This window comes from Bombina bombina, chromosome 7 (genome assembly GCF_027579735.1).
Source record: "Bombina bombina isolate aBomBom1 chromosome 7, aBomBom1.pri, whole genome shotgun sequence".
NCBI classification, from domain to species: domain Eukaryota; kingdom Metazoa; phylum Chordata; class Amphibia; order Anura; family Bombinatoridae; genus Bombina; species Bombina bombina.
In genome coordinates this window covers 490,790,344-490,862,432 of record NC_069505.1, presented here as the reverse complement: position 1 = coordinate 490,862,432, position 72,089 = coordinate 490,790,344, and the positions used below count along the sequence as shown (strand labels likewise).

The 72,089-nt window shown below is 40.0% G+C and overlaps 2 protein-coding genes across 2 annotated transcripts in view; both read left to right on the top strand.

Moving 5' to 3' along the window:
• NAPA (NSF attachment protein alpha) overlaps positions 1 to 6,219 on the top strand; it is a 21,987-nt gene extending 15,768 nt beyond the window's left edge. The window contains 4 exon segments of the mRNA XM_053721628.1: positions 1,750 to 1,854; positions 3,305 to 3,373; positions 4,016 to 4,066; positions 5,051 to 6,219. Of these exon segments, the coding sequence (XP_053577603.1) occupies positions 1,750 to 1,854; positions 3,305 to 3,373; positions 4,016 to 4,066; positions 5,051 to 5,152 (327 nt within the window). The 3' untranslated portion in view covers positions 5,153 to 6,219.
• A 5,566-nt stretch (positions 6,220 to 11,785) lies between these two features.
• KPTN (kaptin, actin binding protein) lies at positions 11,786 to 68,259 on the top strand. The gene is made up of 12 exons (XM_053721627.1): positions 11,786 to 12,059; positions 14,122 to 14,204; positions 21,321 to 21,405; positions 21,488 to 21,542; positions 23,276 to 23,351; positions 26,630 to 26,703; positions 26,912 to 27,021; positions 27,094 to 27,204; positions 27,301 to 27,379; positions 31,783 to 31,918; positions 52,518 to 52,688; positions 67,876 to 68,259. The coding sequence occupies exons 1-12, from the start codon at positions 11,858 to 11,860 to the stop codon at positions 67,984 to 67,986; spliced, it is 1,293 nt and encodes a 430-aa protein (XP_053577602.1). The 5' UTR covers positions 11,786 to 11,857; the 3' UTR covers positions 67,987 to 68,259.
• The last annotated feature ends 3,830 nt before the right edge of the window (positions 68,260 to 72,089 follow it).

Sequence of the window (72,089 nt, the reverse complement as noted above, 5' to 3'; positions counted from 1 at the left end):
TTTTTCTCTCTCTTTTCTCTCTCTTTTTCTCTCTCTTTTTCTCTCTCTTTTTCTCTCTCTTTTTCTCTCTCTTTTTCTCTCTCTTTTTCTCTCTCTTTTTCTCTCTCTTTTTCTCTCTCTTTTTCTCTCTCTTTTTCTCTCTCTTTTTCTCTCTCTTTTTCTCTCTCTTTTTCTCTCTCTTTTTCTCTCTCTTTTTCTCTCTCTTTTTCTCTCTCTTTCTTCTTGAAACTTGAGGATCAATTCCATTCTCAGTTTAGGATCAGCATCCCCCAAGTACCTGAGTGCTGTTTGTAGCTCAGACTCCTTTGCACTCTCAGGGGTAACCGTAGTAGGTATTATCTCCTGGGTTACCAGTTCCACAGTAACCCTCTCTGTGCCTGTTTCCTGCTCTGCTGGAAGGTCATCTGCATGCTGCAGTTCCTGGACCAACTGCTCCTTTGTTTTGCCAGAAGTTGCAATGGCTCTCTCCTGACAAATTAGCTCCAGGGATTCTTTCGGCATATTTCTATATGCTTCCATAATGAGAGTAGCAACGAACAAACAAGAGGAAGGGAAAAAGAACTGCTTCTTTGCACTGTAATGTCTCTGCAATTAGGCACTGAGTTCTGTCTTTGGGAAATTACACAAAAACATGTAATTTCTTTTAGTACTATACAAATAGCACTAAAAAACTCTAAATATCCCCACCGCTGCCAGCCAGTTTGTGACAAATCCAACCTGCTCAACGTCACAATAGAGGGGTGTGGGCATGAAGGGGTTAATGGCACACAGCTCTGGTTCCCTTATCCTTGCAACTCTGCAAAAGGACCTTAAAAGAGACACCACATTAGCCCCCAGATCTTGTCCACACTGCTCTAATTAACAATTTCCCTGCTGCCACCACCAAAACTTTTAAATTAAAGGGGAGTTCTGGGAACCCCTAAAAACTCACACTATTTAATACTTGGGTAACGTGCCTTTAACCTTGTCTCAACAGGAGTGTGAATTCGGATATTAAAGCCCAAAGACAGAATGAGATTTCTATGCGTTTAATAACAAAAATATCAATACAGGTTACACAGTGCAAAATTATAAAGACATTCAAAATAACATACAAATGCAAAGCTACATTTCTTTAAAAACAAAATGGGACATGAAAAGAATTACACAATATCTTACTTATTATCAAATTCCTTTAGATATGTGGAGAGCTGCAATTCCAGATGTTAGTCGCTTCAGTCCCCAGGGCAGTTCTGCCTAAAAAAAGTCTCTGTTGCATACTTTAAAACAAAATTCCTTTGTCTTGTCAAAGACAACGCCTGGGTTATAATTTACAATGAGTCTGGCCAATAAAAAGAAGTCTTAGCTCCCACTATCAGTCTCCAAGGGGAGGAGCGTACTGCATTCCTACACACAGTTACACTACTAAGAAGGGGGGGGAAGATCTCAGCTTACAGCCTTCTGAAAGCAGAGTTCACACACACAGAAAAAACAGTTCACCTTAACCCCTTCCAGGCTGAGACAATACCACCTCTGCTGATTAGCCAATCCAGGCATCAACTATTCCACATGATTGTATCATGACAACATGCATAAGGCTATCCTAAGGAAAAAGTAACGTAATATGGGTAGACTTGATGGGCCTTTTTGGTTCTTATCTACCGTCAAATTCTATGTTTAGGTCCTTTTATTACATAATACATTCTCTTGACAGTAGCTACAAAAAAGTTTTTCAAGCTTTTTAATTCATTACTTAATTTTTTTTTCAAGGTCGGTACTAATGCCATGGACAGCCCACTGCTGAAATACAGCGCCAAAGATTACTTCTTCAAAGCTGCTCTGTGCCATTTCTGCATTGATATGCTTAATGCCAAGGTAAACTGGCCCATAAAGCAAATTGTTCAACGCACACATGAGGTTTATACAATAAAAATGTATCACAATAATTAAAAAGTAACACAAAAACGTAATAAAGTGTAGATATAAAAATGTGTTTATCAAATGTAGAAAACCTTATTCTGACCATAAAATTGATTGAACATCAAGTCAAAGAGTCCTCTGATTAAATCAATTAAAGCATGAGCCTCCTTGAAAAAAGCTAAAATAATTTAGCGAAATGTACATCGGAGTGGAGTATCAGAAACGGACTGATCACAAGGAGGGGTGAATACTTTGAACGACAATGGCTTTATACTCGCTGTGTAAAAGGTGATCCCATCTGTAAGGACAGCTATACACAATAGTGTGTTAAAATTGCCAATTGCTGCAAACCCTTAGTGAATTATGTTCTGATTCTGTTTTTAATAAATTGGAATGTTGTATGCGTTTATACTAGAGCTGGTTTAAGCTCTTTGACACGCGAGTAGAATTGACTCAGGTGTGGGATTTGTGCACATATATTCCCTCAGCTTTACGCTATGGCTGTTCTTTTTGAGGAATTCTTCTGTGGACCATTTGAAATAAAGACTGCTTTATTGATTTAAAGGGATAGGAAAGTCAAAATTTAAACTTGCATGATTCAGACAGAGCATGTAATTTTAAGACACTTTTAAATTCGCTTCTGTTTTCAAATGTGCTTCATTCTCTGAGTATCCCCTTCTGAAAAAGAATACGCAAATATCCTACACTAGTGGGAGCTACCTGCTGATTGGTGCCTGCACACATTTGTCTCTTCTGATTGGCTAACTAGATGAGCTCAGCTAGCTGCCAGTAGGGCAATGCTGTTCCTTCAACAAAGGATAACAAGAGAATGAAGCGAATTTGATAATATAAGTAATTTGGAAAGTTGTTTAAAATTGTATGTTCTATCCAAATCATGAAATGAAATGTTGGGGTTTCCTGTCCCTTTAATCAGAGGACTGTTTGACTTGATGTTAGATCAATTTTATGGTCGGTATAAAATGTACTACATTTTAAAGGACCAATCAACAAATGCAAGATAACAAGACAATGCAATAGCACTTAGTCTGAACTTCAAATGAGTAGTAGATTTTTTTTATAACAAATTTCAAAGTTAAGTATATTTCCACTCCCCTTGTACCATGTGATAGCAATCAGCCAATCACAAATGCATATACGTATAGTCTGTGAATTCTTGCACATGCTCAGTAGGATCTGGTGACTCAAAACGTGTAAATATAAAAGACTCTGCACATTTATTTTAATGGAAGTAAATTGGAAAGTTGTTTAAAATTACATGCTGTATCTGAATCATGTAAATTTAATTTAACCTGAGTGTCCCTTTTAATAAACACATTTTTATATATTCACACTCATGAGGTTTAGTGACATCAGATGTTTTTAATTATGTGTCTTCCTTTCCTAGCTGGCGGTCCAGAAATACGAAGACATGTTCCCGGCTTTTTCTGACTCCAGAGAATGCAAATTATTGAAGGTACAAAAAAAAATAAAAAAAATTGAAAGCTATATTACAACAAAAATTGCTGGATCCTGGAGGTCGTACAACTGCTGAAAAAGGCATGGCTCCTAAAATTGTAAATCTGGTTCCAATAGTTTGGATTTTTCTATATATGACCAGTAGAGCGTTGCTGCTCATTCAACAAAGAATAACAAGAGAATAAAGCAAGTAAATTGGATGCTCTGTCCGAATCATAAAAGATTTTGGGGTTTCGTGTCCCCTTAAAAGGGACATAAAATGACATAATATAGTTGTGTATTTGTTTGTAAAATATTGTCATAGTCAGCACCGTTTTTGGATACTTACTGCTTTGGATTTTTAGTGTTAACAAGTAGTGCACAAATATCTGGATTTACTGAGCTATTAGTGTGTTGCACTTTAAAAATAATAAATCCAAAGCCGAATGCCTTTGGCTGTGGCCATCTCGGCACTAGCATGAACTGCTCCCTTTTTTAAGATCATTCCACCACTGCGAGGGTTGGTGAAAAAAACACGTTTGCACTTGTGAAGTTTAGATCATAGAACCATTAGCTTTCGAAAATTGTCTTTTATTTCAAATTGTTGTGAAAGAAGTCATTTTTATCAGTTTTTTGTTTGTTTGTTTTTTACAATTTACAGAAGCTGCTTGAAGCTCACGAGGAGCAAAATTTGGACAGTTACACAGATGCTGTAAGTTTTTAGTTTGTGCAGAGAAGATGTAAGAGTCTAATTGTAATTTAGTATCACTCTTATCTTAAATTGGGATGTTATGTCCTGTTATAAGGATATTACAATCTAGAGGTATAATAGGACACTCTACCCATGACGTTTATAATCTAGTTGTATAATGGGAGATTCTGTCCTGAGAATTTTACAATCTGCTGTTATAACGGGAGACCCTGACCCAATGAGCTTATGATCTAGTTGTGTAATGAAAGATCCTGTCCAAGGAGCTTACAGTCTATTGTTCAATGGAGTGACCTTGGGTCAAAAAACGTAGTCTGGTCGCAAGAAGCTTAGAATTTAGTGGTAGATTGTGATACCTTTTTTTTTTTTCTTTCATTTGATGAAGATACCTATGGAGGTCTTGAAAGTTTCTGGAATTCAAAACCTTGATTTTTGTGTGTTCTTTTAATGGTATCACAATCTACTAAAAGGGACATTCTTTGTGGGATCAATACAGCAATTACCCTTTTTCTATTACAATCTAGTGATTTAATAGTAGATACAATCTAGTGGTATACAGGGAGGCCCTGACTGAAATAGCTGACACTATAGGGCACTGGTTTTCAAATCTGTCCTCAGGACTCCATAACAGGCCAGAATTTCAAGATTACCTTGAGTAAGAGCAGGTTAATAACCATGTTTACTAATCGGCTGATTATTTCACCTGTGCTTTAGTTCAGATATCCTCAAAATCTGTCCTGTTAGAGAGTCCCGAGGACTGGTTTGAAAACCAGTGCTCTAGGGCTATACTGGGATGCCCTGTCTCAAGGAGATTACCATCTAGTAATATAATAAGAGACCTTGTCCCATAGTGGAGACATTGTCCTTGTTAGCTTACAATCTAGTGGTATAAAGGTAGACCCTGTCGCAAGGAGCTTACAGCTATGTAAGTTGACACTGTTTTACTGCATATTGATAATGTAACTCTTTTGTCCTTTACCTTTTCAGGTGAAAGAGTTTGACTCTATTTCCCGCCTGGACCAATGGCTCACTACAATGCTTCTCCGTATTAAGAAAACCATTCAGGGCGAGGAGGAGGATTTGCGTTAACCTTCCCTGCTGCTGGAGCCCTCCTTTGAAAATGTTACAGAGAGGCATCCTACTGCTGAAACCCAATTTACAACATTAGAACCAAGATGATGTCATCAATAGATCCTACATCCTATTGTGTTGGCATAATGTCCAAGACCCTTTATTACAGAATCTTTCAATGTCACAACAATTTGGATTAAAATATTGAATTTCCTGTCACTTCCTTCCCCCCGCCCCCCCACAAAATTACACTATGGCTTTATTGCATGTATTTAGCATTTAACAGGCGCAGCCTAACTGTGATTTAGCGCAGTGGTTTACAATTGCCTTTGTCTTAAATATGGATACCTATTGTGGGGGTTGAAGGATTTTACATAGAAGGGGTTGCACGGAATTTAAGAAAATAAAGGGATCTTTATCTTGTAAACACATTTAAATAAATTACAGAGCCAACTTTTTACACTTGTTTACCCCCACTGTAAGACCAAATATTTCTTTTTTTTTTTATATATTGAGCTTGAATAGATCGGCTTTACAAGGGTGGATCTCTGTAAGCCTGTACTATTTAGGAACCATGTATCCTATAAAAAGAATCTGAATATATTTTATGTTAACCCTTACGGGGAATCAGGGTTTTGGAGAAAAAAAAAATCCATTGTTATTTATTTATGATGCTAGATTAGAGTGCATAGTATTTACGCTTTGTTTCTAGAGAAATGTAACACTAACTAGCAATCATGTGGGAGAAAATAAAATGAAGTATAATCAGTTGTATTGGGAGAGAAAGAAAGATATTTTTTTTCTATTAAGACTAACATTTTGAGAAAATGCTGTGTGATCTATGCTCTTTTCACCAGCTCGCTGTCAATAAGGACAATTATTATCATTAAAACGTATTGCTTGTGTAGTCTTGATCTTTAGGCTGTACTCCTTCTGTGGCTATTATTTTTTTTTTTATTGCTTGCCAAGGGGGTGCGTTTTAATCTTTGGCAATCTCTACTCTGACATGTTAAATAAAAAAGTTCTATTGTATTGTGTATCATCTCATAAACGCCACCGCATCAAATAAAGCGGATGGGATCATTTATGTGTGCTTTTTTTATTACACATTTTTCTGTATATCCTTTTTAGCTCTTTTTAGTCTGTGAAATCATTGGTATTTTTACGAACACAAGAGATGTGGTTAAACAGGAGTAAACTCTGGAGTGTTTTTGTAACGTATTATGCAGACAGATTGAAAAGTAAAGTTTTTTTAATTTTTATTTATTTAAATCTAACTGGGTTTTCTAACTATAATCAAATATTTTTGTGAAGAGTGTATCTGGCCTGTGTTTAGCATTCGTGGTCCTGTAACTGTTTTAAAGGGATACTAAACCCACATGTTTATTTTCATAATTCGGATAGAGCAGCAATTTACTTCTATTATCAATTTTTATTCGTTCTCTTGCTATCTTTATTTGAAAAAACAGGAATAAAAGCTTTGGAGCCGGACCATTTTAGGTTGAGAAAATGGGTTGCGCTTGCTGATTGGATGGCCAAATTCAGGCACCAATCCAGGGTACTGAACAAAAAATAGGCCAGCTCCAAAGCTTTCATTCCTGCCTTTTCAAATAAAGATAGCAAGAGAACAAAGAAAATTTGATAATAGGAGTGAATTAGAAAGTTGCTTAAAATTGCATGCTCTATCTGAATCATGAAAGAAAAACATTTGGGTTTACTATCCCTTTAAATAATACATTCAAACAAAAGATATGTAATAGAAGTCAATGGCAGAAACAAAATGTTAAATGAATTGAATTTACTTAACCTAGTATAGTCTTTTAATAATCGCCTCTCTGCACTCATACTTCTTTTTACGTTATAGTTTAATCCCTAAAATTTGCTGTCTGCAACAACTGCAGTGTTTTTTTCTCCTCCTACTTGTCATCTGGCAGTAGGTGAATCCCAAGAGTCCTGTGTGCGCAATTTATTTTAACTTGTGTGCAAGTTAAAATCAATAGCCCATCTCTGATAGGCTGTACCACCTAGTGATAACTAGTATGTTATGGGGCAGCTGGTGCAGAGGGGGGTTATACTGCCAACTTCAGGGTGTTAAATTGCACCTTAAAGGGACAGTCAAGTCCAAAATAAACTTTCATGTTTCACAAAGGGCATGTCATTTTAAACAACTTTCCAATTTACTTTTATCACCAATTTTGCTGTGTTCTCTTGTTATTCTTAGTTGAAAGCTAAACCTAGGTAGGCTCATGCTAATTTCTTAGACCTTGAAGGTCGCCTCTTATCTGAATGCATTTGACAGTTTTCAAGCTCCGCCCCACAATCCATTTCCTGTCTGTTTAGCTTATGACGTATAGAGTTTTCCCATCCGCTCTATACGTGCCTATAATGCTCGTGCCCGGACAAGATAACCACTGAGCATGCGCAAAACATTGACGACGGTACACAATGCGCATGCGTTAATGCTTGTTATAAACAAGCCTGCTACGTATTGCTGCTGAAAATTTTTGGTCAGTAAGCATGCGCTAAATGGGGCCGAGCTTGGTTTTCCAGGGAGAGGAAGGAATCTAACGCATGCGCAGAGCTTAGAAGATATCGGTGACGTCAAATGACTGCCGCCTAACGGCCAGGAAGTCAATTGGCTGTTCTGAAAACGTGACCAGCAGGATAAAAATAAATAAATATAACGGGTTGAATTGTACGCTTCTTAGATTGCAACTGTTGATAAATCTACCCCATAGAATCACCTTGACAATTGCTTTGCCATGTAAATATTTTTACAAAAGGAATGCTAGCATTTCAATATTATATATGAATATTACATTCGAATAATGATTCCTATGAATTTACATTGAATTCTATTTGATGTAGAAAAAGGAATGTAAAATTGTTGAATGTGGAGCTAAATTTGTCCAATCGCATTGAAATAATTTGCTGTTCCTAATCATAGCTGCAAATATGAAGTATACCTTTGTAGCAAGGAGGTTCAATCGTCAGTGGCGTCTCCGGCATTTAAAGTGACATGAAACCAATCATTTTTCTTTCATAATTCAGAAAGAGCATGTGATTTTAAACAACTTTCCAATTTACTTATATTATTTCATTTGCTTTCTTCTTTTGTTATCCTTTGCTGGAAGATTTATCTAGGTAAGCTCAGGAGCAGCAAAGAACCTAGGTTCTAGTTACTGATTGGTGGCTGCATATATATATATACTGATTGTCATTGGCTCATCCATGTGTTCAGTTAGAAACCAGTAGTGCATTGCTGCGCCTTCAACAAATGATACCAAGAGAATGAAACAAATTTGATAAAGTAAACTGGAAAGTTGTTTAAAATTGTATGCTCTACCTAAATCGTGAAAGAAAATGTTTGGGTTTCATGTCCCTTTAATGATTGGGGGGCACTTCCTCCACCCACCAGCAATGCTTTTGTCAATGGACATTAAATGGATGTAAAACCCAAAATGTATTTTTGATGATTTAGAGCATGCAATTTTAGCATACCTAGGTATGCTCAGAGGCAGCAACACAGTGATAACTAGCTGCTGACTGGTGTCTGCACAAATGTTTCTTGCAACTGACTCACTCAATATGCTCAGCTAGCTCCCAGTAGTGCAGTATTACTCCTTCAACAAAAGATAACCAAGAGAATGAAGCAAATTGAATAACAGAAGTAAATTGTAAAGTTGTATGCTCTAGCTGAAATATGGAGGGAAAAATGTAAGAAGTTTACGTCTTTTGAAATGGCATGAAAGTTAAAACTAAACGTTCATGGTTCAGATAGAGCATTTAATTTTAAGCAACTTTCTAACACTCCTATTATCAATTTCTCTTCGTTCTCTTGGTATCTTTATTTGAAAAAGCAGGAATGTAAGCTTAAGAGCCGGCCCAGTTTTGGTTCAGGACCCTGGATAGCGCTTGCTGATATGTAGGTACATTTAGCCACCAATCAGAAAGCTGTACCCAGCCGCTGAACCAATGATGGGCCGAGTTCTAAAGAAAATGGTATACCGCATAGGAATGTGTATACCACGTCACTTTAGGTCACGTGACTCAGCTGCTGGAGGGGTGTTGCGGGTCGAGGAAATCATAATTTATAGAGGCTAATAGCCTTCACTGCACACGCGCGCACAGAGGTCGCTTTATTCAATATAATGTAGACAGTGACAAATGTGACACCCTCACCTTCCCTACCCCACCCCACTGGAATAAAATATTGGAGCAGTCACTTGACTTTATAGCCTTTATTCCAAACATAAGTTTCAAAATGTTTTGGTGTCAACTGACACCTTTTTCGGCAAGTCGGCGGCGCACAATGGATCAATGTGGAGTAGGGCCGTGTGCGCATGCGCATTGCAGATTACGGTCCATAGAATCCTGCGACCCGTTGTTATCTAATAAAGCTCCTTAAACAGATGTTTGGAAGAGGTTGGACCTCTTGCGCATGCGCATTGAGCGCCACACCCCTCCAACAGCTGATTACAAGTCACCGGAAGTGACGTCGTATACACATTCCTATGGTATACATGTTACTTTAGAACACCGGCTCATACGCGTTCATTCCTGCTTTTTCAACTAAAGATACAAAGAGAACGAAGATAAATTGATAATAGGAGTAAGTTTGAAAGTTGCTTAAAATTGTATGCTCTGAATCATGAAGGAAAAAATGTGGGTTCTATATTCCTTTAATATTTCTAATATCAATAGAAATACAACTTGGAATTGCTTTCTATTTACGAAAGGTACTTCATGAGTATCGCATTTATCAGCTTGTTACATTTCAAGTAGAAGAGTTCAGCTGTTGGGCTACAGGTTTAGCTAAACATACACAGACATTACTAACTCAGTGGTTTAGATGGAACAAAACACTTTTGTAATATTTAATTTCTTGCAGGAAAAAAAAGCCTCAATATCACAACTCATAAATTGTGCAGTTAATAAAGATTTGTATCGGTCTCAGCTGTGAGTTACTGTCCATTAAAATAAACAGAGCCTCATCTAACTTGTAAGTGTTCACCGGTTTTGGTTCATAGAATAAGTTCTACTGTGAAGAATACTGTTTTAAAATGATAGTAAACTTTCCCCTTTGTATAAACTTTAAAACTTTTTTTTTTTTTGTGAGCTAAAGGTTTGAATTGTTCTCCAATCAGCGCTCTAGCCATATGGCACAAACACCTTTTTTTTTTATTTTTGTAGCTACAGCACTGAACAATTCAAACCTTTAGCTCATAAATTTTGAAGTGGGCAGCTGGATTGCAGGGTACTTGAATTTCAATGCTACATTAGAAAGTAAGATAAAGTGATGGTAAACTCTCCCCTTTTCAGAATCAGATCCCGAATGCTAGTGATGTTTTAAATGGAGTTTAATTAATCAGTTGCAATGAAGTTGCGCTATAACTTACTATTTAATATAGATATGAAATTCAAATTCCCTGCGCTCCGCCGCCCACTTCAAAAGTCAATTTGTTCTGTGAGCTAGGGTTTAATTGTTGTCCAATCAGTGCTCAGCCTCTCCCCATATGGCGCCTTTTGTTGTAGCTAGAGCGCTGATTGGACAACAATTCAAACCCTTAGCTCACAGAACAAATTGACTTTTGAAGTGTTGTCCAATCAGTGCTCAGCCTCTCCCCATATGGCGCCTTTTGTTGTAGCTAGAGCGCTGATTGGACAACAATTCAAACCCTTAGCTCACAGAACAAATTGACTTTTGAAGTGTTGTCCAATCAGTGCTCAGCCTCTCCCCATATGGCGCCTTTTGTTGTAGCTAGAGCGCTGATTGGAGAACAGTTCAAACCCTTAGCTCACAGAACAAATTGACTTTTGAAGTGGGCGGCGAAGCGCGAGGAATTTGAATTTCATATCTACATTAAAAAGTAGGTTATAACACAACTTCATTACAACTGATGAATTAAACTCTATCTAAAATATCACTAACATTCCGTATCTGTTTGTGCAAAGGGGAAAGGTTACCATTACTTTTAAGGAACATTAAACCAAAATTAAAGTTTCATGATTCAGGTAAAACATACAATTTAAAAAACTTTACAATATACATTATCAAAACGTACACAATATTTTTATATATACACTCTGAGGCTCCAGCTTCTATTGAGTGTGTGAAAAAGTGCGAGTGTATCTATCTATATCTATATATATACACAGTATATATATAAAAATGTCTAACCGTGGGAGAACACTCAAAGGACTTATATTGAAGTACAAAACAGTGCAATTTTATTTCCAAACAAGTTTCACATTGATTTCAAATGTCAAAGTTTCGACCCATATGTGGGCCTTCTTCAAGATAATTTATGATTATTGTAATGCTATATTACAATTGAGCAACACGCTGTAATTTAATAATCTAAGACTAAAACTGATATGAGTCACCGTGGTGAAAATACCTAAAACTAGTTAATAATAAAAGTATCATATGAAAAGACCAAGTATAAACATATGAAAGTTAAATTTAATGTTATAGAAAAAATATAAAAATATCAAGACTGTATAAAACGATTTGTGCTGTGCAACAAGTTTATTTGATCGGCCGCCATCTTGCTTAATGGCAATCCCTAGTACCATTTTGACAGCAGAGAGTCGCCTAACGCGCACGTGACCTTTTCAACCTCAGTCACTACCTGCGTTCCCGCGGTCGCCATTTCAGTTACTGGCAAATGATAAGTTCCACCTTGACTTGGTGTTTCTCGCAGCCCGTAGCCCCATACCATGAGCTGCCCGCTGCAAGAGGACACGTTTATCCGTTTCCCGTCGCAGAGTAACATCTACGGCCTCTCCCCGTTACCCTGCCCTGGAGCTGCAGAACTGCTGACTGGGACTCTTAAAGGGAAAGTTACCAGCTTCAGGTACCAGGACCTAAGGGACAAGCTGAGGGCCGGCGCAAGAGAGCTACAGTTCACCTATATACCTGGTATTGTCTGCTTATATGAGGGGGGTGCAGTTTATTTACATACTTTGTATTGTCTACTTATATGAGGGGGTGCAGTTTATCTACTTACCTGAGGGGGGTGCAGTTTATTTGCATACCTGGTATTGTCTACTTATATGAGGGGGGTGCAGTTTATCTACTTACCTGAGGGGGGTGCAGTTTATTTGCATACCTGGTATTGTCTACTTATATGAGGGGGGTGCAGTTTATCTACTTACCTGAGGGGGGTGCAGTTTATTTGCATACCTGGTATTGTCTACTTATATGAGGGGGGTGCAGTTTATCTACTTACCTGAGGGGGGTGCAGTTTATTTGCATACCTGGTATTGTCTACTTATATGAGGTGGGTGCAGTTTATCTACTTACCTGAGGGGGGGGGGTGCCGTTTATTTGCGTAGCTGGTATTGTCTACTTATATGAGGGGGGTGCAGTTTATCTACTTACCAGAGGGGGGTGCAGTTTATTTACATACCTGGTATAGTGGCATTGTCTACTTATATGAGGGGGTGCAGTTTATCTACTCACCTGAGGGGGTGCCGTTTATTTGCATACCTGTTATTGTCTACTTATATGAGAGGGGTGCAGTTTATCTACTCACCTGAGGGGGGGGGGGTGTAGTTTATTTACATACCTGGTTTTGTCTACTTACCTGAGGGAGTGCAGTTAACCTATGTACTAGGTATCTACTTACATGAGGGGGTGCAGTTTATTTACATATCTGGTACGGTCTACTTAACTGAGGGGGGGAGTAGTTTATCTACTTACCTGAGGGTGGTGGAGTTCACCTACATATCTGGTATTGTCTTCGTATATGAAGGGGGCTGCAGTTTATCTACATACCTGTATTGTCTACTTATCTGAAGGGGGCTGCAGTTTATCTATATACCAGGTATTGTCTACTTATCTGAGGGGGCTGCAGTTTTTTCTGCATACCTGGTATTGTCTACTTATCTGAGGGGGCTGCAGTTTTTTCTGCATACCTGGTATTGTCTACTTATCTGAGGGGGCTGCAGTTTTTTCTGCATACCTGGTATTGTCTACTTATCTGAGGGGGCTGCAGTTTTTTCTGCATACCTGGTATTGTCTACTTATCTGAGGGGGCTGCAGTTTTTTCTGCATACCTGGTATTGTCTACTTATCTGAGGGGGCTGCAGTTTTTTCTGCATACCTGGTATTGTCTACTTATCTGAGGGGGCTGCAGTTTTTTTCTGCATACTTGGTATTGTCTACTTATCTGAGGGGGCTGCAGTTTTTTCTGCATACCTGGTATTGTCTACTTATCTGAGGGGGCTGCAGTTTTTTCTGCATACCTGGTATTGTCTACTTATCTGAGGAGGGCTGCAGTTTATATACCAGGTATTGTCTACTTATCTGAGGGGGCTGCAGTTTATCTACATACCTGGTATTGTCTACTTATCTGAGGAGGGCTGCAGTTTATATACCAGGTATTGTCTACTTATCTGAGGGGGCTGCAGTTTTTTCTGCATACTTGGTATTGTCTACTTATCTGAGGGGGCTGCAGTTTTTTTCTGCATACTTGGTATTGTCTACTTATCTGAGGGGGGCTGCAGTTTATATACATACTTGGTTATACAAGTCTACTTACTTGATGGTGGTGCAATTTACTTACATATCTGGGTATGTGATCTATAATTGAAGAGGGGCTGCAATTACTTACACAATTGGTAATATCTATTTTTTAATGTACCTCATATTGTCTGCTTACCCAAGGTAGCTACAATCCATCTTCATGCCTGGTAAAGTTATGTTATTTGTACTTATGTAAAGTAGCTGCAATTTGCCTACATACCTGGGTATGTTAAATGGCTATTCGCCCGATAGGCTGTAATTTACTTTGTCAGGCAATTATAAATTGACTTACCTGGGGGGCTGTCGTTTACATAGTTGGTATTGTCTACTTACCTAATGGGCTACAATTTACTTATATACAGGTTTAAAAATAGCAAACCTGCCGACATGAATCATAATTTTGCAAAAGATCTACCATTTTTGCCTACCTAACAAAACTGATACTCTCTTCTAGTGGATGCAGAGATCGTCTCCATTGATTCCTTCAGCAAGTCACCCCCAAAACGAGGCCTGGTCGTCGGAATAACGTTCATTAAGGTGATGAGGAGGAGAATCCACTAGGTGCAACTCCCGTGTGCCAGGGGTATTCTCTTGGTTAACCATTGTATACGTCGCTGCCTAAGCGCTCGTTCTAGAACACTAACACTAGAAATGGCATCACGTTCCCCCTTATATCATATAAGTCTTTTAAATAAAAATAATATATATATTTATTACTTAAATGGAGGGAACAAGGGTCAAAGTATAATTTTTACACACAACAAAGCTTGTTTACTGTTGCTTTAAGTGATAAGAAAGTAAAAATGAAACTTTCATGAATCGGAGCATTTTATTTTAAGACACTTTTTTAAATTCACTTTTATTTTTAAAGGGACAGTATACACCTATTTTCATATAACTGCATGTAATAGGCACTACTATAAAGAATAAGATGCACAGATACTGATATCAAAATCTAGTATAAAACTGTTTAAAAACTTACTTAGAATCTCCCAGTTTAGCTCTGTTAAAATGGTTACTGGAACACCCACTGCAAGTGGGAAATAGCAGACACTACCCTCCCCCCCTTCCTCTGCATATGAAAAGACCCTTTACACAAACAGGAGCAAGCTGGAGTAGGTATACGTCAGTATTCTTCTAAAACTTTAGGGCTTGGTTAGGAGTCTGAAAATCAGAGCAATGTTATGTAAAAATAAGCAAAACTATACGTTAAAAAAACCCAAAAAACAACAACTGTATGGGCTATATAAATGGATAATCTAGAAACATTTATGCAAAGAAAAATCTAGTCTATAATGTCCCTTTAAATGTGTTTGTTCTCTTGGTATCCCTTGTTGAATATGCACACTTGTGGGAGCTAGCTGCTGATTGGTGCCTGTACGCATTTGTCTCTTGTGATTGGCTAACTAGATGTGTTCAGCTAGTTGCCAGGAGTTCATCAATGCTCCTTCATCAAAGGATATCAAGGGAATGAAACAGATTTTATTATAGAAGTAAATTGGAAAGTTGTTTTAAAATTGTATGTTCTATCTGAATCCTGGAAGAAAAAAAATGTTTCATGTCCTTTTAAGAACTCTCCGTCTGCAGTTACTTATTTTTAAAATCATTTAAAAAAAAAAAACTTTTTTTTTAATTTTAGTAAAATTTGCGTTTTGCAGACCAGGGACATACCCATTTTGTTTTTGTTTTTATTTCTTTCATTGAGATCAATTAGGGACAGGTTTATATGAGCGGCTGCACTGATTAAGCAGTTACTTTATAGCATGTCACATGATTAGAAATTGTGACGACTGCAAGGTACACTTTATTCATTTATGTTATCAAATTGACTTTGTTCTGTTGGTATCTTTTGTTGAAAAGCATATGTACATATCCACAGCAGCAATGCACTACTATCAATAGGGCAATAATAAAATGTTCTAACATATTAGAACAGTGCTAGAAAAAAATCTGTTTCAGAATTAGGAGCCAGACAGCTGTATGTGTATAAAGCTAAATTGGAGCATAACCTAAAATGGGGTAGAATTCAGTGGCTTCCTGGCTGCTGGATTTGTCTAGCCCTGTATCAGAGCATTTTCTTTTTTGTATTTTTGTCCCTTTTTAAGGGGATATCTTTAAACATGAATAGACAAAAGCTGAAATACTCATGTGTCTATAACTTACTCAATACTTTACTATTCCAGAGTCACATTTTGTTGGATAAATCTCCTAAGGCTGATGTGTTGATTACTCTTTTAGGCAACACATGACTTCAGAGTTTATAGAGTTCCTGTGGATATAAAAAAATAAAATTCTGTCTGATCTGAAGTTGATCTCAGGGACCACTATATAATTTGTGATAATGGAATAGCTTCCCATATTTGTGGCTAGGTATTAGGGACTCAGAAGGTTGAGGGGTTTCATTACTATTTTGTGGGGGCGGGGCCACATCAGGAGGAGGCAGGTAATTGGACAGAATCACAGGCGTGTCTGGGTAGTTTGAAGACGATCATTGGTGGTTTGTAGAAGTGTCTGGGCGGTCTATGGGTGGGGCTAAGGGAAATACTACAAATAGGGGACATACAGTATGTCTGTCTTAGAGGGACAGAGCTCAGAATGTCGCCCTTAAATAGGTCTGTAAGACCATATTCACTGTCTTGTTCCTTATGGCCTCTGCTAATACAGTCCGGAGAAACAGTTGGGTTATACACTCGGCAGTGAATATGGGTATTAAAGGGACAGGAAACGCCAACATTTTCTTTCATGATTCAGAACTTACAATTTTAAGCAACTTTCCAATTTACTTCTATTATCAAATTTGCTTCATTCTCTTGTTATCCTTTGCTGAAGGAACAGCATTGCACTACTGGCAGCTAGATGAACACATGTAGTTAGCCAATCACAAGAGACAAATGTGTGCAGGCACCAATCGGCAGCAGCTCCCACTAGTGTAGGATATGTGCCTTCTTTTTCAACAAGAGATACCGAGAGAACGAAGCACATCTGAAAATAGAAGTAAATTTAAAAGTGTTTTAAAACTACAGGCTCTATCTGATTCTTGCAAGTTTAATTTTGACTTTCCTATCCCCTTAAAAGGGACATTCTAATTGGTTGAAATATGTACATTTTCAATACTGATCCAACATAACTATGTATTTAACTTCACCAAAGAGTTTTAACTCATAGGTAAAGTCTAATTTGAGAGAAGCAAACCATACTTTCTGTATTCTTTGTTGAAGATATACCTAGGTGGGCAACGTGCACATGCCTGAGGCATTACATGACAGGAAATAGTGCTGCCATTTAGTGCTCTTGCTAATGTATAACATTGTTGCAAAATTGCTGCCATATAGTGCTGAAGACACGTGCACACTCCTGATCATACATCCCTACTTTTCAACAAACAACAAAACATTTTTTTGGGGGGATTGTCTTTTTAAAGGGACACTCAAGTCAAAATTAAACTTTCATGATTCAGATAGAGCAGCAATTTTACATAACGTTCCAATTTACTTCCATTAACAAAATGTGCAGAGTCTTTTTATATTTCATGTTCTGAGTTGCCAGCTCCTATGGAACATGTGCAAGAATTCACAGAATATACTTATATGCATTTGTGATTGGCTGATGGCTGTCACATGATGCAGAAGGAGTGGAAATAGACATAATTTAAATTTGTCAGAAAAAACATCTACTACTCATTTGAAGTTCTATTGTATTGTCTTTTTTTTATCATCTATTTGTTGAATATGCAAATATACTGTATTTACTGGTCCTTTAAAGGGACATAATACTCATATGCTACATCACATGAAATTGATGCAGTGTAACTGTAAAAAGCTGACAGGAAAATATCACCTGAGCATCTCTTTGTAAAAAAGGAAGATATTTTACCTCACAATCTCCTCAGATCAGCAGAGTAAGTTCTGTGTAAAAAGTTATACTTCACCTGCTCCCAGCTGCAGGTAAAAAAATTTTAAAAAACGAAGAAATGAACAGCAGCCAATCAGCATCAGCAGTGCTGAGGTCATTAACTCTTTTACTGTGATCTCATGAGATTTGACTTAACTCTCATGAGATGTCATAGTAAACTTCCTTAAACTGAATAGGGAAATAATGAGTGTGCGCGAGGCTCACTCCCTTGCCTGTCCCGGGACAGACATACTGATTTGCTGCGTAAAGTCCTTTGCAATGAGGTTTGAAGAACATTTTGAGGTAAAATCTTTCTTTTTTACATAGAGATGTTCAGGTGATCTTTTCTAGTCCGCTTTTTACAGCTACACTGCATCACTTTCAAGTGTTTCAACATTTGGGTATCATGGCCCTTTAAGTAATACAGCACTGTGTCAGGGTCATATGCAGTAACACAAAACTTACAATCAGGAGAGTCTAGATTATTCAGTCTAACTTCATGGCATAGGAAAAAAAAGGGGGATTTATGGCAGAAGATTTATAAACCTCTACTTTCCCTAGGTTCTGAAATCTGTTATATAAGCTGGAAAGCTTAAAGGGACACTCAAGTCAAAATAAACGTATGATTCAGGAAGAGCAGCAGTTTAAGACACTTTCTAATTTACTTCCGTTATCAAATTTTGCACGTGTTTTTTTTTTTTTATTTATTTATTTTATATTCACTCTTTCTGGGGCACAAGATCCTACTGAGCATGGGCACAAGCTCACAGGGTATACGTATACTAGTCTGTGATTGGCTGATGTCTGTCACAGGATACAGGGGGCCTAAAAATGGGTTGGAAATAAATTTGTCAGAAAAAAAATCTACTGCTTATTTGAAATTCAGAGTAGGGGTTAAAAAATTGTCTTTTTATTATGCACTTGTTAATTATGCAATTCTACTGCATTGAGTGGTCCCTTTAATCATTCTATGCACTTATTTACCCCTCCTTTCTCAGGGTGGGTGGCATTCGGTCTCACAATAAATCTTCCTTTATTCATACCCCCTATTTACCGCAATTGACTGAGAAAAAATGACTTCTGCTAGGACCTCCTCAGAATTAAGACCCTACAATCTCTGTCCTCCCTTCCCTCACTGTGCATTACCCATGACTAACTCCTCTCTCCTTTCCATGAGTAGTGACGTGGTGCTTGCTAATTCATAATAGTACTGCACTTTACGTTCTACGATTGAGACATTTGGAATAGATGACTTCCAATACTTAACTATGCATATTCAAACTGCTGTGCTCATTATTTATAGTAGTTTAAGATGAGGTTGAAGGAACCCCCTTATACAACACTCAAGAGTCTAGTCACCTCCACCAAACAGTTGCTAATATGGGGACAGTCCCACCACATGTGTAGGTAAGCGCCTCTCTCCCTGCATCCCTGAAGCAAACTGATGTATTTGGCATAGGCTGTCATTGCCATCTATCAAGTGTCGGATACCACATGTATGCCACAAATTGTAAATTTGGCCCTCTCTTAACCAATTCTGCCCATTCCTGAACCGAATGTTCTAAAGGTAAATTTGACTTCCATCTTTTTATATAGCGTAGTTTAGGGGGTCAGGTTGATACATTGAGGATATAGTATAATCCCATTATGACACTTTTTTTTAAACCCTGTTTTGTTGTAAGACTTTTATCCTTGTTAGAGCCTAAAACCTCTCTAACACGTGAACGTAGTTGAAACTATAGGAACCAAGGTGAAGAATCTATCTGATCTAATTCAGAGTATTATACAAAACTGAGGGAATGCTGATTTGTCCACTATTCAATATAAACCTTTGTTTGCCCAAATATCTTAAGTCCCCTTATCAATTCATATGTTAAAAGTGACTAATGGGGTAGCTCTGGAGTAATTTTTGTTAAGTTTGAGCTTATTTGTCAATATGTTCCAAATAAATAGAGAGTTCTTATGGAGATGTCTTATATTCAGGAGGTCTGACTTCTGGGACCAAAGAAGCTTATAAATAGGCTTAACACTAATCATAGTTTCTTCCAAATAAATGGGAAAATAACATGACTGTGCCTGCAGATTTCCTTGCAAGTCCTGGGACTAGCATCCTGATTGGATGCTTAAAGTGATGGTAAACTCTCCCCTTTTTAAAATCAGATCTGAAATGTTAGTGCTATTTTAGATGGAGTTTCATTCATCAGTTGTAAGGAAAATGTGCTATTACTTTTTAATATAGATATTAAATTCACGTACCCCCACGCTCCGCCGCCCACTTCAAAAGTCTTTTTCTGTGAGCTAATGGTTTGAATTGTTGTCCAATCAGCGCTCTCTCCATATGGCACTTGTGTTGTAGCTAAACCGCTGACTGGAGAACAATTCAAACCGTTAGCTCACAGAAAAATTTTGTTTTGAAGTGGGCGGCAAAGCGCGGGGTATTTCAATTTCATATCCATAACAAAAAGCAAATTATAGCGCATCTTCATTACAACTGATGAACTTAAAGGGACAGTATACACTCATTTTCATATAACTGCATGTAATAGACACTACTATAAAGAATAAGATGCACAGATACTGATATAAAAATCCAGTATAAAACTGTTTAAAAACTTACTTAGAAGCTGTCAGTTTGGCTCTGTTGAAAAGGTAGCTGGAAAGCCCACTGCAAGTGGGAAATAAGACACTCCCCCCTCCCCCTTCTTTTGCATATGAAAAGACCCTTTACACAAACAGGAGCAAGCTGGAGTAGGTAGTCGAGCGTATTCACATAAAACTTTGGGGCTTGGTTAGGAGTCTGAAAATCAGAGCAATGTTATTTAAAAATAAGCAAAACTATACATTAATTTAAAAAAAAAACTTTATGGGCTATATAAATAGATCATCTACAAAACATTTATGCAAAGAAAAAATGAGTGTATAATGGCCCTTTAACGCCATCTGAAATATCACTAACAGTGCGGTTCTGTTTTTGTAAAGGGGAGAGTTATTATAACTTTACAGTCTCTTTACAGAGGGGTGTGAATTTTGAGGTAAAACAATTTTCTTTTTTACATAGAGATGTTCAGGAGATATTTTCTAGTCAGCTTTTTACAGCTCTGCTGCATCACTTTCAAGTGTTTAAACATTTGGGTATCACGTCCCTTTAAAGTCAGCCAGAGCATAAATGCACTACATTGATGTAGTGAGAATACTTGTGGCGAGCCAAAGGAAAAGAGGCATATGTGTGTAGCCCCCCCCAATCGCCAGCTAGCTCCCAGTAGTGCATTACTGCTCCTGATATTCTTATCAACAAAATATACCAAGAGAACGAAGCAAATGTTTTAACAGAGGTAAAGTGAAAATTCTCTTAAAATTGCATGATCTGTCTGAACCAATTAAAGTTTAATTTTAACTTTAAAGGAACATGAAACCCAATTGTTTTTCTTTCATGATTTAGTAGATAGAACATATCATTTTTAACAACTTTCCAATTTACTTCTATTTTCTAATTTGCTTAAATTTCTTGATATCCTTTGTTGAAAAGCATACCTAAATAGGCTCAGTAGCTGCTTATTGGTGGCTGCACATAGATACCTTGTGTGATTAGCTCACCCAAGTGCATTGCTATTTCTTCATCAAAGGATATCTGAAGAATGAAGTAAGTTAGATAATAGAAGTAAATTGGAATATTGTTTAAAACTGCAATCTCCATCTGAATCATGAAAGAAAAAATTGGGGTTTAATGTCCCTTTAAATTCCTGTACTTTATACTCCTTGTAGGATTCTGGAGACAAAGCCAGCCCTTTCCTGAACATTTACTGTGACTATGAGCCGGGCTCGGAATATAATCTGGACTCTATCGCTCGTATGTATCACATTTTTGCTTGCAGTTCTCATTTACTGCTTAGTGTGAATTTTTAATATTTTTTATATTTTCTCCTTTGCAGAAAGCTGTTTAAATCTGGAATTGAAATTCACTCCATTTCAACTGTGCCATGCTGAGTAAGTGACTTTACATCGGGGTAACTCGTGTATGTGACTCTAGACTAAAATAGCTGTCAAACAGACGGAGCGTTCTGGTCTGAGAAGATGTAGGCAGATTTTAGTTTGGCGTGAGAACAGTTCTATTTAAAGGGACAGTCTAGTCAAAATTTAAGTCTCATGATTCAGACAGGGCATGTGATTTTAAACAACTTTCCAATTTACTTTTATCATCAAATTTGCTTTGTTCTTTTAGTTTTCTTTGTTGAAAGCTAAACCTGGGTAGGCTTATATGCTAATTTCTAAGCCCTTGAAGGCCGCCTCTTATCTCATTGTTTTTCACAGCTAGACAGCGCGAGTTTATGTGTGCCATATAGAAACATTGTGCGGAGTAAGAGGGCAGGGGGATCTGACCTGACGTTTATGGGGTCCGGGGGGGTTGCAAAAAACAAACAAAACCCCGCAAAATAGCGCAGATAAATGTGACAATTTTAATTTGTTTGAAATGACTACTAAGATTAAAGGGCCATTATGCACTCAAAATTTCTAATAGGTAATGGATACATTTAATATCAATTAGTTAATATGTCCCAATGTAATCAAAAACAGATCATTAAAAAGCGGTAAATTTAAAATTTAGACTTGCACAATAACCCTCTGTCCGTCGCCGTACTGCTCCTCCTTCATAGAAGGGCAGAGCTAACAAACAGTATACTAACGCCTGCATATCGTCTATTGACCAATAAGATCGCATATGCTAATTGTCGGATGAAGTTTCCCCTTTCAATATGCGCATGCGCCAGCCCTTACGTGCACAGCTCGCCCGTGCAGGACATTGTTTGCCGCATGCGCATTGAATCCCAGATTGACTCACTGACATACAACGAACGATACATGTCCCATACAATAATGGCAATACAATTTGGGTGTATGTCTTTGCAGCTCTTATTTTTTGAAGCCGATACTGATTTAATCCCAGATTGACTGACCCGCTGTGACAGAAGCTGTTTAGCGTAATGCATGTGAATGAAATGCAGTTTTTTCATATGTACACCTACTTTTCATATGCAGAGTGTGTACATATGAAAAAGCTGCACTTCATTTACATGCATTACGCTAAACAGCTTCTGTCACAGCGGGTCAGTCAATCTGGGATTCAATCAGTATCAGCTTCAAAAAATAAGAGCTGCAAAGACATACACCCAAATTGTATTGCCAGAGTCAGGTCCCACAATCAGTGCAGCGTAAAAATGAGGAATTATACATGGCAGCGCTTATGGACGCCGTGCACAGTGCTTCAGGTGAGCTGACGTCACCGCTATTTAGCATGCGCTCTTCATTAACGGGTCTCGGTCGCGCGCATATGGAAGTGCGGCCGAACGTATTCCTCTAAAAAGCAAGGGCTTGGAAAGTAACCCCAAAACAGTAAAGATCGGATTAATATAAACTATACTAGCCTTTATTTTTCATAGATAGAAACAGCTACACTATATGATCGGTACATGCCCCATACAATGCTGCAAAGAAAATATGGGTGTATAATGTCCCTTTAATAAAATATATTTTTTTTGTCCCAGAGAAAAGACAGCTTTTGGGGGGGAAAAAACACAAACTCTAATTTCTTCACATTTGAATGTGTGTCTGCTGATAGTTACAGGGAATTCTATACAGTTTGAGTTCAAGGGCAGAAATGTTAAGTCCCCCATAAATGATGAACTGAGCAGACTTTGATTAATATCACTGTGTCACCACAGGGTACAAGATGGAGGTGATCAAGAGACAGTGTTTCTTCTTGGTGGGAACGATCAGTGTATTCACCTCTACAAGGAGGTGAGTGTGGGTTTGTAGATGATGGTTAAATATATATTTATTGTAGATTGTGAGTGTTTTTTGGACCCCCTTTTGCCTTCAGAACTGCCTTAATTCTTCGTGGCATAGATTCAACAAGATGTTGGAAACATTCCTTAGAGGTTTTGATTTATATTGACATGATAGCATCACGCAATTGCTGCAGATTTGTCGGCTGCACATCCATGATGCGAATCTCCCGTTCCACCACATCCCAAAGGTGCTCTACTGGATTGAGATCTGGTGACAGTGGGGACCTTTGGGGTAAAGTGAACTCATTGTCCTTTTCAAGAAACCAGTTTGAGATGATTTGAGCTTTGTGACATGGTGCATTATCCAGCTGGAAGTAGCCATCAGAAGATGGGTACACTGTAGTCATAAAGGGATGGACATGGTCAGCAACAATACTCAGGTAGGCTGTGGCGTTTAAACAATGCTCAACTTGTACTAAGGGGCTCAAAGTGTTCCAAGAAAATATCCCCCACACCATTACACCCCCACCACCAGCATGAACGGTTGATACAAGGCAGGATGGATCCATGCTTTTATGTTGTTTACGCCAAATTCTGACCCTACCATCTGAATGTCGCAACTGAAATCGAGACTCATCAGACCAGGCAACGTTTTTACAGTCGTCTATTATCCAATTTTGGTGAGCCTGTGCGAATTGTAGCCTCCGTTTCCTGTTCTTAGCTGACAGGAGTGGCACCCTCTGTGGTCTTCTGCTGCTGTAGCCCATCTGCTTCAAGGTTCGACGTGTTGTGCATTCAGAGATGGTATTCTGCATACCTTGGTTGTAACGAGTGGTTATTTGAGTTACTTTTGCATTTCTATCATCTCGAACCCGTCTGCCCATTCTCCTCTGACATCATCAGGGCATTTTCGTCCACACAACTGCTGCTCACTGGATATTTTCTCTTTTTCAGACCATTCTCTGTAAACTCTAGAGATGGTTGTGCGTGAAAATCCCAGTAGATCAGCAGTTTTTTAAATACTTAGACCAGCCCATCTGGCACCAACAACCATGCCACATTCAAAGTTTCTTAAATCCCCTTTCTTCCCCATTCTGATGCTCGGTTTGAACTTCAGCAAGTTGTCTTCACCACGTCTAGATGCTTAAATACATTGTGATTGGCAGATTAGCATTTTGTGTTATCAAGCACCTAATAAAGTGGCCGGTGAGTGTGTATGTATATATAATAAAAAATCCTTTTATATCACAAGCTCTTAAAGTGATGGTAAACTCTCTCCCCTTTATAAAATCAGATCCGGATTATTATTTTTTTATTTTAGATGGAGTTTAATTCATCAGTTGTAATGAAAATGCGCTACAGCTTACTTTTTAATATAAATATAAAATTCAAATTCCCAGTGCTCCGCCACCCACGTCAAGTTTTTTTTTTGTTTTTTTTTTTTCCCCTGTGAGCTAAAGGTTTGAATTGTTGTCCAATCAACATTCTGGCTACAACAAAATGCGGGGAAAAACTGATTGGAGAATTCAAACCGTTGGCTAACAGAAAAATTGACTTTTGAAGTGGGCGGTGGAGCGCGGGTTTGAATTTCATATCTATATTAAAAAGTAAATCGTACCATCAGTTTAAGGACAATGTCCTCTCCTTCTATATCCATCCCCATCTGTTGTTGTGTCTGGGACACGGGATATAGGATTCAGAACTAAAGAAAGAAAGGGCGCCACATAAATCTGTGTAATAATACTGTTTGATACTTTACTTTGGAGGTAAGTGCATTGTTGCAATCACAATAAATAATCCTAGAAAGAGCCCCATCATGTGACAGATGATTGTGATCACTTAAGGTGCGAGATACAGGTCACTGCTCATACAGTGTCAACAACCATAAAGTATTGTTGATGCTATCTGCAATCGTATTGTAAAAAACAAGATGTGTCATACATACAGAATATTAGAAGACCGCAAACTACAGTAAATTACTTTGCTACCCTATACTCTAATCTAAGAGAAGCATGAGAATAAAAATGTAAAGAAAGTTAAACTTAACATACACAAAAGGGTTTCCATAAATGTAAAAAAAAAAACTACCAAGGACATGTTAAAGGAACATTCAACACTTGGGGGTCAATTTATCAAGCTCAGTACGGCGCTTGATGCCCCGTGTTTCCGGCGAGCGTTATGAAGCAGCGGTCTAAAGACTGCTGCTCCATAACCCGTCTGCCTACTCTGAGGATGATTTGCCGCAAATCTGCAGGGGGCGGCATTGCACCAGCAGTTCACAAGAACTGCTGTTGCAATGATAAATGCAGACAGTGTATGCTGTCGACATTTATCGATGTGCGGCGGACATGATACGCTGCATCGTATCATATCCGTCGGCACTATCATAAATAGACCCCTAAAATTGTTATTGTTTAAAAAGATTGATAACTCCTTTACTACCCATTCCCCAGCTTTGCACAACCAACATGGTTATATTAATAGACTTTATAACATTTAAACCTCTAAATTTCTGCCTGTTTCTAAGCCACTACAGACAGCTTCTTATCTCATTAATTTGTATTAGCTTTTCACAACAGGATACTGCTAGTTCATGTGTGCCTTATAGATAACATTGTTCTCTCTCCGATGGAGTTGTGCACAACACAGCACTAATTGGCTAACAGTCAAGCCAATAGATAATAAATAGCCATGAGATCAGGGGGCTGTCAGGAGATGCTTAGATAGAAGGTAATCACAGAGGTAAAAGTATATTAATATAACTGTGTTGGTTATGCAAAACTGGGGAGTGGGTAATAAAGAGATTATCTATCTTTTTAAACAATAACAATTTTAGAGTTGACTGTCCCTTTAATCATAATTAAGGGTTGCACCTGTGTCTGCAAATGTAGCATTTGGGTCCTGAATAAATAATAATAAAAGAAAACTGTGTCCAGACCCTACATGTTTAACCTTTTAAAGCCGTTATGCCGTTCCATTCCGTCATAATTAGACTGGGCTTTAAAGCCGTTATGACGGAATGGAACGTCATAACTAACGGCTGTCCTGAAGCCTTCTGTGCTTCAGGGATTTAATCGCGGTCTGGAGGGCGTTCCTAGGATTGTAGGGACGCCCCCCAGATGCGATCCAATAATTGAAATCTCGCGATCGTATGCACGATCGCGTAGTTTCAATTTGTCTACATCGGAACAGTTGTTCCGATGTAGGCACTTTAACCCTGTCACGAAAGGGTTAAGAGCTAAGGAATTTGACGACACTTATTTTATGAGCATTTCATTTCTTCTGTAGAATGAAGGACTTCACCAGTTTGAAGAGCAACCCGTGGAGAATCTTTTCCCAGAGCTTCAGAACCTACCCAGCAAGTGAGAGAGAGAGAACCAATTGTATGTCATACGGGGGACAATGTTAAAATAAATGGAAGCAAAAGTGACACATAATCACCCAGAATTCATTTGGGTGACCTAAATCTTTACACCAAATAACTAGAGGGGTTACCAGACGGCAATACTTATTTTGTTAAGTTGTTGCCAGTTGCACATTATGAATTTGTTTCCTTGTTTAATCCTGCAGCATTATATGGCTGAGCGTGTACAACATCCCAGACACCCAGCGGCGCATTACTGCCTATGGATGTCAGAGTGGGCACGTCTGTGTGTCACACGTGGAGCAGAGGAAGCGAGGTAACTTACCAATTCTGTGTGGCTCTGCAGTGTTATTGAAACCGTGCTGATATAGGTGCATTTCCTCTACAGAAATCCTTCAGAGCTGGTCACTGCAGCAGGACGGCCCATTGTCTAAGGTGCTTATATTCAGTTTGCCAAGTGAGCACAGGAGAGCGGGGGGAACAGAGGACTGGAGGCAAGGTGGGTATCTGTGTGGGGCAAAGTGAGTAACGGGCAAATGTGGAGGAGAACGTTAGGTTTATCTGGATTATAATTGCTTACCTTATATTCTTTTAGATGGTGGAGAGGTTCAGAAGTACCAGGAGGAATATAGTGTCCTTGTCACCAGTACCATTGAGATGTCTGCGGTTTATAGGTTAATAAACTATTCATTTGTTCCTCCTTCTGCATGGTGAGACAGCGACAGAAATGAGCTGTAGGATATGGATTCTGCACATCTCCCCAAGGGTTACTCAGTGACAAAGACAGCAGGGTTCTATATCCCTTCTCCTAGGTGACACAGCTGTGTCTGTATGCCCCTCTGCTGGGTGACACAGTTGTACAGATAAGAGGGGACTATGGGACATGGGGCCTATCCAGTGGTGGGATTCTGACATTTTAGAAACAGGTTCTTTAACTTCTCTATAATACAAAACCTTTACACTTTATAAATTGTATGAACACAAGAGGGAGCTATAGGACAGGGGTCTGTACCTCGCCTGCAGGGTGACACAAGAGGGAGCTATAGGACAGGGGTCTGTACCTCACCTGCAGGGTAACACAAGAGGGAGCTATGGGACAGGGGTCTGTACCTCGCCTGCAGGGTGACACAAGAGGGAGCTATAGGACAGGGGTCTGTACCTCACCTGCAGGGTGACACAAGAGGGAGCTATAGGACAGGGGTCTGTACCTCACCTGCAGGGTAACACAAGAGGGAGCTATGGGACAGGGGTCTGTACCTCGCCTGCAGAGTGACACAAGAGGGAGCTATAGGACAGGGGTCTGTACCTCACCTGCAGGGTGACACAAGGGGTGCTATGGGACAGGGGTCTGTACCTCACCTCCAGGGTAACACAAGAGGGAGCTATGGCACAGGGGTCTGTACCTCACCTCCAGGGTAACACAAGAGGGAGCTATGGGACAGGGGTCTGTACCTCGCCTGCAGAGTGACACAAGAGGGAGCTATGGGACAGGGGTCTGTACCTCGCCTGCAGGTGACACAAGAGGGAGCTATGGGACAGGGGTCTGTACCTCGCCTGCAGGTGACACAAGAGGGAGCTATGGGACAGGGGTCTGTACCTCACCTGCAGGGTAACACAAGAGAGAGCTATGGGACAGGGGTCTGTACCTCACCTGCAGGTGACACAAGAGGGAGCTATGGGACAGGGGTCTGTACCTCACCTGCAGGTGACACAAGAGGGAGCTATGGGACAGGGGTCTGTACCTCACCTGCAGAGTGACACAAGAGGGAGCTATGGGACAGGGGTCTGTACCTCGCCTGCAGGTGACACTAGAGGGAGCTATGGGACAGGGGTCTGTACCTCGCCTGCAGGTGACACTAGAGGGAGCTATGGGACAGGGGTCTGTACCTCGCCTGCAGGTGAAACTAGAGGGAGCTATGGGACAGAGGTCTGTACCTCACTTGCAAGTGACACAAGAGGGAGCTATGGGGCAGGGGTCTGTACCTCACCTGCAGGTGACACTAGAGGGAGCTATGGGACAGGGGTCTGTACCTCACTTGCAAGTGACACAAGAGGGAGCTATGGGACAGGGGTCTGTACCTCACCTGCAGGGTAACACAAGAGGCAGCTATGGGACAGGGGTCTGTACCTCACCTGCAGGGTAACACAAGAGGGAGCTATGGGACAGGGGTCTGTACCTCGCCTGCAGAGTAACACAAGAGGGAGCTATGGGACAGGGGTTTGTACCTCACCTGCAGGGTGACACGAGGGGTCTTATAAATTTGCCCACACTGTAAAATAGCTCCCTCCAGAGCTATGACATGGAGACTGAAATGGAAGTAATGTAGCGGCACAAACAAGTTTGATCATGCTTACAACACCTTTATTGCTTCATCATATTTAAAAATGTGTAGATATTAGGAAGGGGGAGTCCTTTCTGACATGTTTTACGTTGATTACAGGTACATAGTGATAGAAAAGTTGTGGAAAATCTTATCTATGACTAAGCATTTGTAATTGGTGCGAGTTGGGACTCTGTCCTTCCAAATATTTTCATATTTTATTTTTTATTTTATTTTATTTTTTAAGTTTTGAAATATTTATTGCAGGGTGACACAAGAGGGAGCTATGGGACAGGGGTCTGTACCTCGCCTGCAGAGTGACACAAGAGGGAGCTATGGGACAGGGGTCTGTACCTCGCCTGCAGGTGACACAAGAGGGAGCTATGGGACAGGGGTCTGTACCTCGCCTGCAGGTGACACAAGAGGGAGCTATGGGACAGGGGTCTGTACCTCACCTGCAGGGTAACACAAGAGAGAGCTATGGGACAGGGGTCTGTACCTCACCTGCAGGTGACACAAGAGGGAGCTATGGGACAGGGGTCTGTACCTCACCTGCAGGTGACACAAGAGGGAGCTATGGGACAGGGGTCTGTACCTCGCCTGCAGGTGACACAAGAGGGAGCTATGGGACAGGGGTCTGTACCTCGCCTGCAGAGTGACACAAGAGGGAGCTATGGGACAGGGGTCTGTACCTCGCCTGCAGGGTGACACAAGAGGCAGCTATGGGACAGGGGTCTGTACCTCGCCTGCAGGGTGACACAAGAGGGAGCTATAGGACAGGCGTCTGTACCTCACCTGCAGGTGACACAAGAGGGAGCTATGGGACAGGGGTCTGTACCTCACTTGCAAGTGACACAAGAGGGAGCTATGGGACAGGGGTCTGTACCTCGCCTGCAGGGTAACACAAAAGGGAGCTATGGGGGGGTCTGTACCTCACCTGCAGGTGACACTAGAGGGAGCTATGGGACAGGGGTCTGTACCTCACTTGCAAGTGACACAAGAGGGAGCTATGGGACAGGGGTCTGTACCTCACCTGCAGGGTAACACAAGAGGCAGCTATGGGACAGGGGTCTGTACCTCACCTGCAGAGTAACACAAGAGAGAGCTATGGGTCAGGGGTCTGTACCTCGCCTGCAGGGTAACACAAGAGGGAGCTATGGGACAGGGGTCTGTACCTCGCCTGCAGGTGACACTAGAGGGAGCTATGGGACAGGGGTCTGTACCTCGCCTGCAGGTGACACTAGAGGGAGCTATGGGACAGGGGTCTGTACCTCGCCTGCAGGTGACACTAGAGGGAGCTATGGGACAGAGGTCTGTACCTCACTTGCAAGTGACACAAGAGGGAGCTATGGGGCAGGGGTCTGTACCTCACCTGCAGGTGACACTAGAGGGAGCTATGGGACAGGGGTCTGTACCTCACTTGCAAGTGACACAAGAGGGAGCTATGGGACAGGGGTCTGTACCTCACCTGCAGGGTAACACAAGAGGCAGCTATGGGACGGGTCTGTACCTCACCTGCAGGGTAACACAAGAGGGAGCTATGGGACAGGGGTCTGTACCTCGCCTGCAGAGTAACACAAGAGGGAGCTATGGGACAGGGGTTTGTACCTCACCTGCAGGGTGACACAAGGGGTCTTATAAATTTGCCCACACTGTAAAATAGCTCCCTCCAGAGCTATGACATGGAGACTGAAATGGAAGTAATGTAGCGGCACAAACAAGTTTGATCATGCTTACAACACCTTTATTGCTTCATCATATTTAAAAATGTGTAGATATTAGGAAGGGGGAGTCCTTTCTGACATGTTTTACGTTGATTACAGGTACATAGTGATAGAAAAGTTGTGGAAAATCTTATCTATGACTAAGCATTTGTAATTGGTGCGAGTTGGGACTCTGTCCTTCCAAATATTTTCATATTTTATTTTTTTTTTATTTATTTTTTTAAGTTTTGAAATATTTATTGGAAAACCAAAAGATAGATGTACATCAGACGAGGAGACGCAGCTCCAATGCAAAAATTTGACAGTCACAAACATAACATAAAGTTGAATACATCTAATGTGAACATAAACAATTTAGGATGTAATAGATTATTGAAAAAGAGTCTGACTTGTCTAGTCTTGATCCATGACCGACAAGTCTAAAGGTAAGGGGGGAGCTGGGTCAAAGTAATTGAGAAACTGGAAAACCTTGATGAGGGTCGTTGAGAAGGGGAGAAGAAAGAGGGTGAAGGGGGATGGGCTGAAGACAGATTTTCATATTTTTTTAATGATGATGAAGCAATTAAGATGTTTTTTTAAGCATTGTCAGACTTGCTTGTGCATAGATGATGTGTTCAACTTTTGCAGTGTTGCACCTCAAAACAATTCAGGTGAATAATTCCTGTTTACAGTAACAGGAAAGTGCCTGGAATAGTGTCTTTGAACTGCAACACATGCCTTTTGGACAGGGAGACTGTCCCTCACCTGCAAGGTGACATAAGAGAGAGGTATGGTATATGAGGTCTTGTAATTTCCCCCACATAGTAACACAGAAGGGAGTTATGGGACATGTAGTCTGTCCCGCCTATGTAGGGTGACACAGGAGAGAGCTATGGGATATGTAGTCCGTCCCTCACCTGCTGGGTGGCACAGGAGAGAGCTAAATTAAATGGGGTCTGTGCATGCCCTGCAGGGTGACGCAGATACACTGACAGGAGAGTATTATGGGATAAGTAGTAATCTATATGTAAATACTCTGCCATTTTGCCCTAGGAATGTTTTACAAAATGGCCTTGAGGAGCAGCTGCTTTTGCCAGACAGTGACCAGTTTGACAGTGTCCTCTGTGCTGTAGCAGCAGATGTTGACTTCGATGGAGAACCAGAGATACTCCTGGGAACTTATGGACAGGTAAACATTCTTCACTGTAAGGAGAAAATAAAGGGACTAGTTGAAGCCTATAACACAAAGGGAACACGTGGAAGCATCATTTTGCACTCTATTAGATACAAGTAGTATAAGTGTATTTCATTCCAACACATTTTTAAATGAACAGTAAATACAGTAGATTTGCATAAACAACAAATGCATGATAAAAAGACAATGCACATCTGAGTTTCAAATGAGTAGTAGTTTTTTTTGGGACAAATTTCAAGGTTATAAGAGAAAAATCCTTAAGAACCCTTAGGGTGGTTTGAGTAGGGTCTAGAACTCAGGGCCAGTTTCCCCTAAGATAAACCCATGTATCTAAAAGGGGGCAGTGCCTAATGCCAGGACATAAGTTTGGTGAAAAAGGAGATAGAGGCATTATTTGGCACACTTATAACCAGAGTATAGATGTCACATACTGCTTGGATGAGGGTGAAGTGTATATAAAATATAACTTTTAATAGTAGATCAGGTTAAAAAGTGTATTATTCCTAAAACTATATAAACAGCAGAACACACAGATGTTCGTTAGGTAGCCAGTATAAAGATACTTATTAGAACTCTATGTATGTGCAAAGAGCTATCTATTATAGTCGGATACAAATTAAACTCATCATGAGATATTCCAGGTAATTATCGATACTGATCAAAAATGAAGGAGTACACTAAGTGGTGTAACATATTCAACCGTAGTTGGTAATAATCAAGTATAGAAAATAATAGGTCCTAGAACCGCTGGTAAGACAGAGTACCTGGCTATGCTCCCACTGCGTCGGTGGGGGCCAACAAATAAATTAGAGCTGGTTGTATTAAATTATGTGTGAACACCTGTAGTTATAGTGGATGGGAAAGAACCATCTAACTATAAAGAAAAATAAAAGTTTAAAACAGTGTATAAAGAGACACGTTAGAATATCCCATAATGACACATGCTTCTCTAGTAATCAGGGTAAGACGCCCATATACTCTATAAGTGAAGAGGTTGCGATTTATAGCCAGTAAGGGCTTGAACCTAAAAAATGGGGGAGTCAGAGCTCCAATTACAGTGGCGGTCTATAGCCAGATTATCTGTATGAGAGAGGTAGTACTTGGGAGTCGCTTCGTTTAAACAATCATAGGTGAACTTCATATACCTAAGACTACCCTGCATTACCCCATGTTTTAAGGAACTCAGTATTAACCCCTAAGTGCCAATTAAGGCCAACAATATATTAGAACCGATTACCGAGAAGCAGTGCATAGGCCTGACGCGTGTTTCGCCTACTGCTTTGTCAAAGGCGCCGATCGCCCTTATCGAAGCTCATTTGTAGAGCTGTAAGGCAATCATAATGGAGGTGTGTCCGGACCATGTGACGCCTATCAGATTGCGGCAGTGTCGTCCAGAGAATCCTGAATCTGATTGCATCAATTTCGTCATTAGAGGGGAGGGGGTGTTTGCCTCTGCCAATTACCATCAAAGAAAGATACACTGATCTATTAACTAGGTGGCATTGACTATCTATGTTTCTCGTCTTAAAAGTATTTACATCCCCTCTCCACAGAATATAAAGATCGTCTATGTACCTGAGCCACAACAAGATATGCTCCATATATTTTTCCATCCTCTCTCAAAATACTGTTTCCCTTTCCCACCATTCTAAGTATAGATTGGTATATGTGGGGGCGCATGCTGTCCTCATGGCTGTGCCTCGTATCTGTAAAAAAAAATTGTCAATGAAGACAAAGTAGTTGTGGCTGAGGACAAATTTAACTAGCAGCACTATAAAAGGCATTCTTGGTTTTTATAAGTGAACTAAATGTGAACAAATTAAATCTGAAATTAACTTATGAAATAAAATATGATAAGGTGTGATACACCTTTAAGGTATATCCCCTCCCATCTCTCATCTCTCCCTATTTAAGAGAGTCATTTCCCATGAACAGGAATAGGCACAGACAAAGGCTGTGGCGGACATTTTCCAAAGTACAGGCCTTAGTGAAGGACACCAAGGTACATTTGAAATTAAAAACATTATTTTATAGTGCTTGGTGTTGTTATACTGATGCAGATACCACTGATCCTATAACCAGCCCTCCTCTGGCTATAACCATGTGCCAGTGTCACTACTGTGTCATTATATAGTGCTGGGTGTTATTATACTGATGCAGATACCACTGATCCTATAACCAGCACTCCTCTGGCTATACCCATTAGCCAGTGTCACTACTATGTCTTTGTATAGTGCTTGGTGTTATTATACTGATGCAGATACCACTGATCCTATAACCAGCACTCCTCTGGCTATACCCATGAGCCAGTGTCACTACTGTGTCTTTGTATAGTGCTTGGTGTTATTATACTGATGCAGATACCACTGATCCTATAACCAGCCCTCCTCTGGCTATACCCATGTGCCAGTGTCACTACTGTGTCATGATATAGTACTGTGTGTTATTATACTGATGCAAATACCACTGATCCTATAACCAGCCCTCCTCTGGCTATACCCATGTCCCAGTGTCACTACTGTGTCATTATATAGTGCTGGGTTTTATTATACTGATGCAGATACCACTGATCCTATAACAAGCCCTCCTCTGGCTATACCCATGTGCCAGTGTCACTACTGTGTAATTATATAGTGCTGAGTGTTATTATACTGATGCAGATACCACTGATTCTATAACCAGCCATTCTTTGGCTACATACATGTGCCAGTGTCACTACTGTGTCATTATTATATAATGCTGGGTGTTATTATACTGATGCAGATACTAGCCCGGATGAAGCCAATCTTTTGGTGAAACGTACGTCGGCGAACTCAGTCTGAATCTGAGCATTGGGAGGAACGTTACATTTCTGTCATTGCAGGAGGATTGCTTGGCTCAAACAGTCCCAGGATATAGCAGTATATATCGGCGGTGCGAGAGTGTAGAGGAGCAGTGTTGGGACGTTGACACTATATCCCTCCACGGAAAGTTTGTACTGGGATTGCCTGGTCTTCGGCCGTGTAGAGGTTGAGCTCCTTCCAGGATCACTTCCACCCTTTACCACATGTCAGCGGTTACGCTGAAACAAGTCTGTGAAAGGCATTCCCAGCAATGTGTCTTTGCATCGGCCACCGTATGGATTACAATATCTCTTCTTTCCTTTGAATGGTCTGTGCAGGACTGTGATCTATTGCTGTCACACCTTTGGACACTATACGATAAGTATTATATTAATCGTTGAACGCTGTGTACAGGGTATTGACATTTGCTAATCGCTACCATTTTTGCTACTTTAATGTATTGTTCCTCCTTTTGATCAAAAGTATTGGTGCATATTAGGTAGGAGAATATTGTCTTACCTGACTATTTGGATGTTTATTTCTATGTTTATTTCTATGTTTATTTCTATGTTCACTGTGCACAGTAGGATTGTTATTGTGTATGTAAGCGCAACAATCAAAGTAAAAGTTTATTTGACCAAGAGTACTAATATAAGGTATCTTTATTTCTTGTTTAATTTATACTGATGCAGATACCACTGATTCTATAACCAGCCCTCCTCTGGCTATACCCATGTGCAAGTGTCACTACTCTGTCATTATATAGCGCTGGGTGTTATTATACTGATGCAGATACCACTGACCCTATAACCAGCCCTTGTCTGGCTATACGCATGTGCCAGTGTCACTACTGTGTCTTTATATAGAGCTGGGTGTTATTATACAGATGCAAATACACGTCCAGTATTTCACTCAGACTTTATTTATTCCATAACTTATCACCCAATATCGCTTGTAGTCTCTTGACAAGCCACTAACTTTATTCACACTACATATTTTTTTTTTTTTATTCCTATTATTTAATCAGAAAGAAAAGTTATACAGTACTAAGGTTGTGGCAGACACTGCAAGGGCTAGTCACGGACACCAGTGTCCGTGTACGGACACCTTGCCTATCCCTGCCCATGAATCCTTGCCTGTAAATTGAAGTTACTTGACTTTGATAATTTTGAGTCACTTTCTTTCCTGAACCAGGTCATATCTATGCTCTTAATAGGAATTATCATAATATCCTATTTATTTACTTAAGTTACTCTTATTATTTAGCATATGTTTACTACCTGATTACCTTCAGGGAATACATTGTTTCCTCTGCAACGGATCACTACAACATCCTGCAACCAACTCCGGATCTACTTTGCTCAGAGTTCCGGTAACCAGTCACACTCACACCGGACACCTCTCAAACCGCTCCGGTCTAACTCACATTACTTCCACAGAAGTTAAGGTAATATCTGCTCAAATCTTTATTATCGCAATCTGCAGATTGAGGAGACATACAGACCTAAGGTACTTTAAGCAGTATTTCTTTGCACTGACTTGCATCTACTTTGATTCTCTGTGAAATCCGTTTTTGCAAACTGCCTTGTTTTTTATGCCTTACATCTGCTTATACTCATCAGCCTAAAGGAATGTTTATGCAGAAACAACTTACATATATTATAATACCTATCTGAATGGATGTAGCTTGTATATATTTTAGTTTGAGAGTGTGCGAGTGTGTGAAGAAACTCCCTAACACTAAGCTGGAATATCTGCTAATTATCTGCCTGTGAACAGGAGCTGCACATAACTTGGAATCTGATACTTGTGAACAAACTTATTCCTATACTGACCTATTTGAATCTTACTTACCTCCCTTTTATAAGCAACTCTAAACTATTTATCCTGTGTAATACTCTGTTTGGGAATATCTATTTATCTCAACGAGTAATTCACTCATATACACTATCAAATGACTCATTGTATATTTCCCAAGTAACACATCCATTGTTCCTTGGCAAGTACTAATTGGGAGCAACAAAACATTTAAAGGAGACTCAAGGTTTTGCACTGTGACTTTAAACAAGTGCATTACAAACAACAACTTATTTAAAGGAGTCTCAAGGTTTTGCACTGTGACTTTAAACAGGTGCATTACATAAAGTAACATTTCTGGACCTTAACATATCGAGAGATAGTTTTGGCAAAATAAAAACTGATCTGCATAGAAAAGAAACTGCCACCAATTCTATTTTGAGATTCGAGAGTGCTCATCATATATCCACTAAGAAAGCTATCCCTTTTGGAGAATTTTTACGTCTACGTCACAACTGCTAGGAAACAGATACCTTTTAAAATACAAGCTAAAGATCTGAAACTAAGATTGAGGGAGAGGGGTTACCATAACTCTGTACTAAAAACAGCGTACCATAGAGCACTACACATCGCAAGAACAGATCTCCTGATACCTAAAATTAGGGATGGAAATGACAATAAGGTGAGATTTATCGGCACCTATAATGAGGCCCATAAAGATATTATTGATATCCGGAACAAACATCTTCACATAATACATACAGACGAAAATATGACCAAAAAAGTGGGTGACAGAGTATCGATAAGTTGGAGTAGGGCACCAAACATCAGAGACAGAATTGTTAAAAGCCACTTTGTAAAACATGTCAATAAAAGGAAAGACCACCTCAAAGGCACATATCCATGTGGTACTTGTACATTTTGTCCATACACACATAATGTGAAAGAGATGAACATTTTCCCAAATGTAACTAGATAAATGAACAAATTTTATATCTGCCGTACCAGGAACACTATCTATTGCATGGAATGCATATGTGGAAAAAAGTACGTAAGTATGTCCACAAGAGAACTAAGAACAAGACTAGGCGAACATTTAGGCAAAATTCGAAATGCCAAAAATTATCTTGAGAGAGAACGAAAAATTACAACAGTGGCGAGACACTTTTTGGAAAAACATGGTGGCAAACCTGAGCTAAAATGCTGGGTCCTTCAAAGGGTGAGACTTGGCATAAGAGTAAGAGGTGGCAACATAGAAGCAGCACTTCTAAGAGAAGAAACCAAATGGATATTTTGGCTGCAAACTATGGCCCCCAAGGGACTAAATGAACAGCTAACATATGGTCCTTTTCTATAGAAGTACAAATAAAATTATATCCATCATATAATCTGTATATAGCTGATATAATATCATCTTAGAATATATTAAATACCCTAAGAAACATTAAAACTCTAACAAGTACCCAAGACAATTGTTACATAATGAGTGCAGTCTTATGAGTTTTTGTGTTTTTTTTTGTTTTTTTTATCTTTGATGAATTTCTAAATTCAATGCAAATAAGGCTTGAGATCCCTTGTCCTAGATCTGAATATTTCAATATTATTCTCTCTGTTTTTGCACATAATTATCTGAAAATGATATGACTCGAAGTTCTAAACCAGTCACCATTAGATCTATACACAAATAAACTTTTGAATATGTGGGTAATTCATACGATAATATAAATTCTTGCGGAAATGAAATCTGTATACTCCATGAAGAATACACACTTGTGTGACAATACTATACGAGAAACATAGATAGTTAACGCCACCTAGTAAATAGATCTATGTATCTTTCTTTGATTGTAATTCGTGGATGCAAACAGATTCAGGATTGTCCGGATGACACTGCCGCGGTCTGATAGGCGTCACACGTCACATGGTCCGGACACACCTCCATTATGATTGGCTTACAGCTTTACAAATGAGCTTCAATGAGGACAATCGGCGCCTTTGACAAAGCAGTAGGCGAAACGCACGTCAGGCGTTCGCACTGCTTCTCAGTAATCGGTTCTAATATATTGTTGGCCTTAATTGGCACTTAGTGGTTAATACTGAGTTCCTTAAAACATGGGGTAATGCTGGGTAGTCTTAGGTATATGAAGTTCACCTATGATTGTTTAACCAAAGCGACTCCCAAGTACTACCGCTCTCATACAGATAATCTGGCTATAGACCCCCACTGTAATTGCAGCTCTGACTCCCCTATTTTTTAGGTTCAAGGCCTTACTGGCTGTATATCGCAACCTCTTCACTTATAGAGTATTAATGGGCGTCTTACCCTGATTACTAGAGAAGCATGTGTCATTATGGGATATTCTAACATGTCTCTTTATACACGGTTTAAACTTTTTTTCTTTATAGTTAGATGGTTCTTTCCCATCCACTATAACTACAGGTGTTCACACATTTTATTATAACCTGCTCTAATTTATTTGTTGGCCCCCACTGACGCAGTGGGAGCATAGCCAGGTACTCTGTCTTGCGAGCGGTTCTAGGACCTATTATTTTCTATACTTGATTATTACCAACTACGGTTGAATATGTTACACCACTTAGTGTACTCTTTCATTTTTGATCAGTATCGATAATTACCTGGAATATCTCATGATGAGTTTAATTATTATCTGACTATAATAGATAGCTCTTTGCACATACATAGAGTTCTAATCAGTATTTTTTAAGCTGACTACCTAACAAACACTTTTTAACCTGATATACTATTAAAAGTTATATTTTATATACACATCACCCTCATCCAAGCCGTATGTGACATCTATACTCTGGTTATAAGTGTGCCAAATAATGCCTCTATTCCTGTCTCTCCTTTTTTCACCAAATTTCAAGGTTACATCTATTTCCACCACCCCCCCGTATCATGTGTCAGACGTCAGCCAATCACAAATGTCTATAAGTATATTCTGTGAATTCTTGCACATGCTCAGTAGGAGCTGGTGACTCAAAGTGTAAATATCGGAAAATTGTTTTAAAATTGCTGCTCTATCTGAATCATGAAAGTTTATTTTTGATTTGAGTGACCCTTTAAGTACCTAGAAAGCAGAATGCAAGTTCTACTTAAAAACAAACAAACTGCAAATCGTGAGAAATCAGATCTACTCATGTGCTGTGGAGTTGCGCAGAACCAGTCCAATAAACCCTGAGATGTCTCAGATTTAAAGGGACAGACTTCTCCAGAATTTGTATTGTTTAAAAAGATAAACAAAATTTATGGTTACCTGATAAATTTTATTTATTTCCGAAGATAGTGAGTCCACGGGATCATCAATTACTGTTGGGAATATCACTCCTGGCCAGCAGGAGGAGGCAAAGAGCACCACAGCAAAACTTTTAAGCATCACTCTCCTTCCCACAATCCCCAGTCATTCGACCGAAGGAAAATGGAGAAAAGGAATAACACAAAAGGTAGAGGTACCTGAGGTTTAGACAAAAAAACTGTCTAAGAAAAAACAGGCGGGACCGTGGAAATTTATCAGGTAAGCATAAATTTTGTTTTCTTTCCTAGGATATGGTGAGTCCACGGGATCATCAATTACTGTTGGGAATCAATACCCAAGCTAGAGGACATAGATGATTAGGGAGGGATAAGACAGACAGACCTAAACAGAAGGCACCACCGCTTGAAGAACCTGTCTCCCAAAAGAAGCCTCAGCCGAGGCAAAAGTATCAAATTTAGAAAAAGTATGTAGAGAGGACAAAGTTGCAGCCTTGCAAATCTGTTCCACAGAAGCTTCATTTTTGAAAGCCAAAGAAGAAGAAACAGCCCTAGTAGAATGAGCTGTGATTCTCTCAGGAGGCTGCTGTCCAGCAGTCTCATACGCCAAATGAATTCTACTTCTCGCCCAGAGAGAAAGAGAAGTAGTAGCTTTCTGACCCTTGCGTTTCCTAGAAAAACAAACAAACCATGTAGAAGACTGGCGAAAGTCCTTAGTCGCCTGCAAATAGAATTTAAGAGCCTGCACAACATCTAGGTTGTGCAACAAATGTTTTATGAGAAGAGGGATTGAAAGGAAAGAGAGAAGGAACAACAATTTCCTGATTAATATTTCTATCCGAAACAACCTTAGGAAGAAAACCAAACTTGGTATGAAGAACTGCCTTATCTGCATGAAATATGAGATAAGGCAAATCACACTGCAAAGCTGAGAGTTCCGAAACTCTCAGAGCAGAAGAGATGGCAGTAAGAAACAAAACCTTCCAAGATAACAACTTAATATCTATGGAATGCATTGGCTCAAACGGAGCCTGTTGCAAAACTTTAAGAACAAGGTTAAGGCTCCAAGGTAGAGCAACAGATTTAAACACAGGCCTGATTCTGACCAAGGCCTAACAAAAGGATTGCACATCTGGCACGTCAGACGCTTGTGCAGCAAAATAGAGCAGAAATCTGACCCTTCAGAGTACTGACAGACAAACCCTTCTCCAAACCTTCCTAGAGAAAGGATAACATTCTTGAAATCCTGACTCTACTCCAAGAGTATCCCTTGGATTCACACCAATAAAGATATTTCCGCCATATCTTATGGTAAATCTTTCTGGTAACAAGCTTACGAGCCTGAATCATGGTATCAATGACCGACTCGGAAAATCCACGCTTAGATAAAATTAAGCGTTCAATCTGCAAGCAGTCAGCTTCAGAGAAATTATAGTAGGAAGCGCCAAAGGCAGGTGCAGTTGATCTAATCTAAATCTGTACGTTAATGGTAGGTATACATGAATTAAAAGGTTATAAAATAGGCAATAAAAATGGACAATAAGCAAAAATTACAATATACAGATATAAATTCACACAATAAAACAATGAACTGGTGGATCCACCTAGCTAACAACAAATATAGACGAAACCATCACAAGATTTTCACCATCAGGATCACCACAACACTTCTCACCACCAGGAAAACAAATATACTACATCACGACACTTCTCACCACCAGGAAACAACTTTGTGTTACTTTTTTGTATATTTTTTTGTGACTTTATTTTTTGTGACTTTGCTTTTGGATTACAACGTTCAGCTGGATTGTGACACTTAGTATTTTTTGGATATCATTCACGATACATTTTTTTGGACATCACTCACGACATATTATTATTGTTATTATGTTTTGACACTTTTGGTATATATTTTTTGACACCATTTGTTGTTTTTGTATGTGTGGCTTTTTCACACAACTTTTTTATTACCCTTTTTATTACCCTTTTTTATTGTTGTTGTTATTTTTCCATTTTTATTTTTTATTTTTTCATTTTCAACCAGTATTTTCCACACTGTAACACGTGTGGGCTAGCTTTCTAGTAGTACCCACGCTTGTGTCTAGGGTCTCATCACAGACCATAGACCAGACTAGTCAATAGTTTTAATCACTCTTATTTCGTCTATATTTGTTGTTAGCTAGGTGGATCCACCAGTTCATTGTTTTATTGTGTGAATTTATATCTGTATATTGTAATATTTTCTTATTGTCCATTTTTATTGCCTATTTTATTACCTTTTAAGTCTTTATTAAATTCATGTATACCTACCATTAACATACAGATTTAGATTAGATCGACTGCACCTGCCTTTGCCGCTTCCTACTATTCACTACACATTTACACTTACTGGGCGGCTAGACGGCCTTTGTTTGAAGCCATTGGTGCATAGTCGAGGCGCTTTACCCACCATTGCAGTACTTAGCTTCAGAGAAATTAGATTTGGATGAAGAAAAGGACCCTGAAGTAGAAGGTCCTTCCTCAGAGGAAGTTTCCACGGCGGTAGAGACGACATTTCAACTAGGACTGCATACCTGACCCTGCGAGGCCACGCAGGAGCTATTAGAATCGCTGTCACTCTCTCCTGTTTGATCCGAGCAATGACTCGTGGAAGGAGAGCAAACGGAGGAAAAAGGTATGCGAACCTGAAGTTCCAAGGAACTGCCAGAGCATCTGTCAGGAAGGCCTGAGGATCCCTTGACCTTGAACCGTACTTTGGAAGCTTGGAGTTCTGTCGAGACGTCATCAGATCCAATTCCGGTTTCCCTCATTTGATGGTTAACCTGGAGAACACTTCCGGATGAAGTTCCCACTCCCTGGGATGAAAAGTCTGTCTGCTTAGAAAATCCACTTCCCAATTGTCCACTCCTAGTATGTGGATGGCAGATAGACGACAATTGTGAGCTTCTGCCCACTGAATGATTCGAGCTATCTCCTTCATGGCTAAGGAACTCAGAGTTCCCCCTGGTGGTTGATGTAAACCACTGAGGTTATGTTGTCTGACTGGAACCTGATAAACCGGACTAAAGCCAGCTGAGGCCAAGCCATCAAGGCATTGAAGATCGACTCAACTCCAATATGTTTAAGGGGAGAGCAAATTCCTCCTGAGACCACAGTTCCTGTAGCTTTAATCAGGCTGGCGTCCGTGGTCACAATCACCCATGTGGGTCTCCGAAAGCATGTACCCTGAGACAGATGTTCTTGAGACCGCCGGTTGCCACTTTAAACCCTGAGGAATAGTAGTCCTCTTGGCCAGTGTAGAGATCGCCCCTTCCACCTTGGGGACCGTCTGCCACGACTCTTTAAAAGAGAGGGAACATTTTTCTAAAGACTGGAGAGGGAGAAAAAGGAATACCAGGTCTTTCCCATTCCCGGGAAATAATCTCCGTAGCACGGTCTGGCACTAGAAACACCTCCCCAGGGGAGGAAACATCAAAGTATCTATTTAATTTGCTAGGTTTCTTGGGGTTGACAACGACAGGAGTATCGGAGTCGTCCAAAGTAGTAAAAACCTCCTTTAATAAAACACGAAGATGTTCAAGCTTGAATCTGAAGGAAACCACTTCAGCATCAGAAGAAGGAATTACACTATCTGAATCTGAGATTTCACCCTCAGAGGCTACCGAAGTATACTCCTCTTCCAATTTATGAAAAAAAAGAGTAACTTGGTTAGCCTGTACCGGATCAGAAACCTTACTATCTGATTCCCTAATTTTCCTTGTGTCTCCCCTGAAGCATGGGGATGGCAGCTAGCGCCTTAGATACCACAGAGGATACCTGAGCAGCAATCTCTGCATGCAAATATACTCCTCCAGGAGAAAGCAAGGAACCGCAGGGCACTGCATGTGACATAGATGGAGCTTGGGACATCTGAGGTAAAAGCTGCAGCATCGCCTAACCAGCATCAACCTGAGAGGGTGGTGGCTCAGTAACAAAAAGTTTATCTTTATACATTAACGTTCTTTCTAACATTTCCAGGGCTGGTCTGGTTTCCCAGTCTGGCCCTGAAGTTACATCACTGATGTGATGGCATTTTATGATATCATCTTATGCATTTTGATGATACCGGCATTTTGGTAATATCACAGTAAATATAGATAATATCACAGTGCCATTATGTTAGTATTGTCATTATTAAGAGTGTTTACTGTGGTGCACGGTAATTGATAAGAAGTATTTTCTTTTTGTATGGCTGTTATGATCACTTTGGGCCAATAATTAAACATTCTCCAGCTTTGAGAGAAATTATATTGCAGACTTCACAGGGGCTGAACTCACTGAATTCTCTAAAACAAACAAACAGGGCAGAACCTGGAATTTCCAAAGAGATGATGGGTGACTCCCCTAGAAATTAATGAAGCTCTCTGAGATGGAGAATCACACTGGGGCGAGTGAAGTTAACTTAAGGAGCACCTAGCACTGATAAAAAGTATGTTTGCATCAAAAACAAATTAAACTTTAATGTTTTCACTTCTTTTTAACTTACATTTGACTCTAGTTTAGTACATATTACCTTTCTTACTGTTAAATAAGTGTATTGTGAATTTTGAGCAAACTTCACCTGTATACAGCTGGCAAGATAAATGAGTGAGAAAAATGCTTAGAGAATATGAGCATTGTGAGGGAGATTTAGACACAGCCTGGGAACTCCTCTGTTTCTCCTACTTCCCATTTCACATAAAACAAATACAAAGTGCAATGTAATTTGCAAAAGATACACAGAAATATACAAAGTTTGATCCAAATTTGTTAAAGTTATACAGAAACTTTCAATGCATAATCAGAATATGTAAAATCACAATCCTAAATACACTGCTGTATACAGAATTTTTAAATGCATTAAAATACAAAATAAAGGGGGGGCGGAGCCGGAAGCGGTGCAAATGGCCGCATAAACCCTGAGCTCCGTAACACCAGCCTAATAAGATCACCACAAATGACCTGGTAGATAGCGGTTATAACAGGTGACAGAATAGTTACCGGGACACAGGGCACATGTATCGGACATAGTTCCTGCCCCAGGACCACAGACTACCGGAATACCCAGATGTGTGTTCCTCACGGGAGCCACCATCTTGCCTAGAAAGTACAGACTGACAACGGGGATATCCCTAAGTGGCCTACTGGACTGCTCGCTACTCGGACATCAGAAAGCTGTTGACAGGAGCGACACAAGACAGGGTGAGCACAGAGCAGTGATCGCTGCAAAAATACCCGCTTAGTTCACCGTGCCTCCCAGCCGCTCGATATTCCTCCCACGTGGCAAAGACTGCCTTGTCCATACAGTTCATATTGAGCCGCAATTCTTAATACCCACAAACAAGAACATATAAACACGGCAGCTATTAAATTGTATATGCCAGTTCACATGGTCATAGGTTAAAATCAAATAGACTATTGCTAGTTACATGGTGGCACTTTGCGGATACCTATAAAGGAGACAAACAGAGAAAGCAGCCTATATATCACTATACAGAGACTAATCAAAATCATTCCATAACAGAAAATCCTGCATAAATAACTACAGTGACCAATATCAGTAAGGTAATGGTGGCCAGAAAGCAAATAAAACCTACCAAACTCACTAAGCCGCTTGTATCAAAAGACCATCTGGCAAAAAACTTTTTTTCTGGTGGTTTGAGGCTTTCAGCAGTTTCAGATCCTGAGGTACCCTCCTCACCTGACAGAGACTCTAACAATTCTACCCCAATTTCACCACCACAGGACCCTATGTCACAAATCCCAACCTCTGTCCTCTCCTCACTCGCTTCAAAACAAGATATAGCTGAAATCATTAGATCTTGCATAAAGGAGGAGATGGCGGAACTCAAACAAGATATTCATTCCCTAGGGTTTAGGGTTGAGGCACTTGAAGACACTTCAGGCCAAGCCACCGAAACCATTGCATCTTTGCAAGATCAAGCAGTGCTGCAATCCTCTCTTCTTGACACGCTGCACGACAAGATAGAAGACTTAGAGAACCGGGGAAGGAGGAAAAATATAAGAATCAGAGGAATACCTGAGTCGGTCCTACCTAAGGACTTAATGACCTACCTCCCCGCACTATTCCAACACTTAACAGGGTCACAAGCAGCAGAAAATTTTCAATGGGATAGAGCTCACCGAGCCTTGCGGCCCAAACCACCAGATTCGGCTCCACCACGGGACATTATTATTAAATTTAAGCAGTTTCGAGAAAAGGAAGAATTATTAAATGCCTCCAGGAAAAATCAACCAGTTCGCTTTCGAGGATTTGTCCTGCAGTTCTATGCTGATCTTTCACCCAGGACACTTCAAAGAAGGAGAGAACTGAACCCTTTAACCTCTCTTTTAAGGCAAAAAAGAATTCTCTACAGATGGGGATTCCCCTTTCACTTGTATGTATTCCACGGGAATCGGAAGCTGACCTGTAAAACTACAGAAGAAATCCCAATTTTTTGCAAAGCTCTGGATCTAGACCCCCCCAGATTGCAGTAGAGAGGAGCCACTACTAGAACAACCGGTTCATAAAAGAACAAAACAGCACAACATGGAATGGCAGCAGGCATCCTCCTCCCATAGACCCAAATCGAGACATACAAGCTCATCTACCCCAAAGAAACACAGGTCAACTGCTATCACAGATCCAAGCAAGAGGCAACATACACCTGAGAAAACCTAAGTAATAAAACAGGATAGGCTTTCTTCAATTACCGTTTCTTTATCTCTGAATGGAAAACTGCCTCTCTCACCCGCTGTTATGGGTACATGATGGACATTAAAACCTCCTAAGGACATTAGGACGAGCAGAATGGTGAGATTGTACTTAAGACTGTTTCTTGAAACATCTAATAGTCGTTGTGACATTTTTTTGAACCCCCTGTGTCTCCCCCTGTTCTCTCCTCTCCTCTTCCCCCCCTTTCCTCTCCGGTACATACATTGTATTATCAAAATAATAATGCACAGTTAAATTGAAAAAGTTGAACTGAATTTTTGTCACTTGTTACTATTCTATTTATTTTAACACAGGTCAAGGTGGTTTAAATAATTGAATGTTAGTAGCTCATTTTTAAAGCTGGTTACCATCCTTCTAAACTCTGCACTTGTTATGAAACAAATGCTACCTTTCATTCTCTTTTGTTACTCCAGTAGGAGAAGTTTTTTTGTTTATTGCTTTTGGTTTAAATGTTCATTGTTCTCTTTCTGGTGTATAGCTCTAGAGGCGCAACTCTTAAGTCATAGAATTTCTCAATCAGAGCACTGCTTAACTTCAAAACACAACCCATCTAATGCCAGCCAACAATAAAATCATTACGCTAATTAGTCAAAACACAAAGGGACTGAACTCACCTCAGAAACGCTCAATGGCACTCAGAGATCTTTATAGAAAAAAGGGAGATATTCTCTCTTTACAAGAGACTCATTTCTTAAAATCTAAAGAACCAAAATATTTTGGCTATCATAATACTCAACATTTTCACAGCTCGTTTGAGCATAAAAGAAACGGTGTCAGCATTCTTATAAGCAGGCATTTACCCTATACACATATCAAAACTTACACCGACACGGAAGGAAGGTTCCTTTGTATTGTTGGCCTGTTATACGGCACCCCAGTAACACTGGTCAACTTATACGCCCCGAACACTAAACAACTCCCCTATTTCAAGAAACATTTTGCTCAAATTCTAGATTATACTAAAGGCGCTCTTTACATTGGGGGTGACTTTAACATACCAATCCAGCCGTGTGTGGACACAACTAATCCACATCCGACTATATCTAGAAGTACAACAAAACATCTCTGGAAAATATTTCGAGATCAGACCTTATTTGACATTTGGAGACTTAAACACCCTGAGCAGATAGATTATACTTTTTTCTCGTCCCCGCACCGATCCTATAGCAGGATTGATTATATCCTGACCAATCAGAAAGGTCTGTCTAATGTTTTGTCCTCTAAAATTTCACACACAGTTTGGTCAGATCACTCTGCTGTAATTACAAGACTTGACTGGCCATCTGCCCCCAAAAGTGTCTTCCAGTGGAAATTATATGATAGTTTGTTAAATGCCCCTGAATTCAAAGCTAAACTAGAAAAGCTTCTCCCGGAATACTTTCAATTTAATTCACTTCCAGAAACTGATCCTTATGTTGTATGGGAAGCACATAAATGCTTCATACGGGGCGAATTCATTAAAAGACGCGCATATGTTAAAAGTAAAGCAAGCACACTCTACCAGCAATCAACAGATCTTTTAGCCAAGTTAGAATAAGCACATAAGCAGAACCCAGCAGATTCACAAAACCTTACTGCGCTTGAAACAGCTAGGAAAACGGTCCAGGACCAAATGCTCAAAGAAGCCAACTCATTAGCGCTTAAAACTAAACAAAAATTTTATTTTGAGAATAACAGAGCAGGGAATTATTGGCACGTGCCCTTAAACTTAAAAAGTTGAAAACCTTTATCCACGAGCTAAAAACACCCGCAAATAAAAAGGTTCACACTACCCCTGAGATCCTTTCCCAATTTGTGCAATACTACTCCAAACTTTATAGTTTAAAAAAGAGGAATACCCCGACTGACGTAAGCTCTGATATCAAGACTTATATTACCCCTATTCCTCTCCCCCAATTAACTTTAGAACAGTCAGAGGAACTAGAAGCCCCAATCACTACGAAGGAAATCCTTCTGGCTCTCAAACAATTACCATCTGGTAAAAGCCCGGGACCGGACGGGTTTTCAGTTCATTACTACAAACAGTTTGCCCAAACTCTACTCCCACAACTAGAAGTAATATTTAACAGGACAGATGCCCAACATCCTTTCCCTCCCTCCATGCTGGAGGCTCATGTTACAGTCATCCCTAAACCCGGAAAACAGCCAGACACCCCTGCCAATTTTCATCCTATTTCATTGCTGAACGTGGACATTAAATTATATGCCAAAATTATTGCGCTCAGACTTAATAAATACCTGCCCCAACTTATTCACCCGAATCAGGTAAGTTTTGTCCCCCTCAGGGAAGCGCGCGACAATACCATTAAAGTATTAAATTTGTTAGAATACGCCCAAACCCAAACTATCCCAACAATATTCTTGGCTATCGACGCCGAGAAAGCCTTTGATAGGCTCGACTGGCAATTCCTTAGATCTACGCTATCCCATTTCGGACTGGGAGACCTTCTCATAGACAAAATCTTTGCCCTATATCACAATCCAAAGGCCCGTATTAAATTAAATGACTCACTATCAGATCCCTTCCAAATTTACAATGGAACAAGGCAGGGCTGCCCCCTTTCCCCATTATTGTTTATACTGGCCATGGAAGTTCTGGCCACCAAAATTAGAACTAATGACCATATACACGGGGTGCTAGTAGGCGATACACAATACAAAACATCACTATATGCTGACGACATCCTCTTTACAATAACCCTCCCGGAGATAACTATACCCACACTAATGTCTGAACTAAACTCCTATGGAATTATGTCCAACTTTAAAATAAACACATCTAAATCGGAATTCCTGAGCATAGCAACTGACAGCGTAGTCAGCAAAAGGATAACTCAGAAATATCAGTTCACACACCAACGTAATTCGTTAAAATACTTGGGGATACAAATTGCAATATCGTCAGATTTACTATTTAAACTGAACTATCAAAAACTCCTCAATGAAATACGTAAAGATTTGGATAATTGGCAAAACAAACATCTATCCTGGTTAGGAAGAATACAAGCTTATAAAATGAGTATCCTCCCACGCTTTTTGTACCTGTTTCAAACAGTCCCCATAACTACTCCCACACATTTTATTAGAACGGCACAATCTCTAGCAAATTCCTACATATGGGCACATAAACGGAGCAGAATAGCAAAAACTACACTATATAGAAATGGGAATAGGGGTGGGCTTGGTGTTCCCAATCTAGAATTATACAAACAGGCAGCACAATTAACCAGGATTGTAGACTGGAGCAAAAATGCACAAAATAAAGAGTGGGTTAAATTAGAACATGATCTGGCAGCTACAAGGAGCCGGGGTGCTATTTGCTGGACACATCTACATCACAGAACCCCACGCCCAAGTAGCCCTTCTCTAGTTGAAAGCACTATTGCAACATGGGATGCTCTGATAAGGGCCCGCCATGATATCTCCACAATCCCTTCTCCTCTGTCTCCCCTGTTACATAATGGGGAGTTTCCCTCCCATCAACACATCTGGAATGACAAGTTTTATAGTATATCAACCGGCCTACCTTGTTATTCAGTACTAGATCAAGGAGCTCTCTTGTCCAGAACGTCATTAATTGATAAACATATCCCTCACTTCCATAGATGGTTTGATTACCTCCAAATGTCCCATTTCATAATGCATCATAAAGATAAACCAAATTTAGTCCGGACTTTAAAACCATTTGAACACCTGTGCTGGTCCACCCAACCCATGAAAGGCACACTATCAGCAATATATAAAATCCTAATAGATACCCATTCTAGACAACCCCCAACTTATACCAAGGCATGGGAAACAGAGCTAGGAGTTGAGGTGACAGATGAAACATGGAATAAGATCTTCCAGCAGATGAGCAAATCTCCATCCTCTGAGTATAACAGAGACTAATATGAAATTATTAGGGCGTTGGTACCTTTACCCTAGCAGACTCGCTAAAATTTATAAACATTCTGACCCACATTGCTGGAGAGCCTGTAAACAGAATGGCACATTATATCACATTTGGTGGGATTGTCCCATTCTACAACCATTTTGGAAGCAAGTACACAAAGAGATCCAAGTTGTCCTCTCACATAATATCCCTTACAATCCCATTACCTTACTATTTAACTTCCCTCCTAAGATTAAATGTAAATATAAATTAACACTCCTATACATCATGTTAAGTAGCGCAAAGCAGTTAATCCCGAGGCTCTGGAAACAACAAACAATTCCTACAATAGGAAGTTGGAGACAAAATGTCACTTTCCTTTTATCTTTAGAACAATACCACTATCAAAAAACAGGCAGGATGGACTTCTATTGTGCATTAATGATTTTCTGGGAAACATATATCTATACAATAAATAAGAGTCCCTAGCATAAACTAACCACCAAGTATAAATAGGACCTGATTGTTCTCATGACCCCGAGACACATATAAATTATGTGCGTTTTCTCTTCTGCGCCTCATAGAAATACACCAAAGTTATGTTATTATAACCTTTATTGTTTTTTACCTTATTTTATGTTCAAAGCTGTTAAAGACTATAAACAGGAAAAGAAAATTTAACAAGCATTGATGACTGCATAATATTTCACAGAGAAATGGAAATACTTATTCTCTAGAGAACTGCACATCTTCTATTTTGTTTGTATTCTCTCAAAAATGTAAAATGAATAACCTGTACTGATATATTGTTTTTGATTAAATAAAGCTTGTTGAAAATTAAAAAAAAAAAAAAAAAAAAAAATACAAAATAAAGTGTAAAGCTAAAGGGACATAAATAAAACCCCAAATTTGTCTTTCATGATTCAGATAGAACATACAATTTTAAACAACTTTCCAATTTACGTCCATTATCAAATGTTCTTCATTTTCTTGTTAACCTTTGTTGAAAAGTAGGAAGCTAAGCTCAAGAGTGTGCACGTGTCTGCAGCACTATATGGCAGACGTTTTGCAATAATGTTACACATTGGCAAGATCACTAGATGGCAGCCCTATTTCCTGTCATGTAGTGCTTCAGGCATGTGCACGCTACCTATCTAGATATCTCTTCAACAAAGAATAACAAGGGAACAAAGCAAATTTGATAAAGTAGATTGGAAACTTTTTTTTTTTTTTAATTGTATTCTCTATCTGAATAGTGAAATAAAAAAAAATATGGGTTTCTTATCCCTTTAAATGTAATAAAACTTAGAGATACTAAACCCAAATTTTTTCTTTCATGATTCAGATAGAGCCGCAACTTTCTAATTTACTCCTATTATCAATTTTTCTTTGTTCTATGGCTATCTTTATTTGAAAAAGCAAGAATGTAAGCTTAGGAGCCGGCCCATTTTTGGTTCAGCCTCTGGGTAGCACTTGCTGATTTGGTCTCTAAATGTAGCCACCAATCAGCAAGCGCTACCCAGGTGCTGAACCAAAAATGGGCCGGCTCCTAAGCTTACATTCAAATAAAGATACCAAGAGAACGAAGAAAAATTGATAATAGGAGTTGATTAGAAAATTGCTTAAAATTGTCTGCTCTATCTGAATCAAGTTGAAAGTTTTTTTTAATTTTTACTAGACTATCTCTGTAAGTCATTTTTATATGCATATTATACTGTATATTGGCATAAATAACTCCTCGGGAGTGAGTACAATGTTATCTATATGGCACACATGAATTAGAGCTGTCTAGCTGTGAAAAATGTCAAAATGCACCAAGATAAGAGGCAGCCTTCAAGGGCTTAGAGATTAGCATATGAGCCTACCTAGGTTTAGCTTTCAACAAAGCAAATTTGATGATAAAAGTAAATTGGAAAGTTGTTTAAAATTACATGCCCTATCTGAATCATGAAAGTTTAATTTTGACTAGACTGTCCCTTTTAACATCAAGTTTTGTCTCCAGTCTTTCTCTTTTGCTCCTTTTTTTATTTATTTCTCTGATCATTAATAAACATAATTGTGTTTTGTTTCAGGAGTTGTTGTGTTACAAGTATCTACATGGGGGTGGGCAGCGAGGACAATTCCAACTGCTCTGGCAGAGAAGTTTTCCCAGCCCTTTGCTTTGTATGGCTCACTTAGATCTGACGTCAGACGGGCTGTGTGAGCTGGCTATTGTGTGCCTGAAAGGACTCCACATTCTGCAGGTAAAGGTCCATCCTTTGCTTAAACTTCTCAATATATTAATATTAAATGTTTAATTACAAGTAGTAAAACAACTTGGTAATGTACTTTCATTATTTATTTTGTTCTCATTTCCTGTCATGTAAAGCAAAATAATTATTGCATAGACAATTAGCACATCTAGGCAAATATCTCTGTTTTCCTTTACCCAGAAGTACCCTGTATATCCTGTTACCAATGCACCAGAGAATTCTGGGTAAGATATGCAATATCTCTGCTTTCCTTTACCCAGAAGTACCCTGTATACCCTGTTGCCAATGCACCAGAGAATTCTGGGTAAGATATGCAATATCTCTGCTTTCCTTTACCCAGAAGTACCCTGTATACCCTGTTGCCAATGCACCAGAGAATTCTGGGTAAGATATGCAATATCTCTGCTTTCCTTTACCCAGAAGTACCCTGAATGCCCTGTTACCAATGCACCAGAGAATTCTGGGTAAGATATGCAATATCTCTGCTTTCCTTTACCCAGAAGTACCCTGAATACCCTGTTACCAATGCACCAGAGAATTCTGGGTAAGATATGCAATATCTCTGCTTTCCTTTACCCAGAAGTACCCTGTATACCCTGTTACCAATGCACCAGAGAATTCTGGGTAAGATATGCAATATCTCTGCTTTCCTTTACCCAGAAGTACCCTGAATACCCTGTTACCAATGCACCAGAGAATTCTGGGTAAGATATACAATATCTCTGCTTTCCTTTACCCAGAAGTACCCTGTATACCCTGTTACCAATGCACCAGAGAATTCTGGGTAAGATATGTAATATCTCTGCTTTCCTTTACCCAGAAGTACCCTGTATACCCTGTTACCAATGCACCAGAGAATTCTGGGTAAGATATGCAATATCTCTGCTTTCCTTTACCCAGAAGTACCCTGTATACCCTGTTACCAATGCACCAGAGAATTCTGGGTAAGATATGCAATATCTCTGCTTTCCTTTACCCAGAAGTACCCTGTATACCCTGTTGCCAATGCACCAGAGAATTCTGGGTAAGATATGTAATATCTCTGCTTTCCTTTACCCAGAGGTACCCTGTATACCCTGTTGCCAATGCACCAGAGAATTCTGGGTAAGATATGCAATATTTCTGCTTTCCTTTACCCAGAAGTACCCTGAATACCCTGTTACCAATGCACCAGAGAATTCTGGGTAAGATATGCAATATCTCTGCTTTCCTTTACCCAGAAGTACCCTGTATACCCTGTTACCAATGCACCAGAGAATTCTGGGTAAGATATGCAATATCTCTGCTTTCCTTTACCCAGAAGTACCCTGTATACCATGTTACCAATGCACCAGAGAATTCTGGGTAAGATATGTAATATCTCTGCTTTCCTTTACCCATAAGTACCCTGTATACCCTGTTGCCAATGCACCAGAGAATTCTGGGTAAGATATGCAATATCTCTGCTTTCCTTTACCCAGAAGTACCCTGAATACCCTGTTACCAATGCACCAGAGAATTCTGGGTAAGATATGCAATATCTCTGCTTTCCTTTACCCAGAAGTACCCTGTATACCCTGTTACCAATGCACCAGAGAATTCTGGGTAAGATATATGTAATATCTCTGCTTTCCTTTACCCAGAAGTACCCTGTATACCCTGTTACCAATGCACCAGAGAATTCTGGGTAAGATATGCAATATCTCTGCTTTCCTTTACCCAGAAGTACCCTGAATACCCTGTTACCAATGCACCAGAGAATTCTGGGTAAGATATACAATATCTCTGCTTTCCTTTACCCATAAGTACCCTGTATACCCTGTTACCAATGCACCAGAGAATTCTGGGTAAGATATGTAATATCTCTGCTTTCCTTTACCCAGAAGTACCCTGTATACCCTGTTACCAATGCACCAGAGAATTCTGGGTAAGATATGCAATATCTCTGCTTTCCTTTACCCAGAAGTACCCTGTATACCCTGTTACCAATGCACCAGAGAATTCTGGGTAAGATATGCAATATCTCTGCTTTCCTTTACCCAGAAGTACCCTGTATACCCTGTTGCCAATGCACCAGAGAATTCTGGGTAAGATATGTAATATCTCTGCTTTCCTTTACCCAGAAGTACCCTGTATACCCTGTTGCCAATGCACCAGAGAATTCTGGGTAAGATATGCAATATCTCTGCTTTCCTTTACCCAGAAGTACCCTGTATACCCTGTTACCAATGCACCAGAGAATTCTGGGTAAGATATGTAATATCTCTGCTTTCCTTTACCCAGAAGTACCCTGTATACCCTGTTGCCAATGCACCAGAGAATTCTGGGTAAGATATGCAATATCTCTGCTTTCCTTTACCCAGAAGTACCCTGAATACCATGTTACCAATGCACCAGAGAATTCTGGGTAAGATATGCAATTTCTCTGCTTTCCTTTACCCAGAAGTACCCTGTATACCCTGTTACCAATGCACCAGAGAATTCTGGGTAAGATATATGTAATATCTCTGCTTTCCTTTACCCAGAAGTACCCTGTATACCCTGTTACCAATGCACCAGAGAATTCTGGGTAAGATATGCAATATCTCTGCTTTCCTTTACCCAGAAGTACCCTGAATACCCTGTTACCAATGCACCAGAGAATTCTGGGTAAGATATACAATATCTCTGCTTTCCTTTACCCAGAAGTACCCTGTATACCCTGTTACCAATGCACCAGAGAATTCTGGGTAAGATATGCAATATCTCTGCTTTCCTTTACCCAGAAGTACCCTGTTACCAATGCACCAGAGAATTCTGGGTAAGATATGCAATATCTCTGCTTTCCTTTACCCAGAAGTACCCTGAATACCCTGTTACCAATGCACCAGAGAATTATATGTAAGATACATGCAATATCTCAGGCTTTTTGTTTCTGATACTGCTAAAACAAGAGCAGAAAAAACCACTTGTGGACAGCTGCTTCGTCCTCATTTAGAACTCTTCAGCAGGTTTTTGAGTTGCTGCTAAGTGTACGAGGGCAAAAGCCAATATTCATTTAAATTATGGTGGAGATAAAAGTATGAGATTAATATCCTCCATTTCATAAAATTAAAGCAACAGAATTATTGCACTATTCATTTTCTGTAATTTAATTCTGAATATTGTGGGCTTTCCAATTCATGTTAAACATGGAAGTGCAGACACGGCTATATTCTATTGGTTGCACACTCTAGTTAGCCATTTATAACCATTCCTGATTGGTCTAAGCAGAAAGGGTAACCTAAGTTACAATATGGCGGCGCCCAATGCTTTATGGACATTAAAGTGAAGGTAAACTTTACTCCAATCGGTCACGCCATATGAATAATTACACAAAAATAGCTATACTTTCATTCATCATTTCGTTGTAAACTGTACAGTAATGACAAATTATACCTTTTTAAGGCTCTTGCTATTCACGCTGTTCCTCCGCCCACCGTAGATCATTCTTGATTGACAGAGCTCTAAAAATCTCTTGGCTAATCATCATTTCCCACTGGGGCGTTCGGCCCCTTTCCTGCAACGTGACGCGTTTCTTCTGCATATGTGTTAATCCAAAGATTTCGGATTGATTCTAGATGCGCGTCCACAATTCGCGCATGCTCAATACCGCTCCCATAGCAAAATATATAACCTCCTTGGAATAATATGTTACAATCAACAGAGAGCTAATATCTGCGCATGCGCAGGTCCTCTGTTCATTGGGAGCGCGCTTGAGCGATATACGTATAGAGCCGGTGGGACTGCTTTATACGTCGCACAATGTTGAACAAGGAAGTCGGGTCTGGGAGGAGTCGGGGAAATAAACGTTACAATTTTTTAATCGTATATATTGCAGAAAACGTTATTCAGATGTCAAAAATGACGTAGCGATTAGATTTATGTACACTAGATAAATGAAACATTTTACATGCACTTTAACTTTACCCTTATTTTTATCAATATTTAAACAACTAATATATTTTTTAAAAATACATGTACACATTATTCCCAGGCTAATCCTTGCTCTGAATACATCATTCAAGCAATGATTTATTTAGTGTTTTGTGTCTTTTAAAGGGACATAAAATAACATAATGAACCATTACATTTTTACTTTAAATTTTTTATAAAAATGTATTTCATGCCCTTGGTATTGTTTGTTAAACATCATGGCTAGTTAGATTGAGGAGCAGCAATGCACTACTGGCAGCTAGCTGCTGATTGGTGGCTATACACGTTTCTTATCAGTGGCTCACCAGATGTTTTCAGTTAGTTGTGCATTGCTGCTTTGCAGCTGACTTTAAAGGGACAGTCAAGTCAAAATTTAACGTTCCTGATTCAGATAGGGCATGTAATTTTAAACAACTTTCTCTTGTAAGGTGTATCCAGTCCATGGATCATCCATTACTTGTGGGATATTCTCATTCCCAACAGGAAGTTGCAAGAGGACACCCACAGCAGAGCTGTAATATAGCTCCTCCCCTTACTGTCATAGCCAGTCATTCTCTTGCAACTCTCAACAAGCAAGGAGGTCGTAAGAAAATGCTGCTGATACCGGATTAATGTAAGTTAAGCCTGAATACAGTGATTTAATAACGACTGGTATCATGCTTACTCCCAGGGGTAATACCCTTATGATGTTGCAATATAAAACGTTTGCTGGCATGTTTAATCGTTTTTATATATGCTTTGGTGATAAAACTTTATTGGGGCCTAGTTTTTTCCACATGGCTGGCTTAAATTTTGCCTAGAAACAGTTTCCTGAGGCTTTCCACTGTTGTAGTATGAGTGGGAGGGGCCTATTTTAGCAGTTAAAATTACAGACTAAGACATCCAGATTCCCTCAAAGGCCCTCTGAATGCTATAGGACATCTCTATAGGGCCCAAAGGCTTTCCAAAGTCGTTTATTGGGGAAGGTAGGGCCACAGAAAGCTGTGGCAGTTGGTTGTGACTGTTAAAAAACTGTTTTTCAAATTCTGACAAAATTTGTTTCTCTTAAAGGCACAGTACCGTTTTTTATATTTGCTTGTTAACTTGATTTAAAGTGTTTTCCAAGCTTGCTAGTCTCATTGCTAGTCTGTATAAACATGTCTGACATAGAGGAAACTCCTTGTTCATTATGTTTAAAAGCCATGGTGGAACCCCCTCTTAGAATGTGTACCAAATGTACTGATTTCACTTTATGCAATAAAGATCATATTCTGTCTTTAAAAAATTTATCACCAGAGGAATCTGCCCATAGCGTTTTCTTTACAAGACATGGTGGCAGTCATGGATAATGCACTGTCAGCGGTATTAGCCAGACTACCTGAACTTAGAGGTAAGCGAGATAGCTCTGGGGTGAGACGAGATGCAGAGCATACTGACGCTTTAAAAACCATGTCTGTTACTGCCTCACAATATGCAGAAGCTGAGAAGGAGAGCTTCAGTCTGTGGGTGATGTTAATGACTCAGGAAAGATACCTGATTCTGATATTTCTACATTTAAATTTAAGCTTGAACACCTCCGCGCGTTGCTTAGGGAGGTTGTAGCTGCTCTGAATGACTGTGATACCATTGCAGTGCAAGAGAAATTGTGTAGACTGGATAAATACTTTGCAGTGCCGGTGTGTACTGATGTTTTTCCAATACCTATAAGGTTTACAGAAATTATTAATAAGGAATGGGATAGACCAGGAGTGCCGTTCTCTTCCCCTCCTATTTTTAGTAAAATGTTTCCAATAGACGCCACCACACGGGACTTATGGCAGACAGTCCCTAAGGTGGAGGGAGCAGTTTCTACTCTAGCAAAGCGTACTACTATCCCTGGCGAGGACAGTTGTGCTTTTTTAGATCCAATGGTTAAAAAATTAGAAGGTTACCTTAAGAAAATATTTATTCAACAAGGTTTTATCCTACAGCCCCTTGCATGCATTGCCCCTGTCACTGCTGCTGCGGCGTACTGGTTTGAGTCTCTGGAAGAGGCTTTACAGGTAGTGACTCCATTGGATGACATACTTGGCAAACTTAGAGCACTTAAGCTAGCCAATGCTTTTGTTTCTGATGCCATTGTTCATTTGACTAAACTAACGGCTAAGAATTCTGGTTTTGCTATCCAGGCGCGCAAAACCAGAATTCGGGCCTGGTTTGAAGGAGATTATTGCTGATATCACTGGAGGAAAAGCCCTTACTCAGGACAGGTCCAAATCTAGGGCCAAACAGTCTAATTTCGGTGCCTTTCGAAACTTCAAGGCAGGTGCAGCATCAACTAATGCTAAACAAGAGGGAACTTTTGCTCAATCCAAGACGGTCTGCAGACCAAACCAGACCTGAAAAAAAGGTAAGCATGCCAAAAAGCCTGCTGCTGCCTCTAAGACAGCATGAAGGAACGGCCCCCTATCCGGTAACGGATCTAGTAGGGGGCAGACTTTCACTCTTCGGCATGGGCAAGAGATGTTAGAAATTATATCCCAGGGATATCTTCTGGACTTCAAAGCTTCCCCCCCAAAAGGGAGATTTCACCTTTCACAATTATCTGCAAACCAGATAAAGAGAGAGGCATTCTTACACTGTGTACGAGACCTAGTTATGGGAGTGATCCATCCAGTTCCAAAGCAGGATCAGGGACAGGGTTTTTACTCAAATCTGTTTGTGGTTCCCAAAAAAGAGGGAACCTTCAGACCAATTTTGGATCTAAAAAGCTTAAACAAATTCCTCAAAGTTCCATCATTCAAGATGGAAACTATTTGTCCCATCCTACCAATGATCCAGGAGGGTCAATATATAACTACAGTGGATCTAAAGGATGCTTATCTTCACATTCCGATACACAAAGATCATCGCTTTCTCAGGTTTGCCTTTCTAGACAGGCATTACCAGTTTGTACCTCTTCCCTTTGGATTAGCTACAGCCCCAAGAATCTTTACAAAGGTTCTAGGGTCGCTTCTGGCGGTCCTAAGGCCGCGGGGCATAGCAGCAGCCCCTTATTTAGACGACATCCTGATACAGGCGTCAAACTTCCAAATTGCCAAGTCTCATACGGATGTAGTACTGGCATTTCTGAGGTCGCATGGGTGGAAAGTGAACGAGGAAAAGAGTTCTCTATACCCACTCACAAGAGTTTCCTTCTAGGGATAGATTCTGTAGAAATGAAGATTTACCTGACGGGAGTACAGGTTATCAAAGCTTCTAAATTCCTGCCGGGTTCTTCATTCCATTCCGCGCCCTTCAGTGGCTCAGTGTATGGAAGTAATCGGCTTAATGGTAGCGGCAATGGACTACACAGATTTGTCCCCTCAACTGAATCTGGACCAAGAGACCAGGGATTCTCTTCTCTGGTGGCTATCTCGGGCCCATCTGTCCAAAGGTATGACCTTTTGCAGGCCAGATTGGACAATTGTAACAACAGATACCAGCCTTCTAGGTTGGGGTACAGTCTGGAACTCCCTGAAGGCTCAGGGATCGTGGACTCAGGAGGAGTCTCTCTTTCCAATAAATATTCTGGAACTAAGAGCAATATTCAATGCTCTTCAGGCTTGGCCTCAGTTAGCAACTCTGAGGTACATCAGATTTCAGTCAGACAACATCACGACTGTAGCTTACATCAACCATCAAGGGGGAACAAAAAGTTCCCTTAGCGATGTTAGAAGTTTCAAAAATAATTCGCTGGGCAGAGATTCACTCTTGCCACTTATCAGCTATCCATATCCCAGGTGTAGAGAACTGGGAGGCGGATTTTCTAAGTCGTCAGACTTTTCATCCGGAAGAGTGGGAACTCCATCCGGAGGTGTTTGCACAACTGATTCATCGTTGGGGCAAACCAGAACTGGATCTCATGGCGTCTCGCCAGAACGCCAAGCTTATGTGTTTCCACCGTTTCCTCTGCTCCCTCGACTGATTGCCAAGATCAAGCAGGAGAGAGCATCAGTGATTCTGATAGCACCTGCGTGGCCACGCAGGACCGGCTATGCAGATCTAGTGGACATGTCATCCTTTCCACCATGGTCTCTGCCTCTGAGACAGGACCTTCTACTTCAGGGTCCTTTCAACCATCCAAATCTAATTTCTCTGAGACGGACTGCCTGGAGATTGAACGCTTGATTTTATCAAAGCGTGGCTTCTCTGAGTCAGTTATCGATACCTTAATACAGGCACGAAAGCCTGTCACCAGGAGAATTTACCATAAGAATTATTGGTGTGAATCCAAAGGTTACTCATGGAGTAAGGTCAGGATTCCCAGGATATTATCTTTTCTCCAAGAAGGTTTGGAAAAAGGATTGTCAGCTAGTTCCTTAAAGGGACAGATTTCTGCTCTGTCTATTCTTTTGCACAAGCGTCTGGCAGATAGCACCTGCGTGGCCACGCAGGACCGGCTATGCACCTGCGTGGCCACGCAGGACCGGCTATGCAGATCTAGTGGACATGTCATCCTTTCCACCATGGTCTCTGCCTCTGAGACAGGACCTTCTACTTCAGGGTCCTTTCAACCATCCAAATCTAATTTCTCTGAGACGGACTGCCTGGAGATTGAACGCTTGATTTTATCAAAGCGTGGCTTCTCTGAGTCAGTTATCGATACCTTAATACAGGCACGAAAGCCTGTCACCAGGAGAATTTACCATAAGAATTATTGGTGTGAATCCAAAGGTTACTCATGGAGTAAGGTCAGGATTCCCAGGATATTATCTTTTCTCCAAGAAGGTTTGGAAAAAGGATTGTCAGCTAGTTCCTTAAAGGGACAGATTTCTGCTCTGTCTATTCTTTTGCACAAGCGTCTGGCAGATGTTCCAGACGTTCAGGCATTTTGTCAGGCTTTAGTTAGAATCAAGCCTGTGTTAGACCTGTTGCTCCACCATGGATCTTAAATTTGGTTCTTAAGGTTCTTCAAGGAGTTCCGTTTGAACCTCTTCATTCCATAGATATCAAACTTTTATCTTGGAAAGTTTTTTTTTTTTTTTGGCAGCTATTTCCTCGGCTCGTAGAGTCTCCGAGCTATCTGCCTTACAATGTGATTCTCCTTATCTGATTTTTCATACGGATAAGGTAGTCCTGCGTACCAAACCTGGGTTCTTACCTAAGGTGGTATCTAACAAGAATATCAATCAAGAGATTGTTGTTCCATCCTTGTGTCCTAATCCTTCTTCGAAGAAGGAACGTTTATTACACAATTTGGACGTGGTCCGTGCTTTAAAGTTTTACTTATAAGCTACTAAAGATTTTGTCAAACATCTGCTTTGTTTGTTGTCTACTCTGGACAGAGGAGAGGTCAAAAGGCTTCGGCAACCTCTCTTTCTTTTTGGCTAAGAAGCATAATCCGCTTAGCCTATGAGACTGCTGGACAGCAGCTTCCTGAAAGGATTACAGCTCATTCCACTAGAGCTGTGGCTTCCACTTGGGCCTTTAAAAATGAGGCTTCTGTTGAACAGATTTGCAAGGCTTCTTTTGCTTCTTCGGAGGCTATATTTGGGAGAAAGGTTTTACAGGCAGTGGTTTCTTCCATTTAAGTACCTGCCTTGTCCCTCCCTTCATCCGTGTACTTTAGCTTTGGTATTGGTATCCCACAAGTAATGGATGATCCGTGGACTGGATACACCACAAGAGAAATAAATTTATCAGGTAAGCATAAATTGTGTTTTTTCAATTTCCTTTTATCATCAAATTTGCTTTGTTCTCTTTGTATTCTTTGTTGAAAGCTAAACCTAGATAGGCTCATATGCTAATTTCTAAGCCCTTGAAGGCTGCCTCTTAACTCAGTACATTTAAACAGTTTATCACAGCTAGACAGCGCTAGTTCATGTGTGCCATATAGATAAAAAAATTGCTCACGCCCTTGGAGTTGTTTTGTTTTTAAGTCAGCACTGATTGGCTAAAATGCAAGTCTGCTAAAAGAACTGAAATAAGGGGGCAGTCTGCAGAGACTTAGATACAAGATAATCAGAGGTAAAAAGTGTATTAATATAACCGTGTTGGTTGTGCAAAACTGGGGAATGGGTAATAAAGGGATAATCTATCTTTTTGAACAATAAAAATGTTGTAGACTGTCCCTTTTAACTATGTGGTTTAACGCCTTTGGAGGGGTTAAACAGTTATATGCAACAATACCATAGTAAAATGCTGTAACAAATGATCCCATGCTGGATAAAGCAGCCGACAGCTGTATTCAGAGCATGCTATATTTAGGTGAATGGCTCAATTTGAGCAGGTTGTGATCTGAGAACAACCCTGGAACACATTTTTTATTTAAAAAAAAAAAAAAAACAGGAAAAGATTTAAAATTGTGAATGAAGAACTTTTAGGGCTCTGAATAAAGAGAACAAATAATTCTTTAAAATGTGAGAGCCTTATTGTGTTTAAAGGGACATGATACTCATATGCTAAATCACTTGAAAGTGATGCAGCATAACTGCAAAAAGAAACTATCACCTGAACAGCTTTATTTAAAAAGGAAGATATTTTACCTCACAATTTCCTCAGCTCACCAGAGTAAGTGCTGTGTAAACAGTTATATATATTATATATCCGCTACTGTTCAGCTGCAATTTGAAAAGAAAAAAAATCCCATCAGCAGTGCTGAGGTCATGCTTTGCTTTACTGTGTTCTCGTGAGATTTCACTGAAATCTTGTGAGATTTTATAGTAAATTTCTTTAAACTGAATAAGGAAATAAGATGACTATGCTGCCAGATACACGCTCCCTTGTAAGTGCTGGCACTAGCATTCTGATTGGCTGCTTAGTCACAGTGGTGTGTGAATATTTAGTAAATATCTTCCTTATTTACATAGAGATGTTCAGGTGATATTTTCTAGTCAGCTTTTTACAGTTATGCTGCATCACTTACATGTGTTTCAACATTTGGGTATCATGTCCCTTTCATTTTGTAAATACTGCACTATTATTGTTTTTATGTTTACATTCCCTTTAAGTAGATATAGACACACACAGTATATATAGGGGTGGGTGAACACAGGGGTGTGTAATGTAGTTCTGGGTATATATGTTTGTGTGTTACATTCTGGTTTAACTTGAAATAAAATTGCACTGTTGATAAGACCAGTGAGTGCAAGGTTTATGGATAAATATAATGGTCAGTATGTTATTGTAGCATAATTATAATATTTTTTCTTCTTAAATGGGAAGAGTCCACAGCTGCATTCATTACTTTTGCGAATTCAGAATATGACCACCAGGAGGTGGCGAAGACACCCCAGCCAAAGGCTTCAAATACCTCCCCCTCATCCCCCAGTCATTCTTTGCCTTTCATCACAGGAGGTTGGCAAAGAAGTGTCAGAAGTTCGAGTTAAGTCTCTTATGGAGGGTAGTACTCTTCGAAATGGGACTGGAGTTTTAAGTAATCCTGTCAGCCTCTTAGTGAAAGCATGGATGAAGGTTAGAGTCCGGAGATGCAGGGAGAGTCTTTCTGCAAAACCATCCCGACTCATATGAACAGCTCCTTGGCAATCAATGTTGACGAGTTTCGCTGCCTGCCTTTATTCACTCAAGTCCATGTCAGAAGCGAGGCTACTATCTGTCACACTTGAAGGGCCGTGTTCCTGTTCTATGGCGTTGATTCCGGTAAGATCGTTTCATTTTATTTCATTATGTGAATGTGATGTTAACGAGAGAAGGTAGGGTTCCAGTGGGACTCCTTTTATCTTAACATAGGAATCATGGGTTAATATCTCCTGAGGGGGGTTATTGAACAGGGGGGACTTTTAATCATGTTTGTTATATGGTTCTACCCGCTAATGTGTAGTAATACTTAGGCTCATGGCTTTTCGAAACATAACAGCCTTATCGTCAATTGGCGCAATCTCTTAAGATTGTGCGCCGGCACGGTGCACGTTGTTTTCCACTTCCGTATGCTGACTGTGTGGTGACAGAGAGAGTCTGCTCGTGGGTTGTCTGGTTCACAGGAGGTGGTGAGTGCCCCAGCCATTGGGGGTGTAAAAGGGGTGCCAGTTGGTGTTTGTCATTTTTGTAATCCCAAGATTATGGATGATTCTGATTTCTTAGACACGGATACCTCTGATACGGAGAATGTGTCTTGTGATGAATATGAGATGGCCCGGGTTATCCATGCCCATCAGTTATGTTCCGATTGCCATTCTAGAGTACTCTCTTCTCCCGAATCAGGGACCTTAGGGTGCATTGAGCCATCCTCCTCCGAGGATTCCATGTCCCAGGAGGCGCGTACCCCAGAACCTTTCTTTGCTGCGCAAGCAGATGTCCCTATGGCCTTTACTCCTTCTCCGGAAGGTGGATTGTTTCCTCCAGATGTTACGGCATGGTTCCGCATGGCCATTTCTATGGCGCTGGCTCATTTATATCTCCCAAGTGAAATATTTTTAAGACACTGTCCGTGTTCTGTTAACCAGGGCCCATCGTGCGTGGAATCGCCTGATTCAGTTCGGCCTCCTGGGGAAGTGTTGGCCTCTGAGGCTTTAGGGGCCCCAACCTCGGGCCGGGGTCATTTATTGATCCGGCGAGGGATGATTTTGCCTTCCGTTATAGGCTGGCACGTCTTCGTGTCCTTTTGAGGCATGTTTTGGCGGTGCTAGAGGATTCCAGTCCTAGTGGGCCGAGGAATGGGATGCTGGATGGCAAGCTGGATAGACGTTTGGGGATGAAACTAATCTCCTTGATGTCTCCATTTTTCTTTATTTCTTTTATGTTTCGGTTCCAGTTCTGAGCTTGGGTGAATGGGGCCTCTGATGGGCTGGTCCCGTTGGCGTATCCATTCACCTTGGGCGTTCACCCGTGGGTGCTGCCTTACTTTTATTTTTGATGCGGATAGGATGTGTTTGATTTATCTTTATTAAGCTCACGTCTGATATAATTTCCATTTTGGGAACATTCTTTCTCTGGAACCGATACTTGCGATTTGTGGTCGCATGGGCACCTCCCCGGAAGTTGCGCACTTTTGAAAAGAACAAAGTTATGTTTTCTACTTCATATTATCGAACCTTCGGGTTCGATTTTTCTTGGACCTTAGACGGTTCTGGAGTGTCCTTGTACCAGGCAGGTACTGGTCGGGCGCTTTCTGCTGTTACTTGGGTTCATGTCACCCTTGAGGTGTGGATTAAATCCTGTCGGAATCTGAATAGCCACTTTGGCCTATCGATATGGACTCCGGGCTCGAATCCTACTACGAAGTATGGGGCCTAGTGCGTAGTTCTAACGCTTCTAGAAGGAAGGTTGTAAGCTCCGAACTGTTGGCCTTTTCTGGCTATTTGCTTGGGATACGGGTCTGACTTTTTTCAGACGTCATAGTGGTTCCTAAAGGTCCCTGGGGACTTGGAACCATAGTTTTCCATTCCTTTGGAGTTGGGAGATGTGAATGACCTCTGGTGGTCTAGTATTCTGGGTGGTGGACTATTTGCGTCTTCACTTGTGGTTCTTCTGGATGTTCACTCTTGTATCCTAGTGGCATTACTTTGCGGTGGCGGAGTCTCTTTTCTTTCCCGTCTTGGGTTGGGTCATATGTTCTGGAAGTGCGGGCATGTCCCTCTTCCTTGCTCAGCGTTTTTGTTTACTCTAATACGTGGAGTGCAGTTGTCACCCTGCCTTTTCCGCTAGGAGCTTGGAGGCTCCCATCATTATTCCTGTTACAGGGTTTTCGGGAGACTTATCCTGCGAGGATCTCAGGAGACTGTCGTCTTCTCCATATAAGAACTACCATTGGTCATACCTTGGTCTTTTGACACTTGGGTGCTATCCTTCGACCTTATTGAAGATCTTGCCTTCGGGCTTGAGGGTAAGAGGTCCGAGGTCGGTTACAGACTTTCACCTTTCTGGGGTCAGGAACATGACCATTTATCTTCACCAGCGTGTGGATCAGGTAGTTATGCCTGTCTAGAAGGGTTTCACTTGCGATCCAGGGGTACTGGGTGCCAATTTCTTAAGGAGTTCTTTTCAGACACTTGGGTTTGAGGCTGTTGCTAGGTACTTTAAGTCTTAAGGACTTTAGATGGTGGAAGGCTCTGTCTTGGGTGTGCTCCTAATTATAGGAGGCAGCTCATGGGTTCCTCAAGAGGTTAGATCTTTTTGATCGGTTCCGTTTGGAACGGACATGGACGGTCCTATTTAACCTTTTGGGTTTGGTTCTCCTGCGTGTCCCTTTGAAGGGGGTGGGGGTTTTCTGTCTCTCATGGGAGATTCATATCTGCCTGAGGCTTAAGTTTGAGGTCTCTCTGACGGGTCCCTACTGGTCTTCTAGGATATCTGATACTCCAGTTGTCATTTCCAGTTGTCAATATAAGAAACTCATGTGGTCTTTAATACTGGAATTCAATATATACTGCATATGTGTATGTGTGTGTATGTATGTATGTGTGTATATATATATATATATATATATATATATATATATATATATATATATATATATATATATATATATATATATATATATATATTAAAAAAACAAAAAAACTTCTAGCAGTGTTTACGCATGAGTGGAAGCGCTAAATAGCGTGCCACTTGTAATCTAGCCCATTATTGGCTCAGCCACAGAGCTGCTGCACCTTCTGAGTCATATCTAGAAATTAGAGATGCATTCCTTATAGAACGCACTCATCCAAGGGAATTATTATACCTTTGGCCAACAATGCATTTGACTGTTGGAAAATTCTACCTGACGATCAGTATTATGGGACGTTTTAGTATCCGGACATTTTTAAACCAATGAGGAAGGTAGATATGGCAGCAAATGTCCTGTGCTCAGATTCTCATAATTTTCAATCTTGTTAGTTTAAAATAACTTTTGGATCTTTTGTTATTATATTTTAAACAACTTTCCAATTTACTTTTATCATCAAATTTGTTTTGTTCTTTTGGTATTCTTAGTTGAAAGCTAAACCTAGGTAGGCTCATATGCTAATTTCTAAGCCCTTGAAGGCCTCCTCTTATCTGAATACATTTGATAATTTTTCATAGTTAGAGGGTGTTAGCTCACACCCGTGGAGTTATTTATGAGTCAGCAGTGATGGGCTAAAATGCAAGTCTGTCAAAAGCACTGAGATAAGGGGTCAGTCTGCAGAGGATTAGATACAAGGTAATCACAGAGGTAAAAAGTGTATTAATATAACAGTATTGGTTATGCAAAACTGGGGAATGGGCAATACAGGGATTATATATCTTTTTAAACAATAAAAAAATGCTGGAGTAGACTGTCCCTTTTAAATATTTCCAAGCTGACCTGTTTCCTCTCTCTATACAGCACAGTCTGAAGAAGGCGGCCGAGAGTCTGATACAGCTTCTTAAGGAGAAGGTAGAGAGTTTGCGTGAACAAGAGGAAGGAGAGCGAACACAAGAAGCAATATGCAACTGACCTATAGCTACCGTATACAAATTCCTGTGTGCTGGACAAGCATTAGGGTTATATTCTAATCCCTTACAAATGATTATCAAGATATTTTTCTACAAAATTCACAGTAAAATCTGGTATTTTTGTGGATAAATCATTTGATAATCTTTTCTTAAGGATTAAAATATATGTCCCATGAGTTAAACCCCGGTGCTCAGCACACAGATTTAACATATCTTGTAAAATGTGCTTTTCATACCATATTTTTAGTATTAAAAATCAAATTATTTTTCTACATTTGCCCTGGTCTGTGACTCTTTAAATTAAGAATGTTAATCTGAATATATGTATATATATATATATATGTGTGTGTGTGTATATATATGTATGTATGTGTGTGTATATATGTATATATATATATATATATATATATATATATATATATATATATATATATATATATATATATATATATATATTGTGTGTGTGTATATGTATATATACACACACACAGTGGATATAAAAAGTCTACACACCCCTGTTAAAATGTCAGGTTTCTGTGATGTAAAAAAATGAGACAAAGATAAATAATTTCAGAACTTTTTCCACCTTTAATGTGACCTATAAACTGTACAACTCAAATGAAAAACAAACTGAAATCTTTTAGGTAAAGGGAAATAAAAATAAAAAAATAAAATATCGTTGCATAAGTGTGAACCCCCTTAAACTAATACTTTATTGAAGCACCTTTTGATTTTATTACAGCACTCAGTCTTTTTGGCTATGAGTTTTTCAGCATGGCACATCTTGACTTGGCAAGATTTGCCCACTCTTCTTTGCAAAAACACTCTAAATCTGTCAGAATGCGAGGGCATCTCCTGTGCACAGCCCTCTTCAGATCACCCCACAGATTTTGAATTGGATTTAGGTCTGGGCTCTGGCTGGGCCATCCCAAAACTTTAATCTTCTTCTGGTGAAGCCATTCCTTTGTTGATTTGGATGTATGCTTTGGGTCGTTGTCATGCTGAAAGATGAAGTTCCTCTTCATGTTCAGCTTTCTAGCAGAAGCCTGAAGGTTTTGTGCCAATATTGTCTGGTAATTGGAACTGTTCATTATTCCCTCTACCTTGACTAAGGCCCCAGTTCCAGCTGAAGAAAAACAGCCACAAAGCATGATGCTGACACCACCATGCTTCACTGTGGGTATGGTGCTCTTTTGGTGATATGCAGTGTTGTTTTTGCGCCAAACATATCTTTTGGAATTATGGCCAAAAAGTTCAACTTTGGTTTCATCAGACCAGAACACCTTTTGCAACATGCTTTTGGGAAACTTCAGATGTGTTTTTGCTAAATTTAGCCGGACTTGGATTTTTTTTTTTGTAAGAAAAGGCTTCCGTCTTGCCACCCCATAGCCCAGACATATGAAGAATACGTGCGATTGTTGTCACATGTACCACACAGCCAGTACTTGCCAGATATTCCTGCAGCTCCTTTAATGTTGCTGTAGGTCTCTTGGCAGCCTCCCAGACCAGTTTTCTTCTCGTCTTTTCATCAATTTTGGAGGGACATCCAGTTCTTGGTAATGTCACTGTTGCACCATATTTTCTTCACTTGATGACTGTCTTCACTGTGTTCCATGGTATATCTAAAAGCCTTGGAAATTCTTTTGTACCCTTCTCCTGACTGATACCTTTTAACAATGAGATCCCTCTGATGCTTTAGAAGCTCTCTGCGGACCATGGCTTTTGCTGTAGGATGCGACTAACAAAATGTCAGGAAAGACCAACTAGAACAGCTGAACTTTATTTGGGGTTAATCAGAGGCACTTTAAATGATGACAGGTGTGTACTGACTCCTATTTAACATGATTTTGAATGTGTTTTCGTAATTCTGAACACAGCTACATCCTCAGTTATAAAAGGGTGTTCACACTTATGCAACCATATTATTTTAGTTTTATATTTTTGTTTCCCTTTACCTAAAAGATTTCAGTTTGTTTTTCAATTGAGTTGTGTAGTTTATAGGTCACATTAAAGGTGGAAACAGTTCTGAAATGATTTATCTTTGTCTCATTTTTTTACATCACAGAAACCTGACATTTTAACAGGGGTGTGTAGACTTTTTATATCCACTGTATGTGTGTGTGTGTATGTATGTGTGTGTGTGTGTATATATATATATATATATATATATATATATAATTTCCAAAAAAGAGCACTCTCACCACAATAGCAACTGCCAGGGTGCCAACGGTTAAATATAATAGAGTGACGTTTCGGGGAACACACTCCCCTTCCTCAGACAAGCTTGTCTGAGGAAGGGGAGTGTGTTCCCGAAACGTCACTCAGTTCAATTAAAGTACACTTTGGCAAGACCAGTGAGTGCCACCTCCTATCTATTATAAAAAAAAAAAAATACATACATACATACATACACAGTGGATATAAAAAGTCTACACACCCCTGTTAAAATGTCAGGTTTCTGTGATGTAAAAAAATTAGACAAAGATAAATCATTTCAGAACTTTTTCCACCTTTAATGTGACCTATAAACTGTACAACTCAATTGAAAAACAAACTGAAATCTTTAAGGTGTAGGGAAGTAAACAAAAAAAAAAAAAAAACTAAAATAATGTGCTATGACTAGGGATGTAGCTGTGTTCAGAATTAAACAATCGCATTCAAAACCATGTTAAATAAGAGTCATCACACACCCGCCATAATTTAAAGTGCCTCTGATTAACCCTGAATAAAGTTCAGCTGTTCTAGTAGGTCTTTCCTGACATTTTCTTAGTCGCGTCCTACACAAAAGCCATGGTCCGCAGAGAGCTTCCAAAGCACCAGAGGGATCTCATTGTTAAAAGGTATCAGTCAGGAGAAGGGTACAAAAGAATTTCCAAGGCATTAGATATACCATGGAACACAGTGAAGACAGTCATCATCAAGTGGAGAACATATGGCACAACAATGACATTACCAAGAACTGGATGTCCCTCCAAAATTGATGAAAAGACGAGAAGAAAACTGGTCTGGGGTGCTACCAAGAGGCCTACAGCAACATTAAAGGAGATGCAGGAATATCTGGCAAGTACTGGCTGTGTGGTACATGTGACAACAATCTCCTGTATTCTTCATATGTTCGGGCTTTGGGGTAGACGGCAAGACGGAAGCCTTTTCTTACGAAGAAAAACATCCAAGCCCAGCTAAATTTAGCAAAAACACATCTGAAGTGTCCCAAAAGCATGTGAGAAAAGGTGTTATGGTCTGATGAAACCAAGGTTGAACTCTTTGGCAATAATTCCAAAAGATATGTTTGGCGCAAAAACAACACTGAATATCACCAAAAGAACACCATAGCCACAGTGAAACATGGTGATGGCAGCATCATGCTTTGGGGCTGTTTTTCTTCAGCTGGAACTGGGGCCTTATTCAAAGTAGAGGGAATTTTGAACAGTTCCAAATACCAGTCAATATTGGCACAAAACCTTCAGGCTTCTGCTAGAAAGCTGAACATGAAGAGGAACTTCATCTTTCAGCATGACAACGACCCAAAGCATACATCCAAATCAACAAAGGAATGGCTTCATTTATTATTATTATTGGTTATTTGTAGAGCGCCAACAGATTCCGCAGCGCTGTAAACAGAGAGTAGTACAACAAAACAATTAAAGGGATCAGATGGGTAGAGGGCCCTGCCAAGAGTTGCACTGTTGTAATTAGCTCTTAAGAAGGTGATCTACATACAGCTGGACTTAAGGGGGTTCAGGGGATAGCAATGGAGGAGTGGAACTTTTATAAAGTAAGGTTAGCGTAGGTTGTATGCATCCCTGAACAGTAGAGTCTTTAGGGAGCGCTTCAAGAGTCTTGTGGGGCGAGGCAGAGAGTTCCACAAGATGGGAGCCAGTCTGGAGACGTCCTGTAAACGGGAGTGCGATGAGGTAACCAGAGAGGAGGAGAGTAAGAGGTCATGAGCAGAGCGAAGGGGACGGGAGGTAGAGTATCTGGAGACAAGGTCTGAGATATAGGGGGGAGCAGTGCAGTTGAGGGCTTTGTATGTCAGAGTGAGAATTTTGTGTTTGATCCTAGAGGCAAGAGGAAGCCAGTGAAGGGATTGGCAGAGAGGAGCAG

Bases quoted from the DNA above. Each gene is read 5' to 3' on its own strand.
- KPTN (XM_053721627.1), top strand. From the start codon at position 11,858: ATGAGCTGCCCGCTGCAAGAGGACACGTTTATCCGTTTCCCGTCGCAG. The intron at 12,060-14,121 runs GTATTGTCTGCT...ACTCTCTTCTAG, and splicing joins ACAGTTCACCTATATACCTG to TGGATGCAGAGATCGTCTCC. The intron at 27,022-27,093 runs GTAACTTACCAA...TTTCCTCTACAG, and splicing joins CGTGGAGCAGAGGAAGCGAG to AAATCCTTCAGAGCTGGTCA.